Source organism: Barbus barbus (genome assembly GCF_936440315.1).
Source record: "Barbus barbus genome assembly, chromosome: 6".
NCBI lineage: Eukaryota > Metazoa > Chordata > Actinopteri > Cypriniformes > Cyprinidae > Barbus > Barbus barbus.
Window position 1 is genome coordinate 5,216,277 of NC_136734.1, and position 72,089 is coordinate 5,288,365.

Sequence of the window (72,089 nt, forward strand, 5' to 3'; positions counted from 1 at the left end):
CGCCTCAGTAAACTTATGCAAACTCGTAATTCTGAGATAAAATGTACAATTGTGATATATAATCTCAGAATTGTGAAAGGTAAACGCAGAGTTCTGAGAAAAAATTGCGAGATAGAAACTAAGAATTGTCAGAAAAAAAAAAAAAAAAATTTAAGTTTATATCTCATTTCTCTTTTCTTTCCAAAATTGCAAGAAACAAAGTTTTAATTATGAGATTACAACATTGCAATGTCCTTTTTTATGTATTGAGGTTTTTTTTTTTTTTTATGAAATGGGATCTTAACCCACTTTTAAGGCCAAGGATAGCGTGGAATTGGTCTGCTTAAAGAGGTCTATGTTTGGTTCTTTTAAACAGATTCACCTTCTGTAAATACGAGCATATTCTCTCTTTTTAGCATGATAGAAACTTGGTCTTTCATCAAAACATGCACAATATCCCCGAGACTCACTCCAAACCGAAAACTTCCCATCTCTTAATAGTAAAGTCAATATCTACGCATGTTGCACATGAGGAAAGCCACTGATCTTGCTTACACTTAAAAAAGGCAGGCCATGTCTAAGTGCACGCAGCCCATTAGTCAGGACAAAGCATGAAGACAGATAAAAAAGTGCATTCAGAAATTCAAGTGAAAGGTACTTGTATTAATGCAGATCATAGAGATGCACATTTTGATCATAGAGATGCACATCAAACAAGACCTAGCAAAGAAAATGAAATATTCCATTTAAAAAAACAAAACAAAAAAAAACAGCAAAAAAACTAAGAAAAGAAGAATTTTTAACAGACAAACTTGGCACAGTTTTTGCGAATCATGGTTGATGTCCCATCATGCTTCTGGTTGGCTGATTATAGCATGAGCAAAAACCAGCGATATATGGACGGAAAATGTGACTATGGACAAAACACCCTGTAAAAGGAAGAAAATAAAGATTAAAAGAGATACAAAGAGAGAAAAGGGATTGAAATAGTTGCACTTGCAATAATAATAATAATAAATTTAAATGAGATTCTTTAAATATTTGCATAAGCAAATATTTATTTACATAAATCTATTTCACAACTTATATATGCTCATAATTCACTATATTTATTATGTGGATGCACTTAATTTGTTTCAAGATTTAGAATACTGTTCAAAAGTTTGGGTTCAGTAGTATTTTTATCACTGAAAGAATGAAATACATACTTTTATTAAGCAAGGATGCACTTAACTGATAAAAAGTGACAGGCTTTTGCATTATATCTCTTGAGCAGCAAATCAGCATATTTTATGAAATCATACATTATGATTTCTGAAAGATCATTTGACACTGAAGACTGAAGTAATGATGCTGAAAATTCAGCTTTACATCACAGGAATATATTACATTTTAAAACATATTCAAATGGAAAACAGTTATTTTAAATCATAAAAAATATTTTACAACATAGCTGTTTTTGCTATATTTTTAATCAAATAAATGCAGCCTTGGTGAGCATAAGAGACATAAAAGCACTTTTTGAAAACATTACCAACCTCAAACGTTTGAACAGTAGTGTATTTTTCCTATTTCATGCCATTTTTCATTATACATAAGTAAATGTGGACTGTAATTACGATTCATTTGATTAATTAATCTGCACATCATGCAACTAATTCCATTAAAAACAGTAAGCAATTGACAGCTCAAAAATAAACACCTTTTATGCTTAATGTACGTAATTAAGCTCACATTTCATAGTAACGTTATGCATTAATTGCAACATTTCATGCCGATATTTAATTATTTTGTGATATATAATGTTGCCCACTATCCAACAGAGAATCAGATGACAATTGGCGAGGGACCGTGAGGTAGCTCTCTTCCTGCAACATCAAAATAAGGGACACCTCTCAGGAACTACGGTGGCCATCCGGCAAAAGGGCCAGTTAAGCATGCACTACGGTTAAAGCAATTCTGTCCCTCCCTCCGCTCTCACAGGGAGTGTGCGATGAACAAGCTCTTATCTGTGAGAGCACAAACAGAGAATAGCACAGCCACTCTCTTCTCACTAATCCTGTTACGCTGCAGCCTCTTCTCAGCCTCCGTCTCTATGGTTACGGCTGGCATTCAGTGATACTGGTCCAGAGGCTGTATCTACAGTAATCTACACGGCACAAGGTCCTCCTACAAGCATGGATAACCCAAGGCGACTCAAGGAGGAGGACGGATGGAGAATAAGCAAACAGGACTTACTCATCCGTGTCTTTCTTGCTCTCTTCGATGTATGCAATAGACTCCGACCTTAGACGGTTGGTGACCTCGTAAGTGCGCAGGGTTACACCAAAGATGTCCTCGTGATATCGATTCTCATCCTTCAATGAGAAAGAGGAGAAAACAGTTTGAAAAAGTAACTGGAACTTCTCAGGTGACCTTCTTTTGCACACAAAGGATCAGTTTTAAATAAATGACCTAAAGGAGCCACTAAATACAGTATAAAGTTTGAAATAAAATGAAAATAAAACTTCCTTCCTTCAAAAATGTTTTATATACTATATACTGTATATATACACACACTATATTGCCAAAAGTATTGGTACCCCCTTCTAATGAACATGTTTGACTACTTTAGTAATTTCTATGAGTACAAATCTTAATGTTTAAGCATATAATGATATTCTAGGGAATTGTGAGCTTCTAATTTTATAGCAACAGTTTGGACAGAAGCCTTTTCAGGACACTTTTGGCAATGTAGTATATATATATATATGGGAAAAAAATAAATGAAGTAAATAGAAGTTCTTACATGACCTTGTACTTGATTTACCTTTACACATGAAAGGTCTTAGTGTATATAGGGAAAAGTGGGATCTAAAACTTGGTTTTTGCTAATAAATGATCAATTAGTCATTAAATTATAAATATAAATGTAAAAATAAAATTGAATTAATTTTTCAAAATATATATGTAGAAAAAAAATACATAAAATAAACTAAACAAAGGTTCAGTTTTTAAAAAGTGGCTGAATAGCACCACTAACTACAGTATGAAGTTTGTAAAAAAGTGGGATCTAACCCTTAGTTTGCTGATATAGAAGCCAGCATCTTCCAGAGACATGTTTCCATGCAGTTTAAAGATCTGCTGGACTGTTTTCAGTACGTCTCCGGCCATGGTGACATCTCCACAGACGTAGATATGCCCTCCTTCTTCTCGCAGATATTTGTACACCATTTCAGACAGTTGCTCGCGAAGTACATCCTGGATGTATTTCTGAGAGGATGAGTTGAAAAAAAATGCCAAAACTGTGAGGTAAGGGACTAAATAGATGTCTATGAGCCACATGGCATGGTTCCACTGTTATTTGATCAGTCAGAAATGCTTTGCCTTGCTCGCTAAATTTAAACAAAAAAAAGTGAAAATCAAAGACTTTCTTCACAAAGATTCATTTTCCTATTAATCTCTATGATTCACTTGAGCAGCTAGCTAAACCCTCGCAAATGCTGGATTATAAATGGATTTGAAATATCCACACTAATATTTGCCAAGGCATCATATTCTAACCTTTGGTCTCCCAGGCTCTCTGGAGTATGCGGTGTAAAGCTCTTTAAACACTTCCTTGTTCTTGGCCTGGATGGTCTCTTCCTTGTAAATGTGATCAATCTGTGACTGCCGACATCCGAAAACCAATATCATGGGGCATGCCTTGATTCCTGATTAAATAAAACATGCCAAAATTAAGATGATATTATATTATATATAAGTATATTAGTGAAAGTGTACATGTAATTATGTTAATTATATATTAGATTTATTATATATTATAATTATATGTTTTTTTTTTTCTAACAAACTTTGCTGGAATGTTACTGGATTAGATAAATGAATCAAACAATTATAAACCTTTCTCAGACATGGACATTTAAATGCACCATTTAAATATGAATTTGTAAATTCAAGCAATAACAAGAAATTCAATCATTCACAATAATTCAAAAGCAACCAAAACCATACCCTTGTTTTCAATATCATACAGTCTCTGTTGCCAGAAACTTCTGAATGGAGCAATTCCAGTGCCTGGACCAATCAGAATACACGGAACCTGGCTGTCTTTTGGCATGCGGAACGTCGGAGCCCTGAAACAGATACATCCTTTGATTTCATCAAATCCACAAGAAAACTACCATCAGTGGACATATTTGAGAAATATATAAATGTTTTACCCTCTGACAAAGCACGGCACCGTATCGCCTTCTTCCAAGCTATTGAGCCAGGAGGAACACACTCCATGGTGCACAGGACCTTCTCCATCTAGCCAGAAAAAAACACATAATCCTTTAACCCGACACTCTCTGACACCGATCTAATGCCTAGCAATTTAGCACTGCGCAGGGCTGACATCACTTGCTTCAAATGGAATGAAATTGCTATATTTTAGCCACCAATTACACCATTATGCACATAATTACATGTTTACAATGCATTTAAAATGTGGAGGAGAGATTAGATCAGTTTCTCTTTCGCGCATGTTAACTAGAAAGGCTTAACAGCAAATGAGCAGATCTAGAATTAATTTGATCATTTAATTTTCATGTAGTCCCTATCTTTAAAATAAATGAGCAGCTATTAGATGAACAGTCAGAATCAGACTAATACCAACCAGCCCAGTTTCTCTTTCGACAATACAGATTATTCACAATTCATTAGGCACTTCAGTCAAATTGCTAATTAAGTGCATAGTCTCTTATTAAGCACCCAATTATTCACACCATACCGCTGTTGGGGAAATTTGAGTTTTCAGGCCGTGTGTCATTGTAACTGTTGAAAGTGAGAGGCTGTTTAACGTGACTCTCACGGTTTGAGATGAGTGATAGCGAAGCACTGGAAATGTTTTTAACACTACGGGATCAAACAGCATCAGGTCCTGTTTACACCTGCTTTGAACATCTGGTGTTGAAGTGATAGGCAGAGATGCATATGATGGTAAAAGCAACATCTCAGACATGTCTCCAGTGACCATTACCAGTCATTTCATCAAAGAGAGGTTTTCTGAATTAAAGACTTCTTACATCACTTACTACATCAGTCAACCTCTGCATATTGATCAAGTAAAATAAAGCAAAAATACTATTATTCACAAGTTTGTGGTTGGTAAGTCTTTTATGCTCACCAAGGCTACATTTATTTGATTCAAATTCAGTAAAAGCGGTAAGTGTTATCTATTAGAATATATTTTTAAACATATTATTTAGCTAATTTTTCAGCATAATTACTCCAGTCTTCAGCGTCACATGATCCTTCATGTGAGAAATCATTCTAAGATTTTTATTTGCTGTTGAAAGCAGATGTGATGATTAATATGTCTGTGGAAAATGTGATGCATTTTGTTCAGGATTCTTTGATGAGATTCTTAGGTTCTTCTTAGAAAGTTCAAAATGACAGCATTTATTTGAAAGAACATCTGAAGTCTTTTGTAATAAATGTCTTTGTCCTTTTGAAGTGTAAATTTAATATGCCTTTGATGAAAAAGTATGAACCAAAAAAAAAACTATCACCCCAAACTATTGAATGGCAGTGTATATTATTAATTTTAATATCAGTTTTTGTTGTTGTCGTTGTTGAAGCATGAGATGTCTTCAATTAAAAAAAAATTCTGTATCATTTTTTTATGAAGTTTATTACCAACAATTCTGTTAGAACTGATATACATATATATGCTGTGAAATGATTAATCACGATACATGACATATGTATGTGTACTGTGTATATTTATGCATATATAAATACACACACATGTATGTGTATTTCAGATAAAAATTTTACTTTTATTTATTAAATCTATTTATAATATAAATTATATGAATATATAATATACAGTAAATTATATAAACAGTAAATTCACGTAAATATTTTCAAAATTTATACTATATGTGTGTGTATTTATATATACATAATAAATATACACAGAACATTATGCGAATGAAAACTTTTATTTTGGATGCGATTAATTGCGATTAATCATTTGACAGCACTAATATATATATATATATATATTCATACACACACACACACACACATATATATATATATATATATATATATATATATATATATATAATGTAAACTATATACTGTAGTAATTCATAGTTTTAATTTGCAAAGAAACATAAATGTGACAGTATTTTACAGTAAAATTACAAATAATGTGATACATACATTTATCGATATACAGTTTTTCACAATATAAGGTGTAAGGTAACTGAAGGTCATTGCACACTGAGTATAAAATTTGCATGTGCGTTTTTCCGTTTTTCCGCATTCCTCATCCTTTCCTATCAAAATGCATGCTACGGATGCGAAAACGCATAAAATAGAACCTGATCTGAATTTGTTTATGACGGACGAAAGTTTCGGAATAATGTGAATAAATGTCGTATTTATTTTTTAACGTGAAAATTTTGGACGAAATGTGCAATGATCTTTACAATTACCAATTAACAGGTTTTTACTTTAGCATCTTTACAGCCTTTCTGTAAAAAAATATTTTTAATGTGCTGATATAAAGCTCATATTCAAATGCAACATAATTAAGAGTTCAATTAAGAGCTATGAAAGAGCAATGTCTTAGCAATCTGCTGTTTTCTTTACCTCTGGGTCGATAGGACACCACCGCCACAGTGAGGTGTATCTCTCCTGGATGGAGGTCTGGAGAGGAGCTGATGGAGTAGTATCGTGGCTGTAGGAGGGGCAGCTGTGTCAAGAGAAGGGTGGAGGGGATCTGGAGGGATGGGAACTCTTCCAACACCTCCACTATGGTAGGGTTATTGTACCACTTCCACTCCTCATACTCCTGCAAACCCTGAGGAGACACAGAATGAAGCATATAACATCATGACGTTCCCAGTAGGACTGGTTTGGCACATGAGCTCTGGATGAATGGCAATCGCTCAAAACATTCAGCAAGCACCTTATGCTGTGAACTGACAGTAGAAAGGAGTACAAAAACCCGTCAACACTATAATTTGCGTAAATGTGTTAGTCATGTGAACGTAAAAAGGAGCCAGAAAGGTCTTTTCAGATCTCTACTTAAAAAGAAAATTTTGACTCAACAATATGCACCACCATTTTTCGAACATAAAAGTCCAGATGTTCTCTCACATACAACAAAGTAGAGATTTACTAGAGCTGTCAAGCAACAAAAAAGTGTAAAAAAACTGCAGTTTATACTTTTTTTCTGATCTTCAAGAAACGCAAAACACTACCGTTACTACCTTTTTGTTTTTGACAATGCATCTCTGAATTTATGAATTTTATTTGGAGAAAAATCTGAACATTGTGATTATAACTAAATGGTATACAGAAAACTCAATGGCAAGGACCTTTATGGTTGCAAATCTGAAAAGCTGATGAAAATGAATTTTAGAAATGAGTAGTTTTATTCAGCAAGGACACTAAATTGATCAAAAGTGACAGCAAAGACTTCCTTAAAAATATATCACAAAAATATTAACTGTTTTCAGTTATGATAATAATAACAAAAGCAATCTGTCTAGAACAAATCAGCATAATAAAGCAGTTTCTGAAGACTGGAGCAATGACTGCTGAAAATTCAGCTTGGTCATCACAGAAATAAATTTAAATTTAAAATATATTCAAATAGAAAAAGTGCCTTTAAATCCTAATAATATTTGACTGTTTTTACTGAGTAAATAAAAGCAGCCTTGGTGAGCATAAGAGACTTCTTTTAAAAAAATTCCAAACTTACCAAACCCAAACCTTTAATGGTAGAGTAATGCAAACAAATGCTTAAAATATACAAAGTGATCATTTTAAACAAGCAGAGAGAAACTGCGGGAAGTTGCCATCCTCACTGATGTGAATTCAGCTGAAAGAAAGTCTGCAAAGAATGTGTCAATGTCCCTCTGTCTTTCTTCTCTAGTTCACGCCATTCCTTCATCAGAATCATTTGAACCAGAAAGGATGACTCACTAACTATGCAGCCATTTTTAGCAACATTACGAAAAATTGCACTGAGTGTTTCAGTGGGAGGCAATGAAAGAGAAATATTTCCATGTCTTGGTGTTGACACTGAAAAGCTCGTGTGAGAGCGCAAAACAGGCAGGGGAGGAGGGGAAAAGGAAGTAGGGAGGAGGGGGTTGATTTTCAGAGCTAATAAATTATCAAACTGAGAAAATTACTGCCGATTTGAGGCGGAAAAGGCAGGAACGCATGTGGCGACGTGACGCCTTTTGTCATATATAGAAGAAGTGGGTCTTAGATCATTACTGAGCTTTAGCACAGCTTGTATTGATGCAAATAAATGTCTTACATGATAATTAGGGAAATGCATGAGTGTGTGTGCAGTTATTCAGCATTGTCTTACCTTGCTGAGCACCTCTAGTCTCTTTCTCTGTTTCTCATTAGTCGCTAGAGGAGCAAACTGTTGCAGTAGCACGGGACTTGGTGGGGTGGTTATGTCCAGGAAGTATTTGAAAGCCTGATAGATGGTACAGGGCGGTATACGACTCTCGTCTGTCCAGTTGCTTATCACACCTGCAGAAGACAAAGAGCTTCTGATTTGTTAAGAATGCAGAGATGAACTAGATTTTTCAGTTTAATCCTGATTGAACCAGTGATTTACTCATGTTTTGACTAGCAGCAGATACAGTTGAGGTCAAAAGTTTACATCCCCCTTTCAGAATCTGCAAAATGCTAATTATTTTACCAAACTAAGAAAAATCATAAAGAATGCATGCTATTGTTTATTTAGTACTGACCTGAATAAGATATTTCACATAAAACATGTTTACATATAGCCCACAAAAGAAAATAATAGTTGAATTCATAAAAATGACCCTGTTCAAAAGTTTACATCCCCTTGATTCTTAGTACTGTGTTGTTACCTGAATGATCCACAGCTGTGTTTTTTTGTTTCGTGATAGTTGTTCATGAGTCCCTTGTTTGTTCTGAACAGTTCAACTGGCTGCTGTTCTTCAGAAAAAAACTAATTCTTTGGTTTTCCAGCATTTTTGTGTATTTTAACCCTTTCCAACAATGACTGTATGATTTTGAGATCCATCTTTTTACACTGAGGACAACTGAGGGACTCATATGCAACGATTACAGAAGGTTCAAACGCTCACTGATGCTCCAGAAGGAAAAACCATGCATTAAGAGCCAGGGGGTGAAAACATTTTGAATTTGAAGATCAGGGTAAATATAACTTATTTTGTCTTCTGGGAAAAATGTACTTCTGGGCAGTACTAAATGAAAATATGATATTTAGGCAAAATAAGAAAAATCTACACATCTCCATTCTGTTCAAAAGTTTTCACCCCCTGGCTCTTAATGCATTGGTTTTTTTTAGGTAACGACACAGTATTAAGAATCAAGAGGATGTAAACTTTTGAACGGGGTCATTTTTATAAATTCAACTATTATTTTGTCTTGTGGACTATGTGTAAACATCTTTTATGTGACATATCTTATTCAGGTCAGTATTAAATAAACAAAAGCATGCATTTTGTATCATCCTTCTTATTTTGGTAAAATATGTAACATTTTGCAGATTCTGAAAGGGGGATGTAAACATTTGACCTCAACTGTATGTTACATGGTGTTCACTCTTATTTTATTTTATTTATTTATTTATTTATTTATTTTGCAGTGATACCTTGAACCATCGTTTTATGTTTCCCAAAGAAGCTTTCAATGAATGGTTCTTCAAAAAAAGCATTTTTTTTTTCTTAGCGTGAAGAACGTTTTATAATCTAAAGAACAGTATAAAGAACCTTTTGTGCTTCTGTTGAAGGTTCTTCATGGAACCTTAGATGGCAATAAAGAACCTTTATTTTTAAGAGTGTACGGCAAAACTCTAGATTGCTTAATGGATAGAAAATACATTTTCTGTCATTTTATACTCACTCCCATTTCAAACACGTCTTTCTTCAGTGGAAGTCCTCTTTCCCATACAATAAAAAATTAAGGCGACATGCATTGATATCAAGCTCCAAAGTTGACAAAAGAAGCACAATAAAAGATGTCAATATGACATGTGCACTATAATTTAGTCATGATAGGTTTGTGTGACGAAAATTCTGAAATTTATCTGAAAATCTGGCCTTTTTTCTCTCAAATCTCACTCAATTTTACTTATTCCTTTCATATAAAACTGGTATATGCCTTCTGAGGACCTGAAATATCAAGTACAAGTCATTTGGACTGCTTTTATTGTGATTTTTTTATAATGTGTTAAGGCACATTTTCTTTGCCATTTGGATCCCATGGAAGAAAGTAAGTCACATGGTTTGGAACGACATGTGGATGAGTAAATAATGAGATTTTATTTCGGGTGAACTGTACACTGATAATGTGCCCAAGGCATCTACTTTTGTTAAAATACCTCTTTTTTCCACAATAATTCAGGCTTCATCTGTAAAGATTGTCAGAAAATGGAGAAAGAGTTGCAGCAATCTTATGTTACCTCTCTAAAGGTCACTGACCAGTTTTCAGTCATCCTGACATATTTCTCAACGAGGTAAGGTGAGAAATCTCACTTGAGCTAACCTTTTTAAAAGACAAGTAGATCCTATCATTAAAACCGATAGACTATGCATTTCCTGTCAGTACCATCAAACGTGTACAGCTCCGCAAAAACAAAAAAACAAAAATGCAGTGTCTTTAAAACCATAAAGAAATATTAAAAGGGAAATCCTTCAGAACCACCAGCAAAGAATTCTATGACATTGTTATAAGTATTCACAGCGATATTTCTGAAAACGTTTGCTCCGTTCACTCCTTTTAGTGCTGACAGTATGAAAACAAAAAGCAAAAATAGTTTCAATGCAAGACAACTGTGAAACAGTTTTATGTTCACAGAGGCAAGATAAATGTCCTTATATGATTCATTATTACAGAATGAAATGGCTCAAATAGGAAAATGGAACAGCGCCTCAAGCACTAGAGATGAAACCCTGATTGAAAGCATTTAGAATCAAAAATGTTTTTGATTCAGTCAGATTTGTAATGAAATCAAACAATAGCATGACAGCATCAAAATCTGTCCCTGCGGATGAAGCTCTGGATGCCAAAAATTGTCTATTTAATCTAAATATCTTTGTCATAAATCATAATGAAGCCAAAGCAGATAAATCCTGCATTCATTCTGTAACATTAAATCAAGCAATTAAGTTGTCATGTGGTTTTTAAATGGTGTGTTTGAATAATAATTTGAATTCAGTATGCAAATGAGTTGCTGCATGCAGACTGCACTGATAACTATCAAGGATCAGCTTATTATAAAAAACCTAACGATGCAAAATATTTTTATTTTTTTTACATGAGATTTGAATTTATTTTTGCATGCAAACATTAAATAAGCTGGTGAAATGAAAGAAAAATCCCTTTTTTATAAATTTAGAAAGAAGCATTTACATGCATTCATATGACATATTGTCGGGTTAAGCATAAACAATACTGTAAACACATGCTCAATGATGTTAGTGAATGATGTTAGTTACACTCGGAGTTGTTACCAATTAGTGCAAGCTTGTTTAATAAAAAAATAATTAATTAATATATAAAATATTTATAACATTTATAATATATACATTTTATAAAACTATATACTCGGTAACTGTAGTATAATATAGCATCCAAGTGGAAACTCTGGTTGCCATTGCCATTTTTTGTAAGTGTTACGAGTGAAAGCTAGCTCACTTTCCAGTAAATGTGACATGACCAGGACTATGGACCAGGTTACCCTGATCCTTGGCTCATCTTGAACACCAGAATACCTGATGAACACAATGTTCGGCAGACAATGGCGTATCCAGAAAGCCTTTCACAAAATCATGTTTGATTGGTCTGGCAGATTTGAATGGATGAAATACTAGAGGTATCACATCTTCTCCTCTGTATGTCAGTTTCAGATTATTTTTATGTAGATGCTGTCACTTTCCATAAAATACCAAAGCAGATATTTGACAGACAAGTTATTTTGGAAAGTTGCTTTTCATTTGTTGACATTTGCCAGAAATGAGTAACCATTTAAGCCTCTGTGATTCTATGAAGCTTGAATGTTATTTTGTAATACTTTTTTGCATATCATATTATTATTTTGGATTAGCTTCAGACATTTGCATATTATTATGATATCAAAAAAACCTCATAGTTACCCAACGCTGTATTTCTTTCTTCCAAGAACTCCACTTTCACAATTTGATTGACAGGTGGTGCATCCTCCAGTTTCTCGATAAGAGTCGTAACTAGAACTTCGTTGTTCCCAGGAAAAACACCTAAATGGTCACCAGGCAAGTATTTCAGGCTCTCGTGGTTGTTGGCATCAAGACGCACAAATATAGTCGATCGGCTAGTAGACAGGAAGTAAGAAAACATGTTAATATGAAACAGTTGCAGCCATTCTTAAAGAGATTATAAAAGATATATTCATACACAAGAGAAATTGACCCTTTGATAAGCTTTGCCCACATTGCTAGGCTGGCATGAAGTGTGAGATTGCAAAGCATTTTATCTGCCATTTTTATATCTTAAATATAAAAGTAGCATTATAAAAACTCAAGATACAAATGATAAATTAAAATGAACTTTCTGTAATTGACATTAATTTAGCTACAAGCAAATGCATTTTCTGTTACAGATTTTCTTAACTTCTCAGGGTTCAATACAGTATTTTACCAAATTAATGTCAAAGGCTTTAATGAGAATGTATATCTGAGAAAATGAGAAATTAGACAGAATAAACATACTTGGATCTGGCACTTTGTAGGTTCTGTCTCATCAGAAATTTGGCCCCGTAAACTTTCTTCTTATGGATGTTGAAAAGCGCTGAGAGTGGATATAGAAACCAATGAACAGTTAAAACATGCTGTGTGAAATTAGACCAAATAAAACATCAAAAGGCAATTTAGCGGCCCTACAACTTGATTTGCTATAAAGCTCATGATGGAGCCGAGAAGCCCATTTCAAGATCATTTCGAGGACTTTAGAAGCAATGGTAAAAAGTCTGTGACATAGGAAATCAGGCTTGGAAGCCCTAAATGCATTGTTTACACTTTCATTAATTGAATAAGGAAGTGTTTACAATCCTCTGGGCAATGCTAACACGGCGCTGAGACAATCCGTGTCAAGCTAATGAGCCTCTAAAATGGCAGTCCCTTCAAGAGTCAATTGGCATGCGTCATAAATTTTGAGACGATAAAAAAGCTTGGCCATTCACGAGGGTAGACTTTAAGTATCATTTGATAAAAGCTTATTGGCTTTCTGAAATGATGAGTCATTCCTTGATGAATGGAAGGTACTAGAGCAGCAATGTACCTTGCGTTAGTGTCGGTGCCTCCGCCGTGTATGTCATCCGGAACTTGCTTTTCTTCCAGCTACGATCGTTGCTAATCAAGGAATCGTTCGCTTTCTCAATATTAACATCGTCGCCAACACAGAAAACATCACATGCAGCCTGGGATAAAAAGGATAAAAACATTTTATGATGCTAAATCATAAGTATAAGAAATATTCAGTGTAAATATTTTTTAGGGTTAAAAATGTATAAATAAAAATATAATATTAAAAAAGTATAAATGCAGCAGAATAACTATACACTGTAAATGTTTTTTATTAAAAATGAAAGCATTAAAAAAATAAATAAAAGGTATATGCACAGTACCAGAAATATACAATGAAAATGTTTTTTTTAGCTTTAAAGAATGTCCAAATAAAAAAAGACATTCAAATGTTTCAAATCTTTCAATTAAAACAACAAAGAAATCATTAAATAGTATACATACACTGTAAATGTTTTTTTAGCCTTAAAAATGTCTAAATTAATTAATAATAATAATAAAATAGAAAAGTTCAGTACAAGAAATATGCACTAAATATTTTAAGCCTAAAATTTAAATAATTATAATAAAAAAAATAATAAAATATAAATAAACTGGTTTTATTTAGGTAAAAAATATTATTAATACACTACAAGTAAATCAACCTGACTACACCAACTAAATGGCTCTTTAATATAATAGTTGATGCAATTAAAATTTTGCCATTATTTACATATTTTATTTTATATACAAAAACATTTAACTAAAAATATTTTTTTCAAATATAAAATCAGTGATTATCAAGGCCAAAAGAAGTATCGTAACAGTAGTCTACTACTATTTGTGCAGTATGTTCTTGTAGTCTAATATTACAAACCATCTGAAGTTATATAACTTTGTGTAAAGAACAACCCAAAATATAAGTACTTCTTGCAAATCTAAACTTAATAGTTAATATAATGCCAATTTTGATTAATTTTAATAGGTTACAAAAAATCCAAGTTCCTGCAGTGTAGTTCATTTTAAAAACAATACATGCAAAGTAGTGACTGTAGCCCACTGCTCGCTCATGGCAGTACCTTGAAGACCTTCTTAGCCCATGTTCTGAAGGATTCCTCTTGGCCGCAGAGTTCATCTCCCTCTCCCATGCGGAGGATTCGTTCCCCACCGAGCTCTTCGAACAGCGTGTCCACTGCGTGGGCAAACGCACAGAAGTGTGGGTATGCCCGAGAGCCAAGGCCAAACACAGAGAATCTGCATGGGAGAAACAGAGTGATGAAAACACTTTAAGCACATGAACACAAACAAATAGAGGTACCGTATATACAAAACAAAGCGTATTATAAGAGTGGGACGGTTGTGGACATCAGGCCAGGGGCTGTGAGCTTTGATCCTGGAACTATAAAAACTAAACAAGGATGAAATTCAAGGCTAGAGAGGATGTTACGCAAGCATGTGCACATGCATACAAAGCTCACAAGTCACAGCTGATTTGCAAAAAGTGTGAAATTTCTTTTGATTCCTTTAGGATGGAATTTCTTTTCAAACTAAACTTCTTTTAGATGGTTGTTCTCTGTTCTTTTGCTCTTTGTATTTTTAGTTTTCAAGAAGTTGATGAACTCCAATTTAAGCCAGAGGGATCACAAAGACACCCCGGAAGAAACCAAAAACACACACACATACATAAAGGCATAGGAGAATATCATAAAAACAAGTCCAAGTCATCACAAGAAAAAAAAATACAATAGAAAATGAGTAAACATATTTTGCATAAAGAAATTAATTTTAAGAAATGTAGGGATTTTTTAAACCATTAAGAATTTGTGCATTGAAACATTTCCCATCACTGTAAAAAAAACTATATGATTATTAAATCATGGCAACTTATGTTTTTATGTTACTTGAACTCATCAAAATAAGTTGAGAAATGTTAGCTTTTTATATGAAATTCAATTCGATTTTTTAAGTCAATTTAATACTATTTAAGTTGAAAGTTATTATACTTAAGAATTTAAGGCAGCAACCGAAATGAAATATTTAAGTTAAAATAGATGGACATTTTTTTACAGTGCTGAATTACCATAATTATTATGTTTGTTTGTCACTGAAATCATGTATCAGTTAAAGCCATTTTAAGTTCATTGTTTTGCATTAAAAAGTTTTTGTATTGTGGCATAATTTATATAACATAACAAAATCACCCAAAAAATCTTTTATTTTTGACTGAAAGCCAGAGGGACCACACAGACACTGGAAGAAAAATAACAGGAGAAAATTATAAAAACAAGTTCAAATCACCACAAAATCAAAGGGAAAAAATTGCTAGACAAAATAAGAAAACAAGTAAATATATTATCCATAACGAGAATTAATTTGATGAAATTTAGGTCTGTTTTAGGACCGTTAAGAAACACTTTGTCTGAATTACTGTAATGTAATTTTATTTAGTTATTGTTCGTCTTTCATTGAAATCAGTTATCAATTAAAGCCAGTTCAATACAAATTTACATAGCAAATAAATAAAAAATTGTATTTATAATGACATGAGAATCTGGGAGGAAATGTGCTTAAATGTGCAAAAATCTTTGCATTGTGGCATAATTTAATAAATATCTTTAAAAAATTATCAAACCCTCTTTTTCCCTTCTTTTAATTTTGAGGTGGAATAACCCAGACATGTTTTAAAAATGTTATTTTCTCCAAATACAGGCAGTACAGTACCTGACATTAGCAAGTGGTCCAGTGCTCTCAAAGTTGGCTTTGGATTCAGGCTCGTCGCTGGAGGATTTGCGGGTATCAGAATATGAAGAGACACTGTTAAAACGCACCTTATACGTCCTGGGGGTCAGAAAAAGAGAGAGATTTTTTGTGTGTGTTTATGTGAATGGTTCCAGCGTATAGAAGAGAGAAGAAATGCATGTTACGTGTCAGTGTGTGTGCCTGTTGCATATATGTTAGACTCTGTGTAGGTGTGTGAACTGAAACACTGAAAAAAATTAATTATGGGAAAGCAGATGGGTGGGAGGACGAGAAGAAAATCACTCGCTTGCGTCTCCACTCGTGCGCACACTCACTTTCTGTCCTCTACGCTGGTGGTGGGATGTCTCATCTCCATCAGTGCCACACCAAATTTCTGTAGAGTGGAAAAAAAACAGGAGAGAAGTTACTGGCCCTTCCCACGCATCTTCTCAATCACAAATTCAACCAGGACCTGCCAGCATAATGCAGGTTCTCCATTGTACAGTATATGTGTGAAGTCCTTTATCATCATGATGAGAACATTCTGTTGTGTTGTGAAGTGTTGACAATTTGATTCAAAGCAAAACAAAATGATTGATGTGCTCATTGAAAGCAAACTTCTACTTTAATAACTCACCTCTCCGTTTTCAGGAGGGTCCCCATTGCCGAACGTACTTGTCACCACTAACACAAGTGTCTCGTGCTCCAAGTCGACGGTGTCATATTCATCCATGGACATCACCTGCAGGATCAAATAATACAGCATAATACATATCACAACTCGCTTGTGCTGCTACATGTACGTGATATTATAACCTCAGTACCAACATCATCCATCTAAATAGTTGTATTAGTCCTATTGTTGTTGTTTATTAGATTGTTGTTTTATTATTATGATCCATTTTTTTTATTTAGACATAAGACAGAGGAGACAGTGGGGCGAGTCAGGGAATGTGACTGGAACATTATTAAATTTCAGTATTTTTTCACATTATAGTATGGGATTTTTGGGGCAATGTGATTATTAAATATACTGTCATTTATATCATGATATCATAAATCAATTCTGTTGGTCACTCAGATGTTTTGGGTGTAGGTTTTGCAAATATTTACCCAATGAAAAGTATTAAAAAGAGCTTGTGACTGAATCTTGTAACTCCATTGGATCCTACAACTGTCAGCAAAACCTCATAGCTCCACCACACACTTTTTTGCAATGAAAGGGTAAATAAAGAACTGGTTGCTTGACTTACTACAGAGTTTTATTTATTAAAGGTGGGGTATGTATTTTTTCAAAAACGCTTAAGAAAAACTGAGTCTGGGCCGAGTATCAAAACAAACTTGTAGCCAATCAGCAGTAAGGGACGTGTCTACTCATGATGCTGGGGAGAGAGAGCGCCCAGTGCACATGACGGACATTAGCCGAGCCGATCGATGTCAGAAAGATAGAGATGGCAGATAAAAAACAAATGAGGGAAACGTCTGCAGTACTTAAGAAGGCTTACACCGTGTCTAGACCGGATGCGACAGTTGTCGTGACACTGGAGATGACAAAGGGATCGTTGAAAATCATTTGAAATTTGTGTCAATAAGTCATAAATAGAACGTGGCAGCAGTTTACTGTCAGGATCCAGTGTAGACAGCACCTTATTACTGTCATTATTAGTGATTATAATGAGTTCTACGGTATTTTGTCACGCTGCGCTGCTCACGTCCGCAAAGTGTTAGTGTGTGTGTTTGTTCACTACTCACTGCTGTGTGTGTGCACTTGGATGGGTTAAATGCAGAGCACAAATTCCGAGTATAGGTCACCATACTTGGCCACACCTCACGTCCTTTCCTTTTTTTCCTTTCCTATAAAGGCTAATGTTTTGTGTATTTGAGGAGCAGGGAAGATTGTTCATCTTTTGCTGTCTAATCATGTCCTATACAGCCCTTGCATAGCCCTTCATCTTTTATGGGCCAGTAACTTCTCTCCTGTTTTTCTTTCTCCCCTTTTCCACTCTACAGCAATGACAACTGAAGTAGGGACCCAAGCCTTGTCTATCACTTGTGGATGGACTTTCTTGACTTGGGCCAATACGCAACCACCTAAAACACCCAAAGATCCCAATGGCCACTTTTGCACCAGCAAGCATGTAATCTAGTTATTTGTACTGTTTGTGAAAACATATATAACGCTGCATCCACTAGACATAGCCATTTTAATGTGATTGGTTTTTCTGTCTCATTTGTAGGCCAGGAGCAAAAGTTTGGATAATAGATCAGCGTTTGGAGAGATTTCAGGCAATGTTTTCGAGTGTGAAAAACCACACAATGTGCATCAAAAATGGGAGGCACGTTATCTCTTGATCTTAACGTATCGCCAAAAGGGGTGTAGAGGTAATGAACAGCTCGTACGGCGCCTAACGAACAGCTAATGCGCCATGATATAATTAACAGAAAAGACGCATCAGTGCGTGTGGCAGGGCAACCGCCTTCAGGACATGAGGAGAGAGAGAGAAGCGGTAAATCTGCGTCTTCTGTATGTAAATCACGTAATAACAAGCGCACATGAACGAGATTGATTATTCTGCTAGATTATAAAAATAACTTTGCATTTAACTGCTATCCCAAGGCAAAATACGTGATCAACTCAAAACTTTTATACGTCACATAGCTTTGAGTGTAACGGGATCTTATCTTAACCTACAGCTCAATTACTGGTTGAGCTGATTCTTGGCATTTGATGGTATTGGAGGAAAATAAATTGTGGCAAAAGATGCATCTGTGTAAGCTGTCGCATAGCACGCCTTGGTGTGAAAATAGCTTTCTCACTGCAATCTGCAGTCTTGAATTGAAAGGGAGATTTTGGTTGTGAAACTAAGGGGATACATGTGTCTTACGTCAATATTCTTTGTCATTTTGCTTACATCAGTGTTTACGTGCAAATCCACTGAAGGCAGGCATTCTTTGGGGATGAATAGGAGATGGGAAGGGTTTTAAGAATCACGCACAGATGTCAATCTATTATGTGCGGTTCAAGAACAACGGGCTTACCTTGGCATCAAACGCATGCTTGAAAATCTCACAGAGCGTTTTTGCATAGTCCTGCGATTTCCCAGTTTCTGTGGCGAACAAGATGGTGGCTTTGACTCTCTTGGCCATGGCTTGTCCCATGAGTTTGGCGGAGAATTTCACAGCCCTGCAAGTTGCACACAAACATGTCAGTTGCAAGAAGAATTGCTGGACTAAACTGATGAACTTTACAGTTATTGAATTGAGCCGAATCAACACTGAACTGCCTTGAGCTGAATAATGACACTACAGGGTATCGGTAGAGTTTTTAAAATCAAATTGAAGGCTTTTAACGATCTTTTTTATTCAGAACAAACTGTTACAAGCTCAAAAAACATTATGCATCTTAGAATATATGATACTTTATGAAACACCTGGAAAACAGGGTAACAACTGCAAGTTTAAAAATTCAAGAAATGTTTTATTCAATATATACATATACGTACAGTCCCCTCCATAAGTATTGGAACAGTAAAGACAAAATTGCTCTGTTGGCTGTGGAGTCAAGACATTTACAAATATGATTAAAAGATGAATATGAGACACAACTACAGAATGTCACATTTTATTATTAGCCATTTCAACACATACATAATTTACCAAATATGTGACCCATAGACATCACCAGACTCTTGGTCTCATCCTTTGAAATACTTTTCCCAGCCTTTAATGCAGCCAATTCCAATTGTTGCTTGTTTTGGGGAGTTTCTGCCTTTACTCTCCTCTCCAGCTGGTGAAATTCATGTTCAATCGGATTTAAATCTGGAGATTGACTTGAGCAATCGAAGACTTTCCATTTCTTTGCCCTTATAAACTCCTTGACTGAACTGGCAGGGTGTTTTGGGTCATTGTCCCGATGCAATATGAAGCACTTCCCAATGAATCTGGTGGCATTTTCTTGAATATTTGTAGTCAAGAAGGTTTTGTACCCTTCCAAATTCATTCTGCTACTGTCATCATACATTAAGTCATCAGTAAAGATGAGACGGCCTGTTGCAGAGGCAGTCATGCATACCCATGCCATGACACCCCCTCCACCATGCTTTACAGATGAGGCTGTATGCTTGGGATCATTTGCAGTTCCCTTTTTTTCTCCACATTTTTGCTTTCCCATCACTTAGATAAAGGTTTATCTTTGTCTCATCGGTCCATGAACACAGTTCCAAAACTCTTCTGGCTCACCTTTGTGCTTTTTTGCAAACTCTAATCTTGCCTTTCTATTTTTGGTGCTGGTCAGAGGTTTGCTTCTTGCTGTGTAGCATCTGTAATTCTGTGTCAAAGTCTCCTGAGGACAGTAGATTGTCAGAGCATCACCCCAGCTTTCTGGAAGTTGTTGGTGATTTTACAGACACATCTTTTAGGGTTCATCTTCACAGCTTTTAGGATTTGTCTGTCATCAACTACTGTTGTTTTCTCAGCCGATCGGGTAGTTGTTGGTTGCTGGTGTCGCTGGTGGTTTCCAAACTCTTGATTTCTCCATTCCCTTTATTTTTGCTATAGCTCTAATTGACTTCCTCTTTTCTTTTAGCATCCAAATTGCTTGCTTTTCTCTCAAAGTCAGCTCCCTCATTTGTGTGTGTCATCATCGATTGCAGGATTAAGAATACAGAAGTAAAGGATATAACTGATACGACACATTCCCTGCTTTTAATATCTGAAGAATTAATGCAACAGGACACAGCTGATCACTTAGAAAGACCTGTGAGGCAACTGTTCAAATACTTGAAAACTCTAAAAGTGCTGAATCACCCAATAATAAAATGTGACATTCTGTAGTTTTGTCTCATATTCATCTTTTAATCATATTTGTAAATGTCTTGACTCCACAGCCAACAGAGCAATTTTGTCTTTACTGTTCCAATGCTTTTGGAGGGCACTGTATGTACTGATGTTGGTTCCTGTACCAATATATCAATATATACGACGAGTGATATTAGATTTCGCTGATATAATGATGTGTGGAAAGACAGATTACAGATTATTGTGCCGATACTAATAAAACCTATATACTGAATATGCTAAATCTTTTGTTCCTGTGATGGGCAGCCCACAGAGAAGTCACAAGAATTTACATTGAATTAAAGGCCCGAATACAGATTATTGTGTGTCTAAATGCCCATAATAACAAGGGGAAAGTAAACATAATGTGGGACTTTTAATTATAAACAAGCCTGGAATATACAGGGACTCTTATTTTGAAATGCAGTCACTTCCAGCTGCTCATTCAGACAGATAAAATATGCACTCTTACAGTCATCTACAACATATTACAATATAATAACCATAAACAATGTTATAATTTAACAGTGCCAAATTTTTACTTAAAAAATATGTAGTGCTCGCATTTATCTAAATCACAGCCTTCTGAAGTTAACTTAATTCCATTAAGTTGCATCACAGCTATTGCTTTAGGGCATTTAAAAATGATAATTAAGACTTTTCTTGTAACATGCAAGATATTTAAGTCTTTTTATGACCTTTAATTTGATCTAAATGAATTTAAGACATTTTAAGACTTTTTAAGGACTCACGGGTACCATGAACATTTGTCTTTTTAGAGATGATTTACAGCAGAATAAGAATTTGTTCTTGAAGTATGCATAACTGATTCTGTTATTTTGCTGTTTATTACTGTGAAGCTGCTCTGAAAAAATCTGTATTGCACAAAGCACTATATAAATAAAGGCAACTTGACTTGACTAAAATCTCATCGATTATGACAATGTGCAACAGCGTTCCTGAAAATGATCTCTTCCACCACCTCTCAGCAAGAGTTCAACACACTGACAGACACTTTCCCCTCATTTCCGAGACCACAATCACATAAACGTAGCTATCCTGCGGGCAATTACTGTAATAGCTCAGAGGCTGAACGATGAAGGGACACTGAAAGAAATCTGATTACACCTGAGTGTGATTCAGTGAGTTAGACTCATGCTTCTCAGCATAATAACGAGGAAAATATGGTGGAAAGCACTCTTAAACAGCCATTAACACAACCGCCTGCTGAAGTTCCCGGGCTACGGGTTATGTTGAGCGCTGCAGACGGCCAGCCTTCAAAAGCACCATACAAGGTTAAACTCAATGTACATTTTGTGCTTGAGACAAAAACAAACAGCAGAAGGTCTCGAGCTCTTCACCCACTCACTTGGCAAGTTTCTTGAATCCAATTGCTCTTTTCTTTGTGGGCGTCCCATTCACCCCTTTCCACACGTGACTGTTCCACGGGTCAGCCTGGACAGTGAACGAAAGAGAGAGTGAGAGAAAGTAGCAGAGCATATTTTAGTAATGAGAACTACAGGCTGATTGTGATCAAGTGATTGTAACAGAGTTCTGCAAAGAGTCCTAAAACCCAGAAATTGAATTGTATATTTACTATTTTACCATTTTAAACCAAACTAGTTTACTTTTGTGAAATGATTTGCTTGAAATGTGTTTGTGCTTCTTTCTTTATAATAGATGCCACCTTATTTACCTTACCTAAAGCAATTACATGCATTTTAAGTCTGGCTTAAGAATTAAAATAGTTTTGTGGTCACTTCAGCATTACAAGTTTGCAAAAAGAGGTTTTCACTATTTGCAAATTAACAAAAAGCTGCCTCAGAAACATGGATAGTAAATTAGGCTCAAAAACTATATATGTGACCCTGGAGCACAAAATTAGTCTCAGGTCGCTAAATTTCTTACTGTAAATATATCACAATTTCCTTTTTGTTTAGTAATATGTATTGCCAAGAACTTCATTTGGACAACTTTAAAGGGGATTTTCTCAATATTCTGATTTATTTGCATCCTCAAGATTCCAGATTTTCAAATAGTTGTGTACCAAACCATACATCAATGGAATTGATTCAGCTTTCAGATGATGTATAAATCTAAATTTAAAAAAATTGACATTTAAGATTAGTTTTGTGGTCCATATATGATTGTACTCATTAGTGAAAATCAAAATTCTGATATTACTTCAATGTAAACTAGACAAAAGACATACCTGGTACTCAAAAGAAGGTGTGAGGCGATAGTTGAGCATTTCCTGGTGGAAAACAGGTGTAATGCTGCCAGACATGGGCGGCACTATCCAAACCCAGTCTCCCGGGCAGCCTCCCCTCACTCTGTACTCATTCTCCATGTGCTTCATGAAGGATTCGGTGGCTGAGTGATGGTCTACTATGGTAACCTTTGACATCTACAAAGGAAAAATTGGAAAGAGTGAGACTTGAATTTAAGATTAAATTCAGCTTGTGAAGCTAACCAGTATGGTCTTTCTGATGAAGCTGGTAAAGCTATACTGTAAAAACTGATTTTTAAAACAAGTTACATATTTTCTTGTTGATTATAGTTTTTGGGTTTACTTAATATTCTAAAGTAGTTGTTTTGACAAATATGTTGTCGTTAAAGGTAATATAATTTACAATTATTATATGTTCTCTAATAGAATCATTAAGAATAGAATCAATAAAATGTTGATGCTTGACAAAGAAAATGTCCATAATATATCCCAATCCCAAAATTGTGTGCGTGTTTTTTAATCTGACACAAATCCAGTGTTTTCCCAGCATAAAAACAGCAACAATTGTGTGCTTTCTTATTTTCCAATGCATTTTATCTTGTGATGTAATGCAGCATGTTGGCGTAAGTCAATACAACCTGCAATTAAATCCGCAGATTGGCTTGTATTGCAGCACATCTAGTTTTCCAAGTAGATTTAATTGTTATCTGCCATTGTTTTGAGTCCATCCGCAATTATGAAAGATAAGAAAACTGAGCACAGCTACTTGCTAACATCTAATTAGTTTATCAGTGTTGAAACGGTTCCATAAAAGTCCTTTAGCAAGAAATAAGGTCTTGTGGGTAAACAAACTGCAGGGGTGTGCAATAAATATCAATAAAAATGTTTCCTCAGTCACAGGAGCTTTCAGTTAAATGTCCTAGGTGCTTAACTCTAATAAATAGAACATTAGGGATTCAGGCTTTTGATTTGTGAAAGCCAGTTTATGCTTTGTTCGATGCATGAGTCTTTATGAATTCTGCATGAACGTGAATGCAGGGATTTGCTTTTAGGCTCTAGAAGCTGTGTAAAGAGATGAACTGAAAAATTGAGATACTGGCAAAAATAAATAAACGTGACTGAAAATAAGACTAGTGTAAGATTACATGTGGGTGAACCTCACAAAACTTGTCAAAAACATGTCTGGGTTGCGTTTGACAACAAAATCAAAAGAAAAAAATGAATTAGAAATTTAATTTTGTATAAAGCCTATTATATATATATAAATTATTAGCACATCTCCACATCTAATTATTATAAAAAATTAAAAATAAATTATATTGTGGTTGTATTTATTGCACTGCCTGTAATTTATACTGATTATGATTTTATTTGTTTATTTTATTTATTACAGTATTATATATGTGTGTGTGTTTATTTGATTATTTATATTCATTTAATTAATTAATTGTTTTTTTTTTGTATCAAGTATCAGACTTAAATTTGATTCAAATAAAGCCATATTTTCTTAAAATAGGCTGCATCTTAAGATTTGGACTTTTTTATTATTATTATTATTATTATTATTATTAAATTCACCCATCCATGTGTGCTCACCCCACCTGGAAACTATAAAGGACTGCGATGTTGATTTCCACCAGTGCCTGGTCCTTCCACAGGGATGAAGTCTTCCTTGTGTCCAGCCCCATCATTGTAGCTACTTCCTGAAATGAAGGGAATTAATCATCCTGTACAGATAGACTATTCATACTGTATTCTCTCAGGATCCGAACCAAGGTTAATAGAACTGTCACTCGTGATCTGCCTCTATAGATCAGGAAGATCTGGAGCCACCATAAGACTCTCTAAAAATACATTCTATAGTCAAAATATTGGACACACGACATGAATATGCCGTAAAACCTTCTGAAAGCTGATATTTCAATGTTTTTACATTATATTTGCAGATAAATAAAATCTGATGGGTTTGTAATAACATGAAGGTGAGTGAATGATCTTATAGATTATTAGAATATATTTGAGGATATATATTTATTTATATGTGGTAGAGCAAGCTGATTCTATAGGCCAGTTGGGCTATTATTTTCTTTTAGAAGTTAAAACTGTTAGTGAATTTATTTTGTAGTATAAAGGGAACGTGAAGGAGAGATTGTAATACTGAATGAGTAACATAATGATGATTAAAAACAGCATGTTTATGAATTAAAATCTGCATAAATTAAAGAGAGCAATTCAAAACAGAATAAACAATGCGTAATATACCGTATAATCAACTTAATCCATTGTAACGGCTCATCAAACACAAACGTGTCATTCCTAATTTCCTGCTGGGGTCCAACGTCTAATGCAGAGGTCATCAAACTTGACCCTGGAGGGCCGGTGTCCTGCAGAGTTTAGCTCCAACTTGCCTCAACACACCTGCCTGGAAGTTTCAAGTATACCTAGTAAGACCTTGATTAGCTGCTTCAGGTGTGTTTGATTAGGGTTGGAGCTAAACTCTGCAGGACACCGGCCCTCCAGGACCGAACTTGGTGACCACTGGTCTAACGCATATGCATGACATTTATAATGATCAAATGAAATGCAGTCTGGGTTCAAACTGTGGTAATGCAGTGTAACAAGTACAACTTCTCAATGGTACAGGGGTGATTTATGGTTGTCTGGTACGGTACCTCAAGTATGTTGTATCGAGAGCTGTCGCAGAAGTCTCTGACACCGATCTCTGTCCCCATGTACCAGCCGCTGAAGGGGCAGGCTGTGAACTCCAGTCCCCCGATCTCTAACAGCATGCTAGACACCGCAGGAAGGCCGTACCACTTTAGATTCAGCTCCTTACACCACTCGAACCTAGACAGACACAGACAGAAGGACGGTCAATTTTGAACCCAGCGCAGGGAGAAAAGTTGTTTTTCAGCGAAAGGTTCTTGAAGGTTATTTGCATAACATAATGTAGTCAGTACAATATCTTGGCATATGCAGATGTACACCATTAAGCTTTTACAGTTTCCATCATAATTTCTCTGTAGCTAAATGCGCACATAGTGAGCACCGCCAAAACTGTCATTATCTCTAAACCGGCACCTGCAGGTTTCTCAGGTGTTGTGCTAAGAGACCAAATCTGCCTGTGTCTGTTATTAAAGCTGAAAACACAAGTACTCTGGTGGACTGGCTGATCCATGCAGAAGTTTTCACACAATTACTGCACTAAATATGGCGCCCATTATTGTCGCAGCATAATACCAGCATTTTCCCCCCAAAGAAACAATATGTAAATGCATCTCCTCTATTTACATAATGTTCCCTTCCAGGAACTTCGAGCTACGTCCGAAGACGCTATGGGAACGCCATCAGCGTAACCGGCACTCTGAATATTGTATACAACCAGTCTAATGAATGGGCGAGGCGTCACGGGCGGGGTGACGTCACGACCAGGTATATAAGCACGTGCGGCGGAGCCGGCATCAGCTTTTTGTCATTCAGCAAGCGCTCTGTGTATTGTCAGTCTGATTTGTGTCTTGTGAGTCTTATTTGGTGTTGTCTGTCTTAGAAACCCAAGAGATTATGCCTAAAGCCAAGGCAAAGACTAGGGGCGATCCCAGATCGCGTTTCAGGTTGTGTGTTAGTCCCTGCCCTCGTTACATAACGAGTGGACACACACACAACCTGTGCGTGGTCTGTTTGGGTGCGGAGCATGCGGCATCAGCTCTCGAGGGAGCCGATTGCCTGCACTGTGAGCGGCTCTCGCTGCGCACACTCCGCACCCGGAAGGCTCTCTTCGAGAAGGGAGCCTTCGCGAGCCTCCCACGCGGTGCTGGCCCCGCTGCTGCCGAGTCAGAGCGGCGGCTGCACGCGTGGGGCTCGCAGGCTGATCTGGCTGGCGAGAGTCAGATGGGCATCTCCTCCCGTATCCGCCAGATCTGGCGCCCCGTCTCTCGGTGCGGAAGCGGTTCTCTTTCCCCAGAGACGAGGGCTCGACGCTTCATCTCTCTTCCTCCGAGGAGGTTGATGAGACGAGCGTTGACGAGGTTTCGCCGCCTCCGTCGCTCCAATGTAATAGCGAGCTCGCCAAGCGCGCTGTTGGTCCCGCTTTGCAAAATCAGAGCGGTGGCTGGGCTCGCGCGGCTCGCATATGGATCATCAGATCCAGCGCGCGTTCTCTGTGCTTGGAAGCGGTTCTCTTCCCCCAGAGAGAGGGCGCGACGCCCCGCCTGTCTTCCTCCGAGGAGGTGGATGAGGAAGGCATCGATGAGCTTTGTAAGCTTCAGTGTTTTGTACAGACACAAATAAAGCCGGTCCCGCTCTGCTGAGGCAGAGCGGCAGCTGCGCTCATGGGGCTCGTAGGAGAAAAGGCTGATCTGGCTGGCGGGCATATAGAAGAGAAAGGAAAAGAAACTATCTTCTCCCGTATCCACCAGATCTGGCGCCCCGTCTCGCGGTTCGGAAGCGGTACTCTTCCCCCCGAGACGAGGGCTTGACGCTGCGTCCTCCGAGGAAAAGGGATGTGACGAGCGTTGACGAGGTTTCGCCGCCTCTCTCGCCCCAGTGTGAGGAGCCACAAGAGCCTTCAGTTTTCCCCGATCTCCACCGAGGTGTTGAGATCGCGGGTGGAATCTTTGAGGGCAGATGGTATGCGCGCTCTCGAAATTCAGGTGGCTGCTGGGCGGGCGCAGCCTCCTCTGCATACCAGCTCCTCGCGCAACAGGTCCTGACGGGCGAGCCCCAGGACCGCGGAGGGCGACCCCTACTGGGGTGGAGCGGCTTACACCGCGGCACACGGTGACCGTTTCCCCTCAGGTGCTCTCCAGGGATTTGTCTGTCAACCCTGCTGTTCCAGGGCACAGCAGGTCCCAACGAGTGTTGCTCTCAGGTTCTTCCGCCTGTGATTTCAGCGGGCCTGAGAAACTCGCCTCAGCCGCCAGATTACGCGTCTCCTGTCGGTGCGCCGCAGTGAGGCAGCGGTCTGGCCGCTTTTCTGACACCAGAGGTCAGTCTCGTGAGACTGATTCCCTTAGTAGCTCGTTGGACAGCGAGCTGCCGAATGTGTCTCTCTGGTTCGTTCAGATGTCCTGACGGGCGGGCCCCAGGACTACGGAGGACGACCCCTACTGGGGTGGAGCGGCTTACACCGCGGCTCACGGTGACCGTCTCCCCTCGGTGCCCTCCGGGGATTTGTCTGCCAACCCTGCAGTTCCAGGGCACAGCAGGTCCCAGCGAGCGTTATTCTCAGGTTCTACCGCCTGTGATCTCAGCGGGCCTGAGAGACTCGCCCCAGCCGCCAGACTACGCGTCCCCTGCCGGTACGCTCCAGCAAGACAGCGGTCTGGCCGCTTCTCTAACACCAGAGGTCAGTCTCGAGAGACTGATTCCCTTAGTAGATCGTGTGGCGGCCTGGCAACGGCTGCCGAACGTGTCTCTCTGGGTCCTGCGCACGGTAGAGGCTGGCTATTCCATCCAGTTCGATGGGCCGCCCCCGCGGTTCAACGGGGTCTGCGTGACTACGGTCCGCCCCGAGCAGGCTCTGGTCCTGGAACAGGAAGTCAACACTTTGCTGAAAAAGGAAGCCATAGAGTTGGTTCCACCTCACGAAGTGTACACCGGCTTCTACAGCCGATACTTCATTGTTCCGAAGAGGGACGGAGGGCTGAGGCCCATACTGGACTTGCGTCTCTTGAACCTCTCAGTCAGATCGCTGAAGTTCAGGATGCTGACGGTCAAGCAGATCGTATCTCAAATCAGGTCCGAGGACTGGTTTGTCACGATAGACCTCAAAGACGCCTATTTCCATGTGTCCATCCTTCCCTCTCACAGGAAGTTCCTGAGGTTCGCTTTCGGGGGCAAAGCGTACCAATATCGGGTTCTTCCCTTCGGCCTAGCACTCTCACCCCGCACCTTCACCAAGTGTGTGGATGCGGTCCTGGTCCCGTTGCGACTGCGAGGCATCCGCATACTAAATTATATCGACGATTGGTTGATTCTCGCTCAGACAGAGCAGTTGGCGGTTCGGCATCGAGATGTCGTTCTCGCCCACATGAAAGATTTGGGGTTAAGACTAAACGCCAAGGAGAGTGTGCTTTCTCCAGTTCAGAGAACCACTTATCTAGGCGTGGTGTGGGATTCGACCACGACGCAGGCGCGGTTATCCCCTGCTCGGATCGAGTCGATCCTCGCGGCAGTCGAGAGAGTGCGAGAAGGCCAGCCATTCACTGTTAAGCAGAGACAGCTTGGGTTCATGGCAGCTGCGTCCAGTGTGATTCCCTCTGGCCTGCTGTACATGAGGCCCCTACAGTGGTGGCTCAAGACCCAAGGGGGTCTCCCTGAGGGGAGACTCGCTTCGCATTGTCAAGGATCACGCCATTGTATGGAGAAACCGTGCCTTAGACTCGTGGAGGAAACCTTGGTTCTTGTCCTAGGGCCTGGTGCCGGGAGCTCCTGGTCGCCGTGTTTCCTTAGCGACGGACGTCTCCCTCACCAGTTGGGGTGCGGTCATGAGTGGCCACCCTGCCCGCGGTCTGTGGAGTGGTCGCCACTTGACGTGGCATATCAACCAGCTAGAGATCCTAGCTGTGTTCCGTGCGTTCAAGCACTTCCTCCCGGACCTGAGAGATCACCACGTGCTGGTCCGCACCGACAGCACGGCAGTGGTCTCTTACATCTCAATGTAGGAGCAGACGTTCTGTCGAGACAGGGGCTGAGGCCCGGGGAATGGATGCTTCACCTCGAGGGGTGAAGCAGATTTCGAAGGTTGGGCCAGGCACGGGTAGACCTGTTCGCGACTCCAGAGTCAGCGTAATGTCCCCTCTGGTTTTCTTTAGTTCCTCCAGCTCCTCTGGGACTGGATACTATGGTACAGACGCGGCCCATGCCCCGTCTGTACGCCTTCCCTCCCCGATCGCTCTGCTCCCGGGAGTTCTGGCGAGAGTGCGCCAGGACGCGGTCAGTCTACTGTTAGTAGCACCGTTCTGGCCAGGCCGAGTTTGGTTCTCGGACCCGATTTCTCTCCTTGACGGCACTCCGTGGCCGGTACTGATCAGGAGAGATCTCCTCTCACAGGCCGGGGGCACCTATGTGCACCCTCGCCCGGAGCTATGGAAGCTGTGGGTTTGGCCTCTGAGCAGGCGCAACTCATAGCTTCCGGTCTATCGACTAGGTTGTCGAGACCCTCCTTTAATCCAGAGCTCCCTCCACGAGGAAACTGTACGTTGAAGTGCGGAGACCGCCACCTTGACCCAGTCAACTGCCTAGTTTGTGCAGTTCTGGAGTTCCTGCAGGCCTGATTCTCCGCAGGGTTAACCCACTCCACTACTAAGGTCTACGTGGCAGTTATTTGTCATACCACGCCCTTATCGGTGGCCTGTCAGTGGGCAGACACCCCCTGGTTACACGTTTCCTCCGCGGTGCGCTGAGGCTGAGGCCGCCTGTACGACCCCGTGTCCCCACGTGGGACCTGGCTGTGGTACTAGAGGCTCTGTGCAGAGCACCCTTTGAGCCTCTCGGGGAGATAACTGATAGACTCCTCACCATCAAGACCGTCTTTCTGCTGGCTATCACCTCTCTGAGGAGGGTGAGTGACCTCCAGGCCCTATCTGTGGCCCCTTCGCATATTGACTTTGCGCCCGGTTCGGCGAAAGTCTTCCTCTACCCCGTGTGGGGTACATACCGAAGGTTCTGACGGTCGTACCACAGCCGGTCGTACTCCAGGCCTTCTGTCCTCCTCCCTTCAGGGAGCCCGACCAGGAAAAGCACAACTGTGTGTGTCCAGTGCGAGCACTGGACGCATATATCCACAGAATGGCTGTGGAGAAAGACGGACCAGCTGCTCGAGTGCTTTGGTCCGCCTAAGAGGGGTCTTCCTGTTACGAAGCCCACTCTTACTAGGTGGATAGTGGATGCCATCAATCTGGCGTACGAGACCTCTGACCTTCCCCCGCCGCTGGGAGTCAGAGCGCACTCGACCCGAGGTGTGGCGGCCTCCAAGGCCTTCTGGGCAGGTGTCTCCATGCAAGACATTTGCAACGCTGCTGGGTGGTCCACGCCCCTGACATTCGCCAGGTTTTACAACCTCGACATCAGAGCCACTCCAGGCTCATCCATCCTTTCAGCCTGACACCAGGCAGGGACTTGTCAGTCTGGCGGCGTTGGTATTGCGTTCCCATAGCGTCTTCGGACGTAGCTCGAAGTTCCTGGAAGGGAACGTACCAGGTTACGTATGTAACCCAGGTTCCCTGAAGGGAACGAGAGCTACGTCCCGAGCCACACTTCCGGCATCCCTGCCAGCGCTTGCTTCATGACTAGAAGCTGATGCCGGCTCCGCCGCACGTGCTTATATACCTGGTCGTGACGTCACCCCGCCCGTGACGCCTCGCCCATTCATTAGACTGGTTGTATACAATATTCAGAGTGCCGGTTACGCTGATGGCGTTCCCATAGCGTCTTCGGACGTAGCTCTCGTTCCCTTCAGGGAACCTGGGTTACATACGTAACCTGGTACGTTTATTTGGCTAGTCATTTCTTTGAGCAGTTTGAGGTAAACTTTCAATAATGGTCATTATGTCAATTCAGGTAAAAGTTAAATGCTGAAAATTGTTGTTTTGTTATGCTAACCATCTTATAATCGTTGTTTTTCTATTAGTGTTTCAAGGCTGTGGACATTTCCGACCTGATCTCATGGGAAAACGACTATTTTATGATTTCATGTGTATGAAATGAAAATGTATGATTTTTAGAAAAATAGTAAGCATGAAGGTCCACCCCTAACTGAAGCTTGAGTAGATTGTACAAAAACGTATAAATGAGATCATCCAAATTCACACAAATTTGTCACCATTGGCCAAAATCTATAACAGTTAAGAATTGCCATGAGATGCCCTTTCATTAGAATGTTTTACTTGTGCAGTTTGACTTCATAATGGTAAAATTGGTCATATATATATATATATACAGATACATCTAAAAAAAATTGAATATCCTGAAAAAGGTAAATATTTTTTGTCACTCATTTCAGAAAGTGAAGCCCATATATTATATCGATTCATTACACATAGAGTGAAATATTTCAAGCCTTTATTTCTTGAAAGTTTGATGATTATGGCTTACAGATAATGAAAAGCCAAAATTCAGTGTCTCAGAAAATTAGAATAATACATAAGATCAATAAAAAAAGGATATTTTAAACAGAAATGTATGAAAACTATGTTCATTTCTATGCACTCAATACTTGGTTGGGCCTCCTTTTGCATGAATTACTGCATCAATGCGGCGTGGCATGGAGGCAATCAGCCTTTGGAACTGCTCAGGTATAATGGAAGCCCAGGTTGCTTTGATAGCGGCCTTCAGGTCATCTGCATTGTTGGGTCTGGTGTCTCTCATCTTCCTCTTGACAATACCCTACAGATTCAGGTCAGGCGAGTTTGCTGGCCAATCAGGCACAGTAGCACCATGGTCATTGAACCAGCTTTTGGTACCTTTGGCAGTGTGGGCAGGTGCCAAGTCCTGCTGGAAAATGAAATCAGCATCTCCATAAAGCTTGTCAGTAGAAGGAAGCATGAAATGCTCTAAAATCTCCTCGTGGATGGCTGCGGTTGACTGTAAACTTCAGAAAACACAGTGGATCAACACCAGCAGATGACATGGCAGCCCAAATCATCAATGACTGTGGAAACTTCACACTGGACTTCAAGCAACATGGATTCTGTGCCTCTCCACTCTTCCTCCAGACTCTGGGACCTTGATTTCCAAATGAAATGCAAAATTTACTTTCATCTGAAAAGAGGACTTTGGACCACTGAGCAACAGTCCAGTTCTTTTTCTCCACAGCCCAGGTAAGATGCTTCTGACGTTGTCTCTGGTTCAGAAGTGGCTTGGTAGCCCTTTTCCTGAAGACGTCTGAGCGTGGTGACTCTTGATGCACTGACTCCAGCTTCAGTCCACTCCTTGTGAAGCTCTCCCAAGTGTTTGAATCAGTTTTGCTTGACAGTATTCTCAAGCTTGCAGTCATCCCTGTTGCTTGTGCACCTTTTCCTATCCAAATTCTTCCTTCCAGTCAACTTTGCATTTAATATGCTTTGATACAGCACTACTTGAACAGCCAACCCTTTCAGTAATGACCCTCTGTGACTTAGCCTCTTTGTGGAGGGCGTCAATGTTCGTCTTCTGGATCATTGCCGAGTCAGCAGTGTTCTCCATTATTGTGGTTTCAAAGAACAAGAGATACCCAGAATTTATACTGTAGGGATGGTCATTAATTGAAACTCAAATGTAAATATTCTAATATTTTGAGATACTGATTTTTGACTTTCATGAGCTGTAAGCTCTAATCATCAAAATTAAAACAAAATAACTTTTGAAATGTTTTACTTTACATGTAATGAAATATAGGAAAATAAAAATATATGAAAGTTTCCCTTTTTGAAATAACTTACAAGAAAAAAATAGCTTTTTCACGAAATTCTAATTTTTTTAGATGTACCTGTATATATAAAACACCCACACATTTTAAAACACAGAAACATTGAGTATATTAAACAGGTATGTTTTAGCCATCCTTCAACACAGAATTCAAGGTTTACTTCAAAATCTTCAAAAACGCCCTATCGCAGAGTGGTATGCAATATGCTTTACTACATTTACTGATTTCTTGAATAAGGGGAGCACCATGGTCATTTTCATTTACACTTAAAAAAGCTGTTTATTTTTGCACGTGGGCAGTGTACGAGCAAAGTGTTCTGTTTTACTTTACCCACTTGCCAGAACATGTAGCTGAAAATGATTTTGTTTATATTATTTAATTTCATTCAGTTTAACTGCATTTCTCCACTTTTACCCTTTGATGAGAAGTTTAACTTTTGCATGACTTTTGAGTTAGTACGTATCGATGCGTAATTGAATGGTAACTCATGCTAAATTCTTTTCAACGCTGATTAATTAAAAAAGATATAGATGCATGATGGATGATTCACTCTTATCTAGACCTGTGACACACAGAGTATCTCAGGACACAAGTATCTGATCATCTGAGACACATCAGTGTCAAACTGACAGCATTAAACAAGCAAACTGGAGACAGGATCTGGAAAAAGGGCAAGTTTTATGCCAAATTAGCCCACGTTCCTGAATGTACGTGCATAAGAGGCAAGATCTCAGCTTGAGTTCTCTGTTGCTATGCATCCTGAAGCTCTGCGCATTACAGCCTCTCTAATATGTGATTTCCCTTCGGTATGACGCACACTATTATCAGATTTTGGGTGGATGAACATTTGAGGTGCAAAGTGTTTTAAGAACTGGTGTGATTCAATTATGTTTCTACACAAGCTTGATGAGCATCAAACAGTCTGAACCCCAATAAACACTCTACAATATGTTTGGTTGTTCTTACTTTGGATGTATGATGGGAACCTCAAGCACGAGATCATCAGGAATCTCAAAAAGCTCTGGATCGTTCCCATTGGCTTGGAGAAGAAGGGGCAAAACATCAAAACGGCTTTTTGGAGCTTTCCATCCTTGCTGAATACAGATCTACAAGTCAAAAACAAACATTACAGATGCTTGTTTTTTTTCTGGAATATGGTTGGTCAACAAGCTAATGACCATCTTGGACCTGCTAAAGACTTCTTTAGGTCAGCTAGAAACCAGCTACCAGGTTCCAAAATACAGACACCAGCTTAAGCTGGATTTTGTATTGCCCCAAAACAACATAATTAACAATGTTCAATTAAACAAACATCAACCCAGTGAAAACAAGGAATGCCTATGATGATACAAAATATGTTTTTTATCAATCAGTTTGACTCTTTATTTTTCTATGTACTTTTTGTATGTGCTTTTTTGATGCCTGTGACTCTGACAATCAAAGCTATTGCAATGTAACTTCCCATCTCACCTCTGTAAGCTCCACTGAAGCCGGATCTCCGAGAATTGATCCATCAGGCTGCTTGTAGCCTGCGTACCGGATCAACTGGTTGTTCCAAACCCGGAAGTCATGCTTCCCGTCTGTCCTCGGGGGGAAGATGGTAATAGCTGATCTGCACATCAGAGACAAGGGGTATTGCTGAGATCCCTCTGGTGAATTCATACTTCAAATTCTCTAATACAGGCAGTTTTACAGACTCCATAAAATCAGACTTGTGTGACCCTTAATCCATGTCTGTTAAATCAAACCAGTTTTATTTGTATAGTTCCTTTCACAGTACACATTGTTTCAAAGCTGCTACACAGTTGCATACAGCAGATTAGAGCTGGGCAATAATATGGGGGCCCAGAACGATGTTCTCTGTGAGGCCTGCCACCCCCCACTGAACGTAATTTTGAGGGGCCTCACAGCAACATCAGTGCAATGGGCCCAGAATTCCTAGCAGCGACACTGAGTGCAATCATGGTTTCAGGCCCACCTTGTATTTACTCCCATACTTCCCTTTCCTTACTGTAACCCGACTGAGGAATTATTCTCCACATGGTGGTGGAAGGTTTACAATATGCACCCTCACAAGTCTCTCTTATCATCACAGGAGACCAATGTCAGGCCTGTATTTGCCATACCAGACATTCCAAGATGTTTAGCTAATGATAACATTCATTGTGATGTGGATGAGAACCAGTGGCTAAATCCACAAGACAAGGTTGATGAAAACATAGGAACACTCTTATTTTACAGTGACAGGGCAATGCTATGCAATTAACTTTACCCTTCAGTTGCTGATCTTAGCTGGTCTAACCAGTGTGTTTTTAGCAGGGTTAAGCTAATTATATAACATTACAAACCAAAATTGATAATATTACAGTATACTACAGTTTATCATTTTAGGTGCTTTTGAAATAAAACTACCCTGTCTGTTCCATAAGCAAACATAATTGTGCTTCAGTGCTGAAAATACATCACATTGACGTTCAACAATATGCTAAGAGCATGAAGTGTCAGTCCAACTAATCTAAATAACAAGCCCCGTCACTCTCGAAATACAACTCTGCATGAAATTTGGGTCACCAGCCTGTTTGAAAAAGCACCGAGGAGCTTTTTTTGTTGTCTTGATTTGTTTAGGAGACCTCTGACGTTTATACTGGCAGGTCCTGATGATGTAAGAAGCCAGCGCGGGGGCTTTTGACTGTATTAGAGCATTTCCTCTCTTCTTGTTTTCATTTTCCCTTTCCTCACCCCCCTCTCACTCTCTCAGGCTCTAATCATTCTGTTAGACTGACGCTAATTAAACAGAGCAGAGAGTAAGTGTCGTGTATGATTAGCTTTGTAACGTGGCAGCGGTGCCGATGCTCGACAATGCTGTGGCAGGTGCTATACTGAGGGCTGTGGAGCAAGGTGACAAAGAGATAAAGGGAACACACACTTTGACAGGGAAGAAGGCAAGTCGCAGAGAAAAGGTGATGCAGAAAAACACAGGAAGAGAAAGGAGCTAGTGAAAAATGGCCACACTAACCTGAGGTTTCCTTTGTTGGTGGCGTATTTGATGTGGTTGCAGATGTAATTAAACATTCCATGAGCGGTTGTGCAGTCTCGAGCATCGAACACCTCCAAGGAGAGAAATTCCTTATTAGGACACTTATTTCAATAGGCATCACACATGGTTTGATGAAGGATGGCTTTTTGGAAGAAAAATCATGTAATCATGTAAAAAAAACAAAAAACACAATACCTGTAGTTTGGACCACTGGATCCGTCCCACACAGCGAGCTGCATTTCTCCATGCATGTTTGGCCCCATAGATCAGCTCTGTGTCCTTCAGTTGATATGTTCCAGAAGTTTCTATCTCTTTTTTAACCTCTTCTAGCCGGTCAACATGTGCCTTTGAGCCGCATCTGTTCAGACATAAGCCAAAAATATAAGTGCACATTTAGAAAAAAAATATTACAATTAGCTATTTATGCACTAAATGCAATAAATACAATTAATATTTTTGTCGTGAAAAAATAAATGCATGAATTAATTTAGCATAATTTGTTATTGGAGAATATATACCACATCTTGAATTAAGTCTTTGCCAAGTTTTAAAGCAAAAATCTAACAACATTTAGTGAGCTTTCAGAAAAAAATGGCAACGGAGTAAGAACAATAAACTTAATTCATAATATATTCTCTGCAAAAAGAATCTTATTAAAAAGTGTTAAAAAAGTCATTTTACATCTAAAAGTAATCTTTCCTGCATAGCTCTGTTTGTCAAGTAAATTATTTTATATTATGTTTTTAATATAAAAACTAAAATATATAACCATCCATCTTTAGTGCAAAAAAATAAAACTACATACAGTATATAAAATGTAGTTTTATTTATTTTTTGCAGTGGTGAATGACGTTTGCCTATGATACAGTGTGCACTAGATTTAAATTGTTCTCCTGCCTTTTAATTGATGTGTAGTACTGGTCAATAAAATCTGTTGCAAGTGGTAGCAGTTCCTCTTTTCTCCGGACCTCATCTGGTTTACGACTGTGCTGGTTTGGCAACATAACAGAGCCTATACAAACATTCTCAGTGCAGATCGGCACCTGCAAACAAAAAGCAACAAGCACAATAAGACTGAGTGTGCAAATCCAAACATGCTACATCACTCACGGAAATGTGCTACAGATAGCATTGTGCCTGTCTCGCACATATTGTGTCCGTAGGAGTGTAACTGTAACAGCAGGCACAAGTTGAGACAGCGTTTCTGTTGTATATCAGAACTGGAGGTCTATACAGAAAAATAAAGTGATTTCTGGTTGAAATGTTTGGTGAGTAGCGCAAAACGATTAATGCTCTGTCACTTTTGAAAAAGGCACATCACCTACATTAAACCAACCCAATAGCGTTAACAAAAGCAAACATGAGATAAAAACACTTTTGCTAAGATAGCCATTTTATCTTGCTTTTACAAATCTTTGAGCTCTCTTATTGTGACTCATGGTTCACTCATACAGAAATGCAATGTTGTACCAGGTGAGCTACAGAGCAAGTTTACATCAGAAAAGCCGTACATCTGGAGATGGTTACGTGTTAGTTTACAAATATTAAAAAAATATAAAATATAAAAAATATAAAAAAAAATACTATTAGTTTACAAATTACTTAGGCAAATGTGCTTTGATGTCATAACGTAACGTCTGAAAATAAGTCTTTTTTAATCGATTTTGCAACATTGCAACCTGTTAAAATGTTTACAGAAATGACAAATGCGAATGTGTCGCTGACATGCTGCAAAACTTAAATGTCACGCAATAAGACCTTCTTTTAAGTTGGGAATGTTGTATATCATATTCTAATGTTATTCCAGGTGTGTGAAACCAACACACAAAGCTTAAGAATTTATTGTAGATGTATTTCATGATCATATTCCTGTAAAACTAATGGAAAACATGTTGTTAAGAACAGCCAATGGCTGGATAAGTGGCAGGCTTCATCAGAGCCTGATAAGAAGAAGCAAAGAGACAAACGGAAGTCGCTCATTGCCTTGAGGAAAAAGCTCATATGGTCACTATAATAAGATTAGATTTGAAGTGCACTGTCACTTTCTGTAGCTGCTAATATGTTCACTGGATTAGGGGTGGAAAGGCAAAGACAGAGCTGAAAAATAACAACAAGCCTGTCCAAGCTAGTGCTGTTAATTAAGGACTGGCTTGTTTTAATATCCCAAACTGCCCTTTCAGTCTGGTGAAGCATTTAAACCATGACTGACCCATAACCCTCGACAGTTTCAGAGTAGCCCAGCCAAAAATAACCAAAGTCCCTTTAAGGTAATGGTTTGTGAAAAAGCCATCTTGGTAACACCCTCATGCTTCTCGTGAAGTTCAAGTTCATATATGCAAAATAAAGAAGTAGCCAAACCAAAACATACACCAAAATACATGGAATCTAACAAAATATTGATTGCATAAAGCAAAACACAAAGGGTGAGTTATTACACTGAAAAAGAACTGGTGCAGAAACAATTCATGCTCAGAAATTATTAGTAAATTTCACGATTATGAAAAAAGTCAGAAGTGAAAGATATAAACTTGTAATTCTTAGAAAAAAAATCAGAATTGCCAGATTTTTAATGAAGAATTGCAAAATATAAAATCAAAATTCTGTGGAAGAAGTTTACATTTTGCAACAATTCTCCACAGGAAAAGAAAAAAAAAAAGGTAATTGTGATTTCACAAATCTGAGGTTATATTTTGTGATTCTGAAATTATACCTTGCAAAAAAAAAATCTGAATTTAGATATAAACTCAAAATCTGAATTGTGAGTAAAAAAAAAGCCACAATTACCTTTTTATTTTTATCTAATAGTTGAGACAATCTTCCATAAGTAACACATTGAATTAAACATGAAATTTAATTGAAATACTATGTTTTTGTAAAAGATATTCCAAACTATTTTTACAGTGTAGATTTACATTAATACACTATCCCCCGGTTTCACAGACAAGGCTTAAGTCTAGTCCTAGACTAAAATGTAAATCTGAGCTCTTTCAAATGAAAGAAACTTGCGCTGACTGATCTTAAAATATATCAGTGCCTTTGTTTTGTCTCAAGATGCACACCAGTAATGTTTTTTTCCTAAGCACGTTTATAAAAATGACTTAAATGTCCTAATTGAGCTATGGCCTAACCCTGGCTTAATCTAAACCCTGTCTGTGAAACCGGGCCTATCAGATGTATTCTGAATATTATTGAAATACAGAACTGAAATTAAATATAAATTAACACTGTTGTTCACTACCCATATTAAAATATTTGACATTGCCTTCAAACCACGTTAATTTTTCAAAAATGATCATTCTCCAGATCATTACTTGCTCCAGCATAACTTATAACTTACCCATATATCCCATCTGTGGCATGTACTGGGACACCTGTGTGACTTTTCTACCCAATGCTTAGCATGCAAGAATGTTAAAAATAAAATAAAGACATTCATTAGATTCTTCACATTCACCCAAAATAAGGGACTATGAGTGCAGGCCTTGCAGCTGTCATATTCTGTAAAGTTGGAGATGCAACCCAAAAATCCTTCAGAATGTGATATATTATAAATCATACCATCTGTAATTAGCATCAATTAGCATGCAAAGCCAGCCTCTCATGAAAGTGCACAGAACTTCATAACCCCCTCTTGGAAGGATGATTCAGATTTAGAGAGATGTTGAGAGTACTGCAAACATGTTGTCATACAGACTAGTGTCTACAGTGAGAGATGAAGGCTAATTTTAAACCTCAGCTCATTTATGACATATGGATTCTATAGGAGCAGCAAAATTGGAAGCAAAAGCTAATAGCAAAAGTCAGTTCTGTATAATGTCAAAATGACCATAATTATGAGATTTTGGCATGTAAAATGGCTCATATGTTGTTGAGTTCTCCGACTAAACTGTTGTGGCATAATGTAAAAACAACCAAGATGGCAGCAGCTAAAGCTACTTTGCTGGCAACCTCTGTTTTATATGGCATTTTAAAATAGCCAGTCTATTTCGCAAGAAGTGAATTAAGGTAGCATTTTTCGGTCAATACCAACAAAGCTGCACTTGGATCCATCTTGGCATTACTAGAATTGCCATAGAAACAATTCATTCTTGTGTTTGTGAACAGGAGTAGATTCACAGAGTTGTCATTTTGTAATTACGGTAATTCCGACGCAACATCAATGCCGCGTGAACCTTTGACACTGAGCCATTCCTGTTTTTTTTTCTTTCTTGGTGTTATCATATTACTTTTGAAACACCTGAATAAGCAATGAAATAATGATTTTGATGACAACAAAAAATGTATTAAGTTGCTTCAGTTAATACGTTGCTTCTGCTAATAAAATACACAGAGAATACACTAAAAATGGTGTAGGATTGAAACGATTTGCACTTAAATTGCTAGTAAATCTCTTGCTAGAAATGGCAAGTAACACATTTTTGAAGTATTAAAAGCTGTAATAGTGTTTTCTTGCAAAACATACTCTAATAATCTTAACGTAAAACTTAAAAAAATTATTTTTTGAGCATAAAACTTAATGTAAAGTATTACCACAAATACATTTAAATAAATTTAAAGTCATTTTTAATTCAAGTTCTGAATGGCGCACAAACCAAATAGATTTTACCACTAGGGATACCACAGTATCACCACTACTTCTTTGTAAGGGCTCTGCTGTGTCAGTAATGGCAAACATGATATTTCTTCATTATGCTCAACTAAATGTAGTTAATACAAATAAGCCTACCTAGAATCAACATCAAACATACCTTGCTGGAGCTGAGATATAAAGTATCATTGGATAAAGCTCCAGTTTCCCAGTTCTTCACTTTCATGAATCTGGGACACTTGGTGGGACTTCCATTCTGCACAGTCTTAGTGGGGGAAACTCTCCCATGGGACTGCGGCTGTGGAGGAACAAACATTATACCTCATTATTAGCAACTCGCCTCAAATTTGTCCATCAGCAAACACTTTAATCCAAAATGACTCCCTGTACACTAATTACAGGAACAATTCTCACAACAATTTGCAGGAACAATTAAAAATAACATTTTGGTTATCAACACAGACATTTAACCTTCATTATTACACTCTTAATGGTTCCAAAAGGGGGTTTTCATAGTAATGACACAGAAGAACCATTTTTGGTTTCCCAAAGAACCTTTCAGTAAACAGTTCTTAAAATAAATATTTTTCTAGAACATTTGAATTATCTAAAGAACGCTTTTCCACTATAAAGAACCTACTGTGCAATGGAAAGTTTCCAGGGATGTTAAATATCCTTCGTGGAACCGTAAGTCCCAATAAGGAACATTTGCTTTTAAAAGCATATAGACCGCTAAGCAAAACCAGCCATTTAGTTCTCAAAACAATAGTTTGTTATGATTTTATGTTTGATAGTTTCCCCAGCATCTGCATGAAGATAAATTATAATTGACCGTTCGCAGAGAGCTTGATTGACAGGTGATCTGACCAATCAGAATGCGGATGTTATTAGCCGCCACTGCTATCCGCCATCTTGCCTGACAGCTACGGTCGGTCTCCATAGATCCATGTCAAAACGGGATAAAAAAGTGCAGAGGGTTAAGCTGTGCTGTTGCTGGCTGCCACAGCAATGGCAATAAGCTAAGGAATTCCTTTAAAGGGGTCATTGGATGCAAAATTCACTTTTACATGTTGTTTGAACTGAAATGTGTGTTGGCATTGTGTGTACATAACCACCATATAATGATAAAAATCCAGTGGTTTTTTTTTTAATCTTGATAAATCCAAACCCCTTTCTCATATCAAGCCGATCTCAGATTCTTGCCACAATGACGTAGTTCTGCACAGGCCCCTCCCATGATTGTTGATTGACAGTGGCGTCAGTCTTTGGTTTTATCACAGCTCTGCCCTGAGTGAGCTATCATGAGTCTGCCATTGTTTCGACGCTGGAGCGGTTGTAGACAAGAATGTCTCCTATGTAATAATGAAAATAGCTGTCATTATTTACTCCTGAGATCTGAGCCGCTGAAGACGCAGTGGAGTACATTTGTTTTTGAAGGGAATGTTCCCCCGATCTACCTAAATGCGTCTATCTTTGCATGAATCATTCGTGATCCAGCTTCACCCACAGAAGAAGTGAGTATAAGGTTTTTTTATGAATCTTTGCAAATTGCCTTTCCTAATAATGTGCTAGTTAGCAAGTTTCATAATGAATGCGGCTAAAGTTTACAGTCTCTCAGAGAGCGGCTCGGAAGAGAGGGGTGGGGTGAGCAGAGCTCATTTGCATTTAAAGGAACATGCAGCAAAATGGCTTGCTGTAAACAGAGCTGTTTTTGACCAGGTAAAAAGGGTGTTGTTTTACACTACCATTGATAAATTCTAACCAAATTATGTTATAGACTTTTCATTATGACCTTAAAGAATCATATCAAACTGTGGAAAATGGGCATCCGGTGACCTCTTTAAAGTACTTGTTTTGCATACCAGAAAATCTGTCATGTATTGCTTGCAGAGCTTAATTTAAAATTGTTTCCTGTTAAAATTGTTTCCTTTTTAAATTGTTTCCTTAATTTAAAACTGTGTTCCTGTTTATGGCTCCAACACCATAATCAAATTTGCAGATGACACCACGGTGGTAGGTCTGATCAAGGATGACGATGAGTCAGCCTACAGGGATGAGGTGCAGCACCTGGCTGTGTGGTGTGCCACCAATAATCTACAACTAAACACCCAGAAGACAAAGGAGATCATTGTGGACTTCAGGCGGACTAGGAGTCATGCACACACACCCATCTATATCAACGGAGCTGAAGTGGAGCGTGTGTCGAGTTTCAAGTTCCTTGGCATCCACATCTCTGATGACCTCACCTGGTCCCATAACACCTCCACTCTGGTCAAAAAGGCACATCAGCGCCTTTACTTCTTAAGGAGCCTTAAGAAAGTTCACCTGAATCCCAGGATCCTTGTGGAATTCTACTGCTGTACCATTGAGAGCATACTCACGAACTGCATCTCAGTATGGTACAGCAATTGCTCCGCATCTGACCGCAAAGCACTCCAGCGGGTGGTGAAAACTGCTCAACGGATCACCGGCACCCAGTTAACTTCCATTGAGAAAATTTATCATAAGCGCTGTCTGGGCAGGGCAAGAAACATCATCAAGGATGCCTCTCACCCTAACCGTGGACTTTTCACCCTCCTTCCATCCGGCAGGCGTTACAGGTGCTTACGCTCTCGCACTAGTAGGCTCAGGAAGAGCTTCTTCCCCGAGGCTGTGACACTTCTGAACGCCACACCACCAATCTAACCTGCACCTGCTTATTACTGCACTGGTCACAGTACTTTACACACATGCATTTGCACTACTCTTATTTTGCACAGACTGCACAAGTTATTACACTATAAACTGTATAAAGTTGTTACTGTACAAAGCACAGTAAACTATTTCTATAAAATATTGCACTACTGCTATTTTGCATAGAATACATTGTTCTATCAATACTTTGCACACTCATCCAGCTGTATTTATTTATTACCACTGTTCTCACGTTTCTGCTGTTCATAATGTGTATATATAATCTGTAATCTATATAATCTACATTGCTCTGTTCATAATGTACATACAATCCCTACATTGCATTCCTATTTATATTCTGTATATACTCTGCTCAATACTGTATATAGCAATTCCACTGTATATTCTGTAAATCATATCTTCACTTACTCTGCACTTATATGTATATAAAACACTATATTCTTGCACTTCTGATTAGATGCTAACTGCATTTCATTAGCTCTGTACTTGTACTCTGCATAAATGACAATAAAATTGAATCTAATCTAATCTAATCTAATCTAATCTAATCTAATCTAATACTGAGTGTTAAATAATTGTAAAAAATGTGCTGTATATGCATATGTGTGCTCATCTGTTTTCTATGCAGAAATAGAATACTTTCTTATTTTTATTCATGTTCATTTCGTGCTTTACATAAATATGAGAAGATGATCGGTTCACGTGAGGCAACACAGTGATCTGTCACGACACATTAAAGAGCCACAAAACAGTACTTCACGAGTTCACCCTTACATCTGATTGAGCAAACAGTAAGGATGTTTTGGCGTGCTGTTCTGGGGGAGGGCTCCGAGCCGGAATATAGCCCGAGAACTCCCCCTATCCGTAGTATGGGATGAAAATAGATTAAGAGTGAGGAGTTGGGGTGGAGGAGGGATGCTCGGAAAACTGTCGTAGAATAGGGGTAAGTAGGCTATATATACAGAGAGTCCTGAGACCTTGTTTCATACCAGAAGTAACCTGCTCTGTCTTGTCTGTCAGCGCGATGTCATGTTGTGATGTATTTTTCACTGCGTGAGAACATGATGTGCAGTGTGTGAGAGCGGCAATGTTTGTTGGAGATGGCAACAGTAACTAAGGTGGACGGGTCTTTGCGAACGGTCAATGAACTTTCTTTGCAAAGTTCTTTATTCTTATGTAGCTATTTTAACAACCAGCAGGTACAGGAATGGCACGACTTACTCAAAGGCGTCAATGGGATAATCAGCACTATTAAGCAAAGTTCTAATTGAGCTTTGATTTTCAGAGAGAGTAGAATACTTTCAGTGACTTGCCATTCAAAAGATGACTGTAATTTGCCACATGTACAAATGCATCAGAAGTTGACATCGTTAATCCAATGGAAATCAATCTAGCAGCCATTATATTCCTTATGAAGACCCAGTTCACAGGCCGACGGTTTCGGCACCACATCACTCTTATAATTGTGGTGGTTTCTGATGGTATGAATGCAAACTTCAATATCAGCCATGGCCCATTATGTTCGCTGTCCCCAGGAAGAATAGTGGGCGTCCTTCTCCTCAATCGATTTGATTCTCCTCAGAAGACAGATCAGTCCTTCTCTGTCTCTGGCTACACAACACACGCAACGTACACGATTATTATCTCAAAGCCGCCACGCTGCACATGGCTGGCAAGAAACGCGCCACACACATGTTTACGCATGTGAGACATCTGAGGCAGAACGGATGAGAAGAACCGTCTTGCCACAAGTGAAATGTGAGGACAAAAGATGGATATGATACACCCTTCCATATACGAGTGTACACTGTGACAGGAAGGCAGTGCGAGAGAAAAGGTGTAAAATTGAAAAAGCAAACTTCAACTGAAAGGGTTTTGTAAGGATTCTGTGTACATGACAGCGTAGCCCCAGGCAACAACTGACACACACACACACATCCAACCACGTGTGTGAACGGGGTGGAATAATCAGCAACATCATCGACACTTCGAGACCACTTGCCCACACCGAATCGCTTCAGAAACAAGCACTCGATACACTCACGCAACATTCACAGCCCACCAGAACCCACCTTCACTGCTGCACCTCTTTATTCAACTTAGTGCTCGACAACGGGCACTGCAGGGAAAACTGCTTTGTCTACGTCTCATCCTTCTCACCACAGCTGTATTAACACAAGCTTTGTTATGTAAAAGAGTAACACGAGCTGATTTGACAAACTCATTTTCACAAGCTGCTAATAAATAAAACATTCCGGAATGACTAATAAGCTGAAAAGATTGTGTCTCTATGGATGCCATGGAAATTGTCTGCATAAATACCTAATACTGGCTTTATTTACTTAATATGGCTAGACGGTTGATAGAACTTTGCTTAGGTGTTTGTCAGTCATCAGGTAGTTCCTATGGTGTTGAAGTGGAATTACTATGATTGCTAGATCTATAGATATTAATCAGATTAGATGCCATATTGCATTTAACACAGATGAAAACGAGGCTGTGAGGGATAAACCAAAGACTTAGTCTTTACACTAAAACACAGTTTAAAGATCATAGATCATGTCAGTTTGACAACCCACAACTTTCGAAAGAAAGTTTTTATGGAAAATTTGTCTACTGAAAGATAAAAAAAAGACATTTCAACAGCTGAACTACCACGACACTGCTTCGTTTTCAATCCTGTCAAAAAATTATATATGGCGCTATACCCTGGTCTAATGGTTTGGCAATATCAATTTCTTGGTTTTAATCATGCCCATTTTGATGAACCAATTGATTCTATAATCAAAATAATCAAACTTTTGTGCTAGTCTATGCTATTTTCAGTTAATGCTTGAACAAAAATTTACCAAACATTATTTGTAGCTCAATATATTTACAATATATTTAGATATTAATTTAGATATTAATATTTACAATGTGAGCATGAGTTGTGATCACAATACAGCCTTTCTAAATCATTTATAGTACATATTGGCTATTTTTAAAAAAAGTATAATAACAACAACAACAACAATAAGAATAATGAGACAAATTTATATTTTGAAATTAACTTCAGCAAGTAAATTAATGTTTAGATGATCAAGTGTCGTGCATCTGCTCGAAAATGCAGCCTCTGATGTGGTATAACAGAAGGTTTTTTTATGGGTGCTGTGCAGAGATATACACAATATTGTAGCTAATGATGAATATGCATTTAGCATCATAACAATTTGAAATAATATATTTTTGAACTAGTGGAATGCTATTAGCATCCAAGAGAGGAACTATCTGTTCTATAATTGAATTTATGAGGGCATGAGATTAATAAAAATATCGATGGTTAAATAGTATTGCTTGTTTTTCATGCAGAGCTTCAAAGACAGCAAAATCATTGTTTAATGATGTTAGCAACTCATCTGTCCAACTGCTTCGCACCACTTCCACTGGCTGAGCGAGCCTTATTAGAGCTTAAATTATGCAGGGCGCTGCTGTTAACCTTGGAAAACTCAGCACATTTCTAAAAAACCTCAACCCCATCAGGCAGACGGAAAGGTTATTATCATCTCAAACATTTCAAATCATCGCACCTGTGTTGCTTTAGCGGGTTTGCAATCACTAAAGCAATGAAACATGCATTCGGTCTCGTGTCAGCAAGGTTAGCTTTCCAAAGTGCAGAAACTTCTTAAAAAACAAGCTGTTCCATTTGCAGCTTAACATAGAAATGTAAAGCAAGTTTAAAATTGTCTAAAGCAAGCTTATACGAGCAATCACTTGTCATCATCTCAGCAGCAGGAATATTCTGTGTATTTTACAGCATGTTGAGAATGTTGTAGCAAATACATTAACCACCAAAGTGTGTCAATGAGAATATGCTAAAAGTGCAAAATTATATATTAGCCAAACTGTCAGACTGAAGTGAAGATTTGAAGGTGTAAGAGAATGTGTTATTTCCCCTTAGCCTTTGCAGTTAATGTCATATCTGTCTGGCCATTTAAGGTCAATGTGATTGAAATAACACTTACACATTTAAATACAGCATCGAAATTCATCTGTCCTAAATGATATGCAAGATTAGATTTAGTGCATAATAGTATGTTTTTTTAAAAAGCATGCTGAAAGTGCCTGGGTGGTACACAATGTCTAAACAGTAAGATTTTTGGTAGTGTGTATCCATGCATGTTTTTTTTAGCTGCAGTGCATTACTGCCCACCCACTTTTCAGCAACAAAGTATTTTTCCATACATTTTTAATAAAGGGATTTTGAAAAAGTCTTAATTTAAAGCGTTAAAAGCCATGAACCAAGCCAACTGACTAAGAGGTGAAATCTAGGGTGACCACATATCCTGTTTTTTCCCAGAGATGTCCTGGCCAGGATTTGTAAATTGCCAAATATGATTGAGTTTTGGCTTTATTCTCCTATTGTTTTCACACTTGACTGAAAAGTATTTTGACCATTTGAGACCTGCTGAGTCCATTTCCACCACAGAATAAAACATAAAAAATGTAATTGTGATGTTTTATCTCACAGTCCTGATTTTTTTTCTCAAAATTGCGACATGTAAGAACTGTCAGATATTAATTCAGAATCCTGACTTTTTCTTGCAATTCCAAGTTTACATCTAACAATTCTGCCTTTTTTCTTGAGTTTAAATTTCTTAAATTTATATCTCCCCATTCTGACTTTTCTACTCAGAATTGCGAGTTTATAGCTCACAATTCTTACATTTTTGAGAACAAAATTGAGCGTAGCGTTAGTTCTGGCAGGTCACGTTAGTCAAGCTCCCGTCAGCTGACACTCAGCTGATCCCCATCTACCTATAGGAATACGACACCTATCTAAGCATCCATATATAAGGTCGTCAGTATTATCAGCAGTTTTCGGATTGCCCTCCTCCATCCCCAACTCCTCCTCTGTCAGTCAGGATCCAGCCTTCTAATTCTCTTTTGAATCAGACAAATTCAAAATGTGTACATTAAATTACTGAACTTTAACAAATCTGCAATACTTTTATTTGTTCTGTTCTGTTTACACTGGGGGGTTATTACTGCTCTCCCTGCTCTCATCCATGCTAGGCTGCATGGATGCACAGGGAGTTCTTGCCCAGAGCAGAACCATACCGCCAATCCAAACTATATGCTAATTGTCAATCATCTTTGACGATAGTGGTCCTGACAGAAGTAAAAATGGTGAGGTTAAAATGTCACAATTATGGTTTATATTTTGTGGTGGAAGCGGTCTTCAATATAAATCATACAAACTGTGAACAATAGCCCACACCACCTTTTCAAGCAGACTCTCAGTTTGCTGGTGCACAGCTAAGGACTCAGCTCTACGATGTAGTTTATAAGGACTGTTTAAAAATATCTATAATGCACAATTTATGAACATTTTGATGGAAATCTTGACATTTCATTGATCACAAATGTTACACTAGGTAACCCGCCCACAACTATATTATACATTAGATGTCATCTGATTGGCTATGAGTGTGCAGCAGCTTTGCACTTATTGTGGATAGACAAATTAGTTGTTGCTGGAAACTTGTTGCCTGGTTAGGACATGCTGTAAGGGTTCATATATCATCTCAACAGTCATTGCATCTTTCTGTCACACAAATAATGTCAGAGATTGTGCACAACAATAACATATTGCCTTGGTTTAATGTTCTTGTCTTTGTATTTTTCTTGTACTCTCTCACTCTCCCCCTCCTCGTCTTACTCACTGATGATTAATCATCCACCAGACACTGTATTACACTAAGCATAGAGAGAGAAAAAGAGAACAACTCAGTCTTGGACCACACAGCTGCATCCATTCATTCCTCTGCTTTCTTGGATTGCCTCCATCCATCCGGTTTCTTTCAGAAGGATAATGCGTCACAAGAGGCCAGATGAGAGAGTCATGTGCCGATGTGAAATGTAAGCATTGCAACCCCCACAACCAGGACTGTAGAAACACATGCTACACCAGCACTGAGCTGGCAGGTACAGAGAAAGCCATGTGACAGGCACTAGAGAGGCTTTCATATGGTTACTAACAAGTAAGCCCCACTTGAAACATTCGTAGGTGTTCTTTGTATTTTATTAATATTATTTTTCATATAAGGTTAGAGTTTGAAAATCACTCAACTGAAGTTTCTTTGTTGAATTATGTGGTCCTTTTCTCATGTTTTCTATATGGTTCTTTGGAAAGCATGCTTTAAGTTACATTATAGTGTCTTCAGATCAGTCAGCATTCTTTTTGTTGTTGTGTTGTCATTTTGTTTCGTTTCTAGGTTGTTAGAATCACGTGTTCTCTACTGGTTTTGCTTCAGGACCCATATTTTACATGCAGACTGCTGTACAAAACAAAACAAAATTGTTCAAACAGCCAAACATTAAAATTGATAAAAAATACCATTATGAATTGCACAAACAACATGCGAAATATACTGTATGTAAAATCACATGAGGCTGTACAGAAAATGTTTGTTTTGTAAACAGCAGAAATGTAATTTACATTGAATTTCTGTGATAAGTTGACTTCTATTCAAAAGTTTGAGGTTGATAAGATGCTTTTGAAAAAATAAAAAATCAGTGCTGCATTTATTCAATTAAAATGCTGTAAAATTATATTGTCAAATAGCATTATAATTTAACATTTACAAATTTCTATTTAAATATATTACAATATAATTGCAAAGCTTAATTTTCAGCATCATTACTCCAGTCTTCAGTGTCACATGATCCTTCAGAAGTCTTTCCAATATGCTGATTTTTTGGCTTCTGTTTTGGTTTTTCATTTCGATTTGCGTATATAAACACCAGTACATTTAGTTGTATTTTATTAGTAGTAGTTAGGATAGTTTTACCCTGCTTTTCATGATCCATGAGAACCACTGCTCATTGTACAACCCGAGTACAATTTACACTTCGGTACAGTACTTCTGAAGAAATAGAGAATAAAAAGTTTGTGGAACTATGCTCTGTGATTCTTTTTAAGAGTAAGCCATTGAATATCTGCCAGCTGTCAAGCAGATCACGCCATATTAACAATAAAGAACAGCTTCAATATTTCTGTACTTGCACCTTTAAAAAAAGAAATAATGCTAGATTACTGACTCACTCAGTCTTTCAAAGCCACATGTAAAGCCATTTAGACTGTATTTTACCTTGTCACTCTCTGAGTAAGGGTTGTTAAGCACCGTAGGCATGTTGTCCTTTCTCCAGAGGTCATCAAACACTCTGTCGTTATCTGACGCCAGCTGGGCGTTCTGTCCATTTCCCACACCAAGGTCTCTGAAAGTCAAACAGCTCAAACATCAGCCAGATGAAAACAGGTCTAGATGTATGTACAATGACGAAAAAAACTACTTTTTTGACTACTGTATGTTTATTACTTTGCACACTTTTACGTTTATGCTATAAACGGAATTAGTAAAAAAAAACAAAACAATGTATCATAATTAACATGCCGTCCGTAGAGCTGAACTTCAGTTTCTCTAAAACATTAATATCTCAAGGCTACCAATGTGCACTTCGTCTTTTAAATAAAATAGTAAATCACCTCAATTCCATTCATACTCAAGTTACTCCATAATCAGATACTCCAAAAATAAACTATGCTTTCCGAAGATTTTTTTTTTATTAGCTAATGTTGATGGGACTCATAGTAACACATTTATCACAAATGTGAGAAGAGTGAGAGAAGCTTGATTTGTTTTGGATGAAACACTACCATCTCTGCTCACCATTCGGATTAATATTCCAAGCCTAATTATAATTTGTTTAGTTCTTCTAATATAGAAAATATATCTGGTGTCTACTTTTTCAAATAATAAAACACTCTGAGGCAATTGCTAATTATTGCTCTGTTTGTTTGAACATCCAGACTTGCCCAACAACAGCAAGAAGTAGTCAACCAATGGCGTTAGTTTGGGGCGGGACTATCTGTTTAACTGACCAATGGCAAAAAGGAGAGGAGTGTTCTGGAAACCTGTTTGGAATCAGTAAATATTTTTACACACTTCATGTTTAAGCACACTAAAATGCGGACAACTGCTGTTCATGAACTACAAGGATACAACTGGTGTGTAATCACAAAATGACTATATTCATATTCATGTCTATATTTATCCATTCTGTTAGTAATGTTGCTAGAAGCTTCTCGCACTGCCTGTTAGTATTTCCTGTTCACTAAAGCATAACATGAACATTCAACGCAAGAGTAATCTCAAAGACTGAATGGAATAAATACATTCTGAACAGATACACTCACTGACAGCTCACCAAGTAAACACAATATTCACTTATCATAAAGAATATGCATTTAGAAAACTGACCCTTCTCAGAAAACCTTGTTTTTGAGGCATGAATATTGTGCAAATATGTCGATATTCTTTGAGTGTATTGTAAATCATATTCCCAAATAAATGAAAAGGGGAGACAGACTGGACTAGGGCTAGTTGTCACACAGACTTTAGATTCCACCACTAGAAAACTAGACTCTGTTGTACTATTTTGATCATGCCTAACATCATATTTGTACTGGGAGTACATAAAGAGTTTCCTTTTTAATATAAAAGGTAAAATTTTATAGATTTCTTCTGGATTTGTCTGTTGTTTACAACAATAGTGCTCATGTAATTTGCTGTAGTGTTGTCATTACTCATGCACTACCACTTGAAGCTTTTAGAACATGATCTTTCTGGGAACAAGTAATGTTAAGTCATGATAGTGGACTCATATTTGCTTTTTAAATGCCAGTGGTGAATTTCAATCCAAAATGGAGAATGCATTCATAACATATATTTGCACATATATTGAAAAGTTAGTTTAACTCCAAACAATGTGAGTCAGAGCTTAGTGATTTACTGGAATGCCATATATATTGAACCCTAGAGAAAATGATGAGCGGGATGTTAAATTTAATGCTTTCAGAAGGCGATTACATACAGTTAAATATTTGTAAGGCGATTACATAAGTACCTAAATCAGATTCCAATATGCAGACCATATGAACAGACTAATTGAAGCCACAACAGGCACCAGATAATGTGATCATAAAGGGGAAATGACTACCTTGTGGTCTAATTTCGCGACTGTTAACCTGATTTATAACCTATACATTTAAAAAAAATTAACAGGAATGACAGAACTAAGTCTTAGATGTACAGTGTAATGTGTATTTGTAAATACCGTATTCACAGTTTTATGCGGTAATTTATTAGGTGACATAAAATGCGAAAGCCATGTATTTTGTGACAAAATATTTGTACACTGAATGCATTTTGTAAATAGACAACCAGTTGCATTTCGTCAGCAGAAATTTAAAGTCAGCACTTTAATTTTGTGCACCAAATGAACTGATTTTGTAAAAGTTTTTCCACTTCATGCATATAAAGGCTTTCTTTGAATGCAAAGAAAACTAATTAAATGCTACTTAACGCTCATGCATTGTGGTAATGTCGTGAACACGTGTCGAAGGCTGACGCGAAAGAGAAGAAATAGTTGAATAAAGTCATTGTTTTTGATTTCTTTGCACAACAAAACGCATTCTCGCAGTTTCATAACATTACGGTTGAACCACTGATGTTACTTGGACTATTCCATGACATGATGTCCTTTCTGGGTCTTGAACATGGTAGCTGCGCTGCTGTCTATGCAGGGTCAGAAAGCTCTCAGGTTTCATTAAACATATCTTAATTTTGTTCTGACAGCCCAATCTCATGGCGATTCTTACATATTTTACAAGGTGGCTAATTCATACAAATTCGTATGACCTCACTAGTACAAATTCATACATTTTTTGCTATATCGTATGTATTTTATGAGTTGCCAATTCGTATGAATTTGTACGAATGACCTATGCCTAACCCCGCCCCTAAACCTACCCGTCAGTGGGGTTTAGACAAATCATACAAAATTGTACGAGTGAGGTCTTACGAATTAGCCACCACGTAAAATACGTACGAATTGGTCGTGAGATAGCATTGGTCCTGAAGATTAATGAAGGTCTTACTGGTTTAGAGTAATTAATGACAGAATTTTCATTTTTGGGTGAACGTTCCTTTTAAGCTAGATAACACTTCAATGTTAATCTACTGTTTTTAAATACATTTTATCATCCGCCCAGGAAAAATCATAAACTTGAATGGTTAAAATTGAAACGCCATTTATGCAAGGATGAGATATGTGCTGAAAATGTAATCACTTAGTGTGCTTTTAAACTTATCTCTTGTAGATAATTTAATATTTTGAATTTCAAAACCCTAGCCTAAAAGCAAGACAAATGTGGGATAAAATGCATTTGCTGAAGCAACTATTCCATGTTAGCTATTTATCATGACTTAATTTTCACGGGACTCGTACCTGAACATTCAACATTGCCAAGCTGTACCAGGTGAGCTACTGAGCAAGTTTACGTGAAAGAAAAGTCATATAAATGGAGCTGGTTACGTGATGCAGATGTCAAAATGTATTAGATTATAATGCACTATGGTAAAAGCCTTTTCCGTTCATAACATATTTTTGTGGGGAAGAACTGCAAAAAAATAACTCTTTATTAGATGATTATTTGTCCTTGCAATCATAATTTGTGTGAAATGAATAAACTCTGTTGGTGGTTTACTGCCATTAGTGTTTATTTCAGTTGGAAACTGCAGAGAGTTGTATGTATTGGTATGCTTTTGGAGTTTTGCACTTAGACATCACTCACCTCTCCACCTGCACTTCGACATCCTTCCTCTCTACGACTCTCTGACCTTCTCCATTGATCTCTTTTTTGCTGTTCTTGATGAGCTTCAGCACTGGCTCGATCTCCTTCAGCAGGTTGTTGTTCTCCTCCACCCCGTTGAGGAGAAGGGCTGAATGGCCTCCTTCTCTGAGCAGAGAGTCCTGGGCCAGCAGGGGAATCAGGGGTTTGCTCTCCCGTGGGTCTTTCCTGGGAGGAGAGGAAGAGGACAGGTTCTCTATGGCCCTGAGCTCTTTGGTCATGTTGGGGCTGAGGGGCGAACATCGTTCACACGACCTGCTCTGCGCGGGGATAACGGGCCTGGTGACGCGAACCGTTTTGGGTTTCCCGTCGCTGCTCAGCGTGGTCTCCAGGTGAGTGGTGAAGCCCTCGGGTCCGCGGAGGATGAGGACCGCATGGCTCTCGGGTGACACGTTCTTCAGGGTCTCCAGTGCACATTCGTAGCTCAGGTCCACCAAAGGCTTGTTGTTCACAGCCAGGACGATGTCACCGACTTGGACCAGCCCACATTCCTCCGCCGCCCCACCCCGGATGATGTCAGAGACGATGACGGGCGGCTTGCACACACGTTGTTTGACCAGAAAGCCCAGCCCACCGATCTTTCTTTTGAAGAGGCGAACTGAGATGATGTTGGGCTGCAGCTGACACACGCTAGGCTCAGATTCCTGCATTGTGTCTTGCTGTGCGTCAGATCTGCGATTGAGTTAAATGTGACAAAGGAGAGCGACATGTCAGATGTGTTAACCACGGCAGACGAAGACATGAAGAAATGCAAGACAATACAGACTATCAAGATTCACTTTTTCATTCTACTAATGGCATCCTGTGACATTTAAGGAAATATTCAGATTGTTAATTAAGTCTAACTATACGTCAGTAGTAAAAATTGGTTTAAAGGAACAGTTTGACCAAAAATAATTGATTCTAAACGTGTATGCTGTCATTTTTCCATGGAACCAAAACAAAACAACAGCATAAAAGTAGTCCATATGTCTCAGGCTCTATTCAAGTCTGATTTGTGAATGAACAGTTCTTTTTCAATGAACTGTTGATCTGAATCACAAATCAAACTGATCTGGTTTCAGGTTCTTGAATTATAAACTCACTGGAGGGGAAGATTAAATTAAATTTCAGTTTGTTTCTCATACAAAACTATCATACAGCTTCATACAGAGCATACTGTGAGATTCTTCCAGATTCTGTTGTTGTGTTCCACAGAAACATAACAACAGCATACAGGTTTGAAACGACATGAGTGTGAGTAAATAATGACAGAATTTTCATTATTGCTTGACTTTGAATGCAAGACATTTATTTGTAAGAGAGTCATTCAGTTGAATCCTTCACAATATTTTTTGTTAATAATTTCAATGATTGAGTGGTGACTCATATCACAGTGTACAAGCTGTGAACGTAGATTTCAATTCACTCTTTCCTTTCTGTTGACAAGCCAGTAGCATTTCCTCCATGTGCATCACGCTCGGTCTCAACTGAACGTTCATGTAAGAAACACTTGCAATCTACAGTCCTCATGCATCTCGCCTTTCTTGGCAGCATGAAACGCATATGGCCTCGTGTGAACAACTATTGTCCAATTCTGTCAAAATGCAACATTACTAATTCAGATTTAGTGTCATGGAGAGAATCATTACAACTGCAGGGACTGTTTTGTAATAAAGAGTAAGCAAAGGCACAGCTAATAACTTTCAGTTGCACTGCATGATATTCACAGCATGATCTATTAGTGTCTTGTTTGCAATACACTTGCATTCAATAACTGAGTAACTATTTGTGAATGATAAAATAAAAATGCATTTGTTATAAATTACACTGAAATCACATTGAGAAATTATGGACTATGCATGTCAAAGCTCTTAAATAGGCACATTAAATTCCTCATTCAGTATTTACATTCTGGTGGCAGTGAAAATGTGCTTCAGTGATGTTATTAATTTAAAATATTATTTCACATGACTAAATCAACATGACCTCATCGATAAAAGCAATTTATCTGTTAGATCAGGTAGAAATAGCTCCTGCTTTTCCAAACAGACATGTGAATCTTGTGATAATGTTCTAACAATAGAATGTTTTACAAATACATATGATATAATATTTCCCACAATTTAAGTAAGCTTTTTCAGAGCTTATCAGAAACAGATGCTTTGCACACACATTGTGTGGTCATTTTATATTTAATAATGCTAAATTAATTTAATATGAAATCAGTTACAAATTAGAATAAAATGATTAGGTAAATGTCAAGTATAGGCTACAGAAAATAAAAAGGGTGAATAAACATTACACAGAGTGCATGCTTCAAACCAGTGTAAGTTGCCTTTTCTTACATGTTGACAAATGACAATTCTCAAAATTAGGCAAAAACTTCCCATACACAAATTCCTATTTCAAAATAAACAAAAACACACGTGCATCAACTACTGTCTGTATGCAGGAGTTATCAGAAGCACTGACCTGCAGCCATGCATGCATGTTCAACAGGACACACCAGTTGCTCCTGAGCATAATACTGCATGCAACTCCACATGCCCATTTCACAAAGCCTCATGGTTATATAGAGCATGAAGTTCCCAAAGCATGTGGAATTAATGCTGAAATATACTTTTGACAGTAAAAAAAACAAAACAACGCAACTTACCTCTCCACTTTGAAAAGCTGTAAATATCGCCTCAAACAGTGTGGTTAACCCCTTGCCAATATTCCGATGGAAGGTTGAGACTTTACTCCTGGTTTCCCACTCAGAAGACGCGTGGCATGTCTGAGCAAGCCGCTGTATAAACACGCAGCGCGTGAGAAGCTGTGCTCTCCTGCCGCTCCACTCCGGTACGCGAGCATTTATTCCGAGCGCACTGCTGTCATTCTGTCATCCATCCCTCCCGACGCTCTGCCTCCCTCAATGGGAGGGTTTTACAACCCCAGAGCTCTGGCATCTATGGGAATGAGTGATATTTGCACACTAATATTTGCACATCTTTATATTAAACAAAATTATGCGTAGAAACATCTAAAATTAAAGCAGAAATGAACATTTCTATATTTGAAACAAGAGGCACCGGGGAGGATTTTAAAACCATCAGTTTCAGTTTCACCTAAAAATCACTATTATATACATGATCAGTTGTAAGTAATAAGGTAAAGTGGAGTTAAAAAAAAAAAATTATATATATATATATATATATAGCATTTAGAGGACTATATCAGTTTCTGCTTTGATTTTTATTTATTTATTATAGCCTATGCATTTTGCAGTTTATTTATTTATTTGTTTGTTTGTTTTTGGATTGGTTGATTAATTACATTTTCAAATTTCGAATGCTTTCGTGTTTTCTATTGCTTCAACTCTGGAAGCGTGTAGCCTATGATGTATTATTTATGGTAATATTGTATTATTTATTTATTTGTGGAATTATTACATATAGTAATATTCCATCAAAAACATATAGCCCAACAAATTACCAGATATTGCAACAAAATGTTACATCACTCCATGATTTACCCTGTACTTGAAAAAGAGAGCAATTCATGCATGTTACAGCCTTTTCAAATGTTAAATTAAATTAATAAGTAAAATCAATATTTCGGTGTCAGAGATCAATGCTGAATCAACATGCAACATGAGTATTATGTTGATCAAAATGTGTTTTATTTTTCATTTGGCTTTCATTTTAAAATAAATGTTTCATTTACTCAGCAAATGAATTGTTAAATTTATCCAACAAAATAAATAAATGCTCAATGGTCATTAAACCACACAATCCTGTATTATGCTGTAAACAACAGCTATCTGCCAGCAAGAATGTCTTTATCTGTGTGGACCTTCAAAGATTTGTGTCAGAGGTTTCCTCCATTACATGGTCAAGCAGCAGAAGACAATAACACTCTCGAATCTATAATAGATTAAGTAAATATAATATATAATTTCAACACTGAACTAAAAGGTTTAACCTCAGGATACTAAAAGCTCTAGCACAAATTGTACATAATGAATAATAATTATACACATTGCATTATGAAGTTTAATCTGCCATAATATTAGCTTGAATATACAACTTTATTTTTGAAACACCCACACAATGCACAACAACATGCTTTCATTCAATAAGAGGTTAACCACTAGGTCATAGCTTCTAAAGGTTTTTTTTTTTCCTCTCTCTGTGTGGTCCACTAAATAAACCTCTCGATGCAGCATGACAAACTGAATCCAGTCATCGGAACCAGTCATAATGAATTTGAAGGAAGGTTTTGTGTCAACGCCAGCCATTCATGCATTGCAAGATAGATGTTTTTCAGAAACCCTAATATTATTTTACAATGTGTAATTTAGACCGACTCTTCGTTTAAACAGGCAGCATAAAGACACGTTTAACAAACTCCAGACTGACCACAGACTCACATCAGACAGAATCTATGATTGCTTTACTAAACAAGACCATATTATAAACTAAATTAAAAGAATAAATAAATAATGTGCATTATTAATGCATGCAGTTCAAAAGAGTGAAACAGAGAAAAAATAATATATAACAATAATATATTGCTATTAAACAATTTTTAAAATCAAACATTAAAAATGAAAGTAGACTTGTGAGACAATTGAATGATTTATTTATGCATTTATTTGTTAATTCATTCATTAACACCATATCAGCAGCAATGTCTATATTCATGTCAAAAATCAACAATATTTGCAAAATAAAAAAGTATACATATACTGCAAATAACAGTAACAACAACAGTTATATAGAATCTTTTTAACAATAAAATATTGAATAAAAACATTGGAATAAAATGTTTTTACTAAAAAAAAAAAAAAACATTACAATTACATTTTGAATAAAAACATTGCTAATATCATTTAAATTAAACTCATCACCAAACACCAATGACTTGTACATACACTATATGGGCAAAAGACACTATATGGGCAAAAGAAGGACATCCCTTTCTTTAGAACAGAAAAAGGCACTTCCAAAACTGTGGCAACAAAGATGAAAACAGTTCATGTATTTAAAAATTGTATTTCAATCTCTGTTGAAACAGTTTTGGACGTGTCTAAAATGACAATGCCCTTATGTACAAGTCATTGGTGTTTGGTGATGAGTTTTTGGCTCAAGGTCTGCATATAAAGTCACACCAGAGGTGTTCAGCTGGGATCAGGACAAGGCTTTCTGCAGACCAGTCAAGCTCTTCCACACTGACTCAATCAATCATGTCTTTTTGAACCGTGCCTTATACACAGAGGCACTGTCATGTTAGAATAGAAAAGGGTTCTGTCCAAACTGTTGCTATAAAATTAGAAGCACACAATTCCCTAGAATATCATTATATGCTTAAACATTAAGATTTGTACTCATAGAAATTACTAAAGTAGTCAAACATGTTCATTAGAAGGGGGTGACCCAATACTTTTGGCAATATAGAGTATACAACCTGGTCATATCTATTCTCAAAATAATAACAACTAACTTCTTGATTGGGTTTGGTAATGTTTTACCCATCTATAAAAATTCAAAATTACACTTAAAGGCACCTCACCACGTTGAGCTATAACCTTTATTTATTCAAACACATGAATAAAAAGGAAAAATGTGAGAGGATTCTGCTGTGCACGAGCAAGTGCATGGGAGATTGTCAATCTGTGACGTGAAAAAATGCAAGCACACACACACACACACACACACACACAGCCTGACGGCCTGGTCGAGCCATTATGTCAGTCACTTCAGACTTGAGTGCTGCCATCTGCCCCCTAATGAAACCGTGCACTGTGGCTCATCACACACACATACACACTTTCTTCTTACACCCATCTAATTCACACACACACACATACACACACACACACACACACACACACACAGAGAAGCAGCAAACAAACACTTACACATGAACTCTCTCAATGAAAGCTGCAGAAATTCAAGGCTCTTAGCTAAAATTACAAAAGTTACTATTTTGGCACTTCTTTTTATAGCCATCTTTTCAATTTTCTGGGGGATTGTGGGTGGTGCTACATTGCAACACATTGCCAGTTCTTGTTTGTGTAAAGGTGTAAAGGTATAAAGTATATAAAATTAGATCATACACACACCATAGTCCCAGAAAATTGAATTTCTTCTCAGCTTTCACGTAGGTAAACATATACACACAAATGCAGCAATATTTTAATTGCTTAGGTATGACCAAAACATAATCACTTCAGTCTGATTTTACCTCTGGTTGCCATGGAAACTTTTTCATTGTTGGTTATGTCGTTCTTTCTCATACAGAGTCAATCTTCAACAGAGCAGATTTCCAGTTTGGAGAACAAACATTTTTTTGTTTACCTTTTATTATTATTTTGATTCTGATTACTTTTAGAGTATTGTCTATTTATAGAGTTTTCATTGATAGAGAGATAACAAATAAATAATAAATATAAAAATGAGCCACTAACCAAATTGTCCAATTGCATGGCTCTTATTTGACTTTTTTCTCTAAATAAAAGCAAATTATACCACAATGTTTTTAGAGAAAATGCTTATATTTTGTATTCTTTTCTAATTGAATATACATGATTTCTTTTTAAATGATATTATCAGTACATTCATTTCAAAGAACATTTTGTGCTTCAGTTGAAACGAAAATCTGAACTTCATGGACAATTTCACAAATTTGTTTATCACAACATTTCTTATATTTGATTTTCCCTGAATTATGTTATTTATCTCTAAAATTAAATGGGGGAAAAATTAGTGTGGTCTTAGACTTTACACTTTTATATTTATAATATGAATATACTACAAATAAATGTAAACCTGTGAAGGGTGATAGCAGTGATATTTAAGCATCATTATGATACTATTATAGTTAGTAATATTTATTGTTAGTAGTAGTAGCAGTAGTAACTGCTGTTGTTGTTTTCATTTTATTTCAGTTTCAGTTATTTTAGTACATGACGTTAAACTTAAAAGAAGATAAATATTGCCTTGGCAACTAGGCAAAATGAAATGAGATTGATGAGTTTATATATATATATATAATTTTAATTTCAGTTAATGTTTATTTTATTTATTTTATATTTTAGTTTTGGTTATAGGCTAGGTGACTATTTCACATGACAAATCTAAGACAGCAGCCTTCTGACGTCATACCCTGTGTATTTTTGACTAAAGATTTGTGACAGGTCAGCTGAATTTCAGGTAGCCAACTATATGTTTGAGATAAATGTGACAGATGTTGCCTGTAATCATAGTCTCATTGGCATGTCAGGCATGAGAAGAACTGCAGCGCGTCTCCAGGACCTCTGAAGTCAGAAACGCTGTGCTGCTCTCATCTCATAGTCAGAACAGCAGTATATTAAACATAACTGTTAATATTCCACTCTCGCGTGTCTGACCCCTTAAACATTATGAAGCTACAGCTGTCAGGCCTCTACAACTGATTCATGCAGAGATGTAGGAAGGCATACAGTATTTATATCATGACATATTTTATCTTTAAAAGTTATTTGTTTTACTCCAAGCATGTGTTCTAACCAGGCAAACAGCAATAAAATGACAGGCTACAGTACAAGCAAGCAATAAGCAATGAATCTATAAAGGGACAAGCAATTTCTTCCTCTCTCAAGTTTTGCTTTAACTATCCAAAAATGATGACATTTTCTTGGTGGGAGCAGGGCATTATGTGTGGATTGGGCAAACCATATGTGTAAACCATACATCAAAAAAACAGTATTTATTCAAAATGGGAATATTTTGTAACAATATAATAATCATTTTTATCAATTTAATATATCCTTGCTGAATAAAAATATTAATTTATTAAAAAAAAACACTAACACAAACACTAAAAATATGTAAGATATGTAAAATATGTAAAAATAAGAAATTAAATTATGTGTGATTTAACAATTAATTAAGAAAACTGCAGAATCAAGTGATTCTGGACAGAAACATTTCTTAATATGAATTCCAAATAGATTTTTGTGCTTCTCGAGGGCACCTCGAGAAGGGAAACCTGCTCAAAAGTGAGCAACTGAATGCTTTCACCAACAGCCCATTCTCAAGGCCGTTCAATGATCACTTTAGCTGTCCTAATGATTCATTCTGAAACATGAGATTTTTATTTTTTGGGAATTTAAAAAACTTAATTGCTTTTGTATAGCAAGGACTATATCAATTGATGGACTGGAGTGGTGTGGTGTGGATTATTATTTTTTTATCAGCTGTTTGGACTCTCAATCTGACGGCACCCATTCACTGCAGAGGATCCACTGGTGAGCAAGTGATGTAATGCTACATTTCTCCAAATCTGTTCCAATGAAGAAACTAAATTATCTACATCTTGAGTACTTTTTCAGGCGATTTAAATTTTTGGGTGAACTATTCCTTTAACTACAAACATGTTTCACTAAAACTTAATTTTTTGAAAGTATGTCTCCTGTTCTATCATTTAAAGTGTACTTTTTTAAAACAAGTGGCATTTGGTTTGACATTTTAACTAATGTAATGACATTCTACCAGGCTTAAATGTGTTAACATGTTTAGGGCCCACAGTAATGATATAAATATAACATATAATTTCTCAGCTATTTTCACAGATTGAACTCAGATGAACCTCTTTTGGGGCTACAAATTGTTTGAAGCGCTACGTCAAAAGAACATGCCATGAATTGTGATTGGCCGACTGACTTTGATGTTCCTAAGCAATGCTTTTGGGACAACCTTCTAGCTATTACAGACAGCATCATAGCTCGTCTGGAGAAACATCTGAGGAATGCTTTAACCAATCACAAATGTCTTTTTATTGTGTGGCAAGATGAATGGTGATGATCCCCTCATATACACTCTAAAAAATGCTGGGTGAAATACAACTCAGCGCTGGGTAAAATATGGAAGAACCCAGTGATTGAGTTGTTTTTACCCAGCACTTGGGTTACTGCCCAGAAGGTTGGGTTAAACATTTAACCCAACTGTTGGTTGAAAACAACCCAGCATGTGTTCTGTTCAATATTTACCCAGCACTGTGCATTTTTTTAGAGTGTATCTTTGTTTTAAAATAAATTACTACATGGATTATAGATGCATATTTTCTTATCTTATTGGGTCATAGTGGTTAAAACATCCAAACCAGTGCAGGAGCCATGAATTGGAGCCACACACTTAACCCTATAATGGCAGTCTCTGTATTTTAAGACAAAAGAGTCAACTAAATGGTTGCAATTTAAAAAAATAAATTAAAAAAATCACTGTAAAAGTTAGATTTATGGTTGACCAGTTACAGTGCATCCAGAAGCAATTTAGAGCTGAGTGCTGCTAAAGAGGAGAATTGTGAATGATTAGCTTTCTGCATTCATCTCAATGCCGGTCACTCCGAAGTACTTGACACTCAGTTCTGGCCATAATCACCTGAGCAAATAACTGTCATGTGACTAATCACTCTACAGTTGCAGGAAAATTACATCATGATACTCGGATTAGCTGATGGCACCACAAATACACACTGACCAAAAAATCCTATGATTATCCTAAGCTGTGACGATAAAGGCAGCAGACAGGAAAAATAAATTCATGTTAATTTGAGCAGACTGAAATTTAAAGCATTTACCAGCAGGCACTAACTGGCCTTCTCAGTCAACTATAGGAGAGAACAGCACTTTATATATTCCAACCTTTTCTACATAAATTAATTCAAGTCAAATTATACAGCCAAATGCTTATTTAAGTTCTAGTTTCTCTCCCTGACTTGCCAGCTATACACACTAAATACACAACCGTTCAAAAGCTGTGGTCTATAAGATATCTTTTGAAGAAGAAGAAGAAATGAATACTTTAATTCAGCAAGGACTGATTAACTAGTGATCAAAATGTTTCACATTTTCCACAAAAAATATTAAGTGGTGTAATTTTTAATATTGATAATAATAAGAAATGTTAGAATGATTTCTGAAGAATCATGTGACACTAAAGACTGGAGTAATGATGCTGAAAATTCAGTTTTGCATCACAGGAATAAGCTGCATTTTATAATTTATTATTAAATCTGTATATACTGTTAATCTGGCTGGCCAGACCAGCACACCGATATATTATGGTGAAAATCCTCACACAAAATATGACTAAAGGAACTGAACATCATACATTGAACAACTGAAAACATATAACTCTGCATAGGCCAAAAGAAAGACGTTACTCACTTGTCGCAAGTAAACAACTACATGTAACCACACAATTAACCATTTAAGTGAAGAATTAAATGTCATTTATAACAGTTAATAAATTATGCACACAATGGCAGTACAAAAAAACAAGTCTTACCTTAGGTCCTTGCACATGAGCTGATGTTGATATCTAAAATGGATCCACACATGCAAAAATGAATTCACATATATGTAATGGCAAGCAGTTTTTACAGACACAGACTGAATGGGTATTTTTGGATTGCAATCTTATTTTATAGTGTATGTTTGTGGATTTCATGCTTTTTAACAGTGTTGTTTATATCCAACTGTACAAGCAAGTCGTCATGCACATTGCAAAAATCTATAATATGATGTTGTTGCACCCTTATTTTTATATTCTTGTTAAACACTGCACATTTTAGATGCCTCAATGGCCTGAATACTCCAATACCTGAAATGGTGGTGCCTAGAAGAAGCCTTGAGCGCAAAGTGCAAAATAATTTTGAAGTGCCTTCCTGAATAGTACAAAGCATTACAGAATTTGCAATATTTCTAAATGTTTTCAATATATATAACAATAATTGTTTTTATTTTTTCGATTTTCTTTTCTTCATGAAAATTAATTTACTAGATTTTTGGCTATCAATGAGCATGCAGTGTCATTCTTTCGCATTTATATGTTTTCTTCTAGCTGTAAAAAGCCCTTGGCTCTAAGTTTCCTTCAGGGCTTCCATAAAATGTTAGATACAAATAAAATGTGCAGTGAAAACCAGGATTGAGAAACACTGGTATAGTATAATAAAGTAGTATACTAACAAATGATATTCTCTGACAAGGCTGATCCAGGTCTTTTATACATCTAGTATATGTTTATATGTTATGTTGGCATTGCTTGCTTAATTTCTTGCACAAATGAGACTGACAAAATTAGTCATGTAATATAGAAAAACAAGCATCAGCACTTCTATTTTATCAATATGCAGAGGGCCAGTTCAATATGACGTGGCCTTTCTGTTTGAAGGGCCTCTTGGTTTTGCTCCCACTGCTTCCTCAGATAATGGCTGCGATGGTAATTTTGTCTGAGCTCAAAAGGGCAAGCCTGGCATTTGGTGTAATACATGTTGCAGAATAGCGATTATATTTGTATTTGGGTTTAAAAATAGGTTTCATGCAGACACACTGGACATGTTGAATTCATGAGACAATATAGTACCATTCCTGTCACAGCGTTGAATTTCTTAATACCTTTTGGAGTCAAATTACTTTTAAGTACCGTTTATTAAAATAGATTTTAGTATATTGAAATACATTAAATCAATATTTCTCTTGCTTCATCCATCATTTGGATGGATTTATTTTTTCACAGAGATTGTCGCACTGTGTTATTGGATTGGCTTAGGATACATTGAATCTGGTCAAAACATTAAGATCCAGTAGTTTTTCTCTTGATAGTCAGTATAGAGCAGGGCTGTCCAAACTCGATCCTGGAGGGCCGGTGTCCCTGCAGAGTTTAGCTCCAACCCTAATTAAACACACCTGAAGCAGCTAATCAAGCTCTTACTAGGCATGCTACAATCTTCCAGGCAGGTGTGTTGAGGCAAGTTGGAGCTAAACTCTGCAGGACACCGGCCCTCCAGGATCGAGTTTGGACAGCCCTGGTATAGAGTGTTCACAAGGTAGACAGTTCCCTTGAGTGAGATTAAGGGTTTTATGACTTTGCGTTTCAGAATGTAGAGAGAGCAAAGAGTCGTAAGTTAATCACTGCATTCTGAAATATATACCATGGGAACATTCAGTGGCTCAGAGCAAGCTACAAAGCATAAAATTAAAATGTTGGCAAGGCACTTTCTCTATTCATGTCATTGACAGCATGCAGTTCCTTTGCTTGAACACTTAAAGAGATTTACTTACTGTATATGCAGCCTGATCCAAATTCAGTTGAAGCCCACACATACCACAGGCACACATAATTACATCACTTCAGATCTTATATACTGCTGTAAACTTCATTTTAAGTGCCGTTTAGGACAGAAAATTTTAAATTTGAACATGATTATTTGCAACCAGAGAGTATATGATATGTTACTAAATATTATAAATATTAAAATAGTATTAAGCATTTATTTATTAATTTATTCTGAACTAGTTGTCAAATATTAGTTTTGTGCATGACATGTCCATAGTTAATGTGATAAGGTTAATTGCAGTAAAGATGTCAGAAAATCTCAAGCAGTATTTCTTTGCAGATGCCCCTTAGTTTGATATTTGTTTACATAACATAGTGACATTTAGACATTTATAGGTGTCCAAATACTTTTTGGGTTCACTGTGCTTAGATATATTCAGCATATTATCTGATCATTTGAAATGGCAGTTTTCAGATCCACAATTTGTACTCCTTTTCCTGCATTTGACTATTGCAAAGCCTTTTATGGACAAAGGAAACACAACAGAGGGATTCTCTTGTGATTTGTGAGCGTAAATGTGCAATATGGCAAAGTTCCCTAATATGCATAGTATTACAGAAACACATGCAAATTGACTGAATCGTGTGCATAAACATCAGGCTCAAAAAGAGATCTGCCGGGGAATATTTTTTCAGTTTTTTTATAAAGATAGCCAACAGGCAAAATAGCCTCAATGTCTGTTCATTCAAAATAAAAGCATGTGGCCCTGGTCATTTTCACAGGAATTGTGTTGCATTAACGATCCAATTTCAATTTCAGAACAAGGACGGAAATTTGGAAGATTAATAATAACTGGAGGCAAGCTATGACTCAAACCCCTTACTGAGCCACAACGGTTAACCTGCACCGCTTTCCTTTTTTCTCGTCTCTCTTTTGCTCAAAAATGTATTCCTGACATGATGTCATATGCAGTGCCTGAACAAAAAGGGGGCTAACTTCACCTCAGACCATGCAAAGTTTGCAAAACCTTTCATTATCTACCCAATGTGACATATAGTTGTTTGAATGTTTGCTTTTTCAAGGATACCCTCTTTCTCTCATATCTGTGTGTTGAAGTCATGCAAAAACATTATTCATCGCTGGTTTTGATAAATAAGTCTTTATTTCTGAGGGCAAAAGTAGAACCTGACCAAAAGCGGCACAACAAAACACATATTTGGTAACAAGGCCTGCAGCGCTCCAGAGCTGACATTCATAACATCTGCTTTTATAAATACCATTTGTTTACAAGAGTAGAAAAACTATAGAAATATCACTGTACAAAATGTACACAGCCATTTGTCCTCATTTTTTGCACAATATGTGATTTTCATTCACCATGGTTTGTGAAAGGAAACTCCACGAGGAGGTGAAATGTGTGGGAAAGGAGTTTGGAGCACAGTTTGATTTTGAGATCATGAATCATTAAGAATGGCTATTAATCATTATGAATGACAAACATGAAACAAAAATAAGACAGCAGATCAAAAAAAAAAAAGAAAGGCTTCTGTGAAAATTTGAAGTGCATTTACTGATGAGTCCTGAAACATTTTGTATGTTTAATGTAAGGTTTTTTATGACTTCATTTTAGGTTCATTACGTATATTGTAATTATGAAATAAATATTACCGCACTTGTGTATTTACAGTATGTGCTACAAGCTTAAAGCAAGTATTTCATATTTCAATGATACTTTTATATATATATATATATATATATATATATATACACTTGCATCAGTAATCCATTTAAATGCATATTAATTATAAATATCTAAAATAGAATTTAATAAACATTTCTGGCATGGTCACAGACAACATGATCTGCCCACCTCTAATCTGATTGGTTGGCCTATGCAACTTCTGGTCGGTCAAATGCTCTATTCCTGTTTATGTGGGCAATTCTTGGCCAGACTACAAGTTTTCAAAATTTACAGTTTGTTTTTAATGAATAGTTCACCAAAAAATGAAAACTTGCTGAAAATGTATTCACCTCAGGCCATCCAAGATGTAGATGAGTTTGTTTCTTTATCGGAGCAGATCTGGAGAAATGCAGCATTACATCACTTGTTCACCAATGGATCCCATGCAGTGAATGGGTGCCGTCAGAATGAGAGTCTGATAAAAACATCACAATAATCCACATGCCTCCAATCCATCAATTAATGTCTGGTGAAACAAAAAGCTGTGTTTGTAAGAAAGAAATCCATAATTAAAGTGTTTTTACTTTAAAATGTACTTTTAAATGTTTATACTTTAAAAAGCCAAAATACAAGTCCATAATCCTTATTAACGCTTCTAGTGAAAAAGTTCATCCCCTATTTTCCTCAAAATCATAATCCACCAACATATGTTTAAAAGTGTTTACTGTTTGACTTTATTTTTACTGGATAAGGCAATATTATGGATAGATGACTCAATAACAGTTTTAAATTGAAATGCGGATTGATAGATTCGTGGAAATGATGGATTAATTTATTTTATAAAAGCCGCTTTTTGCTTCACAATATGTTAACCGATGGACTGGAGTGGTGTGGATTACTTGTGGATCATTGTAATGTTTTTATCAGCTGTTTGGACTCTCAATCTGACGGCACCCATTCACTGCAGAGGATCCATTGGTGATGTAATGCTACATTTCTCCAAATCTGAGTTTGACGAAACAAAATCATCTACATCTTGGATAAAGTAGAGTAAATTTTCAGCAAAATTTTTATTTTTTTGTGAACTATTCTTTTAAATATATTGTGCGCAATAGTTGATGGTGCAACTCTTTGCATTGATGTTGATTTATATGAATTGATTCCTTTCATCCTTTTTTGTGCAGCATACTAGATTCTGGGATACATTCAAGGTTCTCCCGCCAGCAACATTTTCTGTCTGCCGCTGGACTTTCTAGCAAATACAACCATAAAGGGTGACAGTATGAATCTTCTCGTGAATGGCAAGTATTTACTGATAATAATTTGCATAATAACTCTTGGGTAGACTGGCACTGTGTACACAGGGAGGGCATATTTCAGAATGATGATTGATGGGAAATCTTCAGTAAAGTTTGGTTTAATTCATTACTTAAATCACATTCAACAGAATGGGTCACAAGAAATGAAATGTAAATAACTGTAATGAACTGATTAAAGAAAAACAAAGATTTCTCCCGCCGCAGATTCTAGGAAACGTTCAGAAAGCTAATCAGAGTATGATGATATCCGAAGCGTCTCACAAATGAGTGCCATGAGAGAGATGGAATGTGTGATAAGCCTTTCAAACGAAGCATCAGAGGTGAAGATTGTTAATGAATTCTCTTGCTCACAGGGTTGTTTGGTCTAATTATCCGGAATGTGAATTATTTGGTAATTATCAAAGCAGCAAATCACTCGCCTACGTTGAAAATTACATGAAAATGTGCCTCAAAGCAGGGAGCGTTGAAAAATTAACAATTTTTACACAACTAACGACTTGTGGAATTATGAAATCAGCTGTTATATATGGGGGGGGGGGGCTTCTTTTATGCCATAACGTGATGGTAAACACGTCCCGTCATAAGTAATTAAGTGCTTTGCATTTTAATCAGATGCTTCTGAGAGGCATGTTTACTGTGCAGCGGGTTCAGGTTATTGTTGGCAACGGGCTTTCATTTAATGCAGCAACACATCTCAATCAACCCATCTTCCTGCTCTACGAAAGCTGATGATTACACTCACGCTGTCAGAAAACAAAGCTTAAAACCTCATACATTAAGAACATTATTACTTTGCATATTGTTTATCAGAACATTAGTTAATGTGCATTCAAATAGTGATGCTTGGCTTAGGAAACACCACTACTAATGTTTGCTGATGACTTTTTAAATAAATGTTATCATAAATTCTGCCCCAAATAAAGAATGTACATGAACTACTGATCTGTATATGGCATGCATTTTAAGAATGCATGAAAAAGTCAGTGTTGAAGTGTGATTACATTTACCATTACTCTGTGAAATTTCATGGTCAAATTCAATTCAGTTCAACAGGAATCTGTGCAACTGAGAGATTTGCGTAATGGTGAAAAAGTTCCCCATGCATGCAGATAATGCATGCAGATTTTGCTCACATTCATCAGAAAGCAACTTTATTTGAAAATTGCTTCTGTGTAAGCCATGTTTCTTACATTGCTACACTATTGACAATGAAAAATGGACCATTTTTTGGGCGCAAAATTTTGCTAATTTGACTTCACCTTTAGGGTTGTGTTGATGGTTGCTATGCAGTTGCTATGGAGTTATGGATAGCTGCGAGGCTGTTGCTTAGTTTCTAAGATTTTCCGTTTTCTAGCTTTGACTTTTTTTCCATCTTTTTTTGCCTTTTGATATAACATGTATTTTACATGAGTGGTGTTTGAATGTGAAAACTGTTACACTGTTTAAAAAAAAAATGTACTGGTTATTTTCTGCCAGGGCATTATCCATTCATTTAATGGACATTTCCGTTAACCCTAAAATACCATGCAATTAGGTGCAAAATTCAAAATACAGGTAAAACACCTGTAAAAAAAATCAATACAGAATATTCATTCACATCAATACAGTAAAGTGTTCCCTATTTTCAAAGAATTTATTTTTTATTTTTTTACAGTGTAGGGTGTTGTAGTAATTGCTAGGCTTTTGCTATGTTGTTAAAAAGATGTTTTGAGTGTTTGTTTGTTTTTTAGCTCATTGTTATGCAGTTGCTAAGGTGTTATTGATTGGCAAGGCCATTGCTAACACCATATCTACACTGGACACAACCATTGTTTACTTTGAAATCCGTGCATGAGAGATGGAGAGGAATGTGGAAAAAGAAGCATAACCAAAGGCCCAGGTAAACTTCTGCTCCGTCTCTTGCACAGCCTTGTCCGTATCACATTGCACCGCTTAACATAGTGGCTATGCTCAGATCTGACTTTTTACATCATTGTAAGTCTATGGTACTTTTCCACCTGTTTTATCATCCACTAGGGAAAAAAAATAAAAATTTGCACTGATAACAATGCATAAACAATGTGGGATCCCAAATGTATTAAGTATGAGTAACAGTAATTGTGATGGTAAAAATGCTTGTTGATGGCTTATTAATAAAAGTTATATGTTTTACCCAGAAAAAAGCATACACATTACTCATAAAGAGACACACTTACACACAATTAAGCACATCCCACCTGTCTGACCCCTCTTACCTCTCCTGTATGACTAATACAATCATTTATTATGCTGAAAGTTAAAGTTCAACTAGCAGATTTTTCTGAAAACAGTGATGTCTGTCCAATGGGCAGAAAATGTCAGTGAGATCATTTTACTGTCCTGAGTGTAAAGAGTAATGTAATTAAATGAGGGCTCGTGCGGCTGCATACCTGAACAGCTCCTGCGCAGACACTGACTCATCAGACGACAGAGATAGAGCATTGAT

General features: G+C 37.5%; 1 protein-coding gene across 3 annotated transcripts; it reads right to left on the bottom strand.

The window, feature by feature from the left end:
• Positions 1-2,213: 2,213 nt before the first annotated feature.
• On the bottom strand, positions 2,214-55,209 carry LOC306871120 (nitric oxide synthase 1-like; the record flags this gene model as incomplete). 3 transcript variants are annotated; one of them, XM_079418829.1, is made up of 27 exons in its annotated part: positions 2,214-2,336; positions 3,037-3,231; positions 3,523-3,671; positions 3,973-4,094; positions 4,182-4,269; positions 6,607-6,817; positions 8,342-8,511; positions 12,135-12,328; positions 12,726-12,804; positions 13,294-13,432; positions 14,375-14,549; positions 16,017-16,133; positions 16,370-16,428; positions 16,672-16,776; positions 19,074-19,218; positions 22,240-22,325; positions 23,083-23,277; positions 24,702-24,803; positions 25,773-25,947; positions 34,472-34,611; positions 34,976-35,117; positions 36,522-36,613; positions 36,738-36,900; positions 37,440-37,585; positions 41,291-41,422; positions 50,958-51,084; positions 54,503-55,209. In XM_079418829.1, 27 exons carry the CDS (start codon positions 55,207-55,209, stop codon positions 2,214-2,216), a joined length of 4,278 nt encoding a protein of 1,425 aa, XP_079274955.1. The 3 variants fall into 3 exon arrangements, with proteins under 3 accessions (XP_079274955.1, XP_079274954.1, XP_079274953.1); XM_079418828.1 differs by having other exon boundaries at positions 41,291-41,425; XM_079418827.1 differs by having other exon boundaries at positions 41,291-41,428.
• Positions 55,210-72,089: the final 16,880 nt, after the last annotated feature.